We start from the raw sequence: 72,089 nt of genomic DNA, 5'->3' as shown, positions 1-72,089 counted from the left end.
AAGGACAGGTCATGTCAGACCAATTTAATTGCTTTTTATGATGAGGTAAGTAAGAAGCTGGACAGTGGGGATGCAGTGGATATAATCTATTTGGATTTTGCCAAAGCATTTGATACCGTTCCCCACAAACGACTGCTTTCTAAGCTAAGGTCTATTGGTCTTAGTGAAGCCGTTTGCACATGGATAGAAAACTGGCTACAGGATCGGGTACAGAGGGTGGTTGTTAATGGTACATTCTCTACTTGGAGTAAGGTTCTCAGTGGGGTCCCTCAGGGTTCTGTACTGGGTCCACTTTTGTTTAATTTGTTCATAAATGACTTAGGGGAGGGTATTATGAGTAATGTATCAGTGTTTGCAGATGACACAAAACTCTGCAGACCAGTCAATTCTATCCAGGATGTGACATCCCTGCAGCAGGATCTTGACCAACTGGCAATCTGGGCAGCTAAGTGGCAGATGAGATTTAATGTGGATAAATGTAAGGTCATGCACCTGGGATGTAAAAATATGCAAGCCCCGTATACCCTTAATGGGACTGCACTAGGCAAATCCATAATGGAGAAGGACCTTGGAGTCCTTGTAGATAATAAACTTGGCTGTAGCAAGCAATGCCAGGCAGCAGCTGCAAGGGCAAACAAGGTTTTGAGCTGTATTAAAAGGGGTATAGATTCACGGGAGGAGGGGGTTATTCTTCCCCTTTACAGAGCGCTGGTAAGGCCCCATCTAGAATATGCTGTTCATTTTTGGTCTCCAGTGCTCAAACGGGACATTATTGAGTTAGAGAGGGTCCAGAGAAGGGCAACTAAGCTGGTAAAGGGTATGGAAAGTCTCAGTTATGAAGAAAGACTGGCCAAGTTGGGTCTGTTTACACTGGAGAAGAGGCGCTTAAGAGGTGACATGATAACTATGTATAAATATATAAAGGGATCATATAATAACCTTTCTAATGTTTTATTTACCAGTAGGTCCTTCCAACGGACACGAGGGCACCCACTCCGTTTAGAAGAAGGGAGGTTCCATTTAAACATTCGGAAAGGATTTTTTACAGTGAGAGCTGTGAGGTTCTGGAATTCCCTCCCCGAATCAGTCGTGCTGGCTGATACATTATATAACTTTAAGAAGGGGCTGGATGGATTCTTAGCAAGTGAGGGAATACAGAGTTATGGGAGATAGCTCTTAGTACAAGTTGATCCAGGGACTGGTCCGATTGCCATCTTGGAGTCAGGAAGGAATTTTTTCCCCTCTGTGGCAAATTAGAGAGGCTTCAGATGGGGTTTTTTGCCTTCCTCTGGATCAACTAGTAGTTAGGCAGGTTATATATAGGCATTATGGTTGAACTTGATGGACGTATGTCTTTTTTCAACCCAACTTACTATGTTACTATGTTACTATATGGAGGCCACCGTCTGGGGATAGATCCAACAATAACATGGGGGCATTCCATTGAAATCAACCAATTTCTACTTTAGAAATATTTCCTTTAAACAGTATCTTGTACTTGATGGTATTTAAGCTGAATAAATCCATATTGGTAGAAAAACAATGGGTTTATGTAATGTTTAGTTTTTTAGTAGACTTAAGATAAAGTGTTACAAGATACAAAAAAGACCCTATCTGCAAAACCCCAGGTCCCCAGAATTTTAGATAATAGATACCGTACATTAATATCCTCCTTCAGCTCAAGTGCAATACAAAAAGAACAGAGCTGCCATAGTTTATGGCCATGGAAAGGCATTCTCCTTAACATATAGATGGCACCACAAGATGGTGCTGTTTCACTGATCTTTAAAAAAAATGCTTTTACAGAGGTGCAGTGGCCCAACACCATACAGACACTCCCCACAAACAAATCAGGGGTTTTACTTTACAGTTGACGACTGATATCATAAATAGTAAAACAACATGACAAAATTTCCTTTGTATTTTTCTATAAAAGGAAGCTTACTAATATTCTAATAACTACTTTCATCTATAGCCGCTCCAGAGCCCACATATAAACTCCCTTCCTTTACATCTAACTGTGCAGCCAATGAATTCACCTGGAGTACCGGTAAGTGCTTGGTGGGGACCTAGATTGTAAGCTATACTGGGGTAGGGACTAATTGGAAGATAAATTGAAGTAACTCTAAATAGCATTAAGAAGATCTATTTATTTATTACTCCCAACCCATAAATATTATTTGCTAAGTGATTCTGTCACTGGCAGAAAAATCACTAATAAAATCATATTATTATTATATAGAAGCACACATATATGAGGTTAAGAACCAAATTTGTCTTCTATAAGCCACTATAAGGAATGTCTAAAGGCCTTATGATTGTCAGTCACTTCTCTAAAGAAAAAAGCAGCAGCCAATGGGCTATGTATGACCACATACAGTATAGTCTTGGCCTAAGATGCCACTGCCCCAAGCTGCTTGGCCACAACCTTCCACAATCTTAAAGTGCTTTACAGAAAATGATGTACCTAGGTACTGCCTGGTACAGCCACATCCCACCATTAGGTACATCATAAACCTAATGCCATAATATGTCAGTGTGTGCACTCACTCAGGTTGTTTTTTACATTTAACAAACAACCTTACAACCTTATAGCATGCAAAATACACATTTGTGAACAGTCAATTCCTCCTATATAGCCTTATTCTTGTAAGACTTGTAAGACTTGTATGCACTTACCGTGAAGGTGGATACAAGGATTTGGCTTAAACTGTGCTTTTTATATAAGGAAACCAGTCACCCAGAATTTTGTCAGAATCTTTCACAAATCACAACACCCTATAGCCATGTGTGTTATAGTTCACCTTCAACAGAGTATCACAAAAACTGCATTCCCTTTGCTCTGCTGTCACTGTTCTAATGTGGTGTCAGGGGAATGCACATAAGAGAGATGGAATGTTCTGTACGCAATTAGAGATGCCCTCCCACGTACTTATTGACCCTATTCATTTAAATGGCCATAAAGGTAATGTAAATGTCAGACAGTTAATATGTAACTATAAATTGCATTAAACTGTAACCATGTGTTATATTTTCGTTATTGAATTTACATTTCCCAGACTATTTCGCAATATAAAAAAACAAGCCCATCCACCTCCAGATTAAGTCATCGGAAAGGTTCAGACATACTCTAGAACAGGGATCCCCAACCTTTCTAACTCGTAAGCAACAGTCAAATATAAAAAGACTTGGAGAGCAACACAAGCACCATAAAAGGAGGCTTTATTTGGTAGTAAATCTTTGTTTTATTCAACCAAAACTTGCCCCAAGTCAGGAATTCAAAAATAACTACCTGCTTTGGGGGCACTGAGAGCAACATTAAAGGGGTTGGTGAGCAACATGTTGCCCACGAGCCACTGGTTGGGGAACACAAAGGGAACAGTGCTTTATCTACTGGCCTTTAATTAATTTATATTGATATATATGGATAATAGTACTTAGGGGGGTTTATTTTTACTGGCCTCTAATTACTTTATATTAATATACAGGGATAATAGTACTGGGGTGGCTCTATTTAGGGTGGATACACACAGAGCTACTTAGTAGCAGCTACTTGTCACGACTACTAAACACCAGAAAATACCCTGCCATACACAATACTGGGAATTGCCCAGTTATTAGTAAATCATCAGCGTTGTCTATTTTTGTAGCCATGATAAGTAGCTGCTACTAGTAGCTCTGTGTGTCTTCACCCTTACTGGCCTCTAATGACTTTATATTTATATATATAGGGATAACAGTACTTGGTAACTCCACTTCTTATATTCAGGCTTCACAGGCTGCTGATTGGCTGCCACCTCATGAATGCATGAATGTTTTGTTTGCCTTGGGACATGAGTATTTTCTATGGCCCCTAGGAATGGCAATTCCTTTGCAAAGCCCGTAGTAAAGTTGTATTCAGCACTGGATTGTTATGGGAACTGGCTCGCCAGTCACTGCTATAGCAACCAGCAGTCAGAAACTGACAAGGTTTTTATTAGAATGGTGGAGGGGGTGAACAAGCTGTTCTCTCCTTAAAGGACTTGTATTCATCTTTTGCAGTCAGAATTGGCAAAACAGATGATAAACCCTATTCACTCATCTATTGAATTACAACTCCCAGGATCACACAATTAGGGGCTTCTGTGCAATAGCTGCACATCATTGGTTTAAGATATGTGCCCCTGCTTCTTCATGTATCTAATTGTTGAGGTAAATAATGAACATCTGGACCAATGCTTTGTGCAAGGTACTGGTTACCCATCTTAGGAACAGTGCACAGAACCAATGGTGCTTATACCCTCCTGCACAAACAGTACAGTATTTTCCGCTCTATAAAAAAAAAAAAGCTGTTTAAGGCCTTTAGGACCAGATAACTGCCCAGAGTCAGGCAGAACAAGAGCAGATACTATCAGCGGCTAAAATAACACCTGGAACTGCTAACTAGGGATGCACTGAATCCATTTTCTGGGATTAGGTCAAATCCCAAATCCACCGTGAAAGATTCCGCCGAATCCCAAACAGATTCTGAACCCTAATGTGCACATGCAAATTAAAGCAAGAAAGAATCAAAGAGAACCACGCACAGGGTGGCATAAAGTTGTCAAATTCTGTGTTCATATGATGAAAAGTAACATGATTTTAAGGATTTCAATTTGATTTAGCCAGGTGCTTGGATTCAGCTGAATCTAAATCCTGCTGAAAAGGCCAAATTCCTGGCCAAACTCCATATTGAATCCTGTTGCATCCCTACTGCTAACAGATGGATGCTTCCCTTTACACTGTATGGGGCTTCCCTGCCTGTGGCACCAGGGAGGCAGCACTGAGGGAGAAGAGCAGTTATAGAGAAATATGTGTGTGTCAGATATGGGTCTATGGAGCTCATGTGGCCCAGTGTCCATACTAAATCCAGTCTCAGCCTTTGTACCACACACATTCATTCTGTAGGAACGCGCCCTGATTTGCGTAACTGGCAGCGTACAATCCAAATAGCACATGTGCACTCACCAGAAAAATCAATTCATGCACCGTTATAGCAACCACTCAGCTATGCAGCCCCCGCAGTAGCAGCCTGCTACTTTTACACTGATTTGGGGCTATTTCATGGTAATAAGGCAAATAAAGGATAACTGTTTTGTAAGAAATGCAGATGTGCCTTGGGCTAATGCCTGCAGGGCTTCAAAAGGGAACTCAGCGCTCCTCTTCAGGTTTTACAGAACTTCAATTTTCAATTTAAGTTATTGGGGGTTGGAGGAAATTGCACCCATGCTTGAAGAAACAGTAACACCAAAACATGAGGGTTTTTTTTTAAAGTAAATAAAATATAATGTACTGTTGCCCTGCACTGGTAAAAGATGTGTGTTTGCTACAGTAACACTGCTATAATTTATATAAATAAGCTGCTGTGTAGCCATGGGGGCAGACATCAAGCTGGAAAAAAGGAGGAAAAGCACAGGTTAGCAGATAACAGATACACTCTGTAGAATACAATGGTGTTTTATCTGTTATCTGCTATGTTTCTGTGCCGTTTCTCCTTTGAATGGCTGCCTCCATGGCTACACAGCAGCTTGTTTATATAAATTTATAGGACAAACACACAAGTTGTACCAGTGCAGGCAAGCAGTACATTATATTCTAATTACTTTTATACACTTTCATTTTTTGGGGGTTAAGGTGGCCCCACACGTGGCGATCTGACAATGTTTTGTGCGACCATCGGTTTCTGGTGATTTAGAAAGAGTGAGCTCCAATACATCTTCCAGGCAAAAGAAGTACCCCCCAAGATTCTATTGGACCTAACTGTGAATCTGACCCAGGACTTGAGTGAGACTAAAGAGAGGGAGATAATGAAAAGTTACTTGATTATTACAGAAACAGTACATCATTTTTAATTGAGCCTTGGAGCCCCAGTGGGGCAGTCCCTAGATTTGGTATTGTGTATCTGTTACCTGAGATAAATCCTTTCCCTGCAAGGATTTGGATTCCTGGCGCACGTAACAGGAAACTACTACTAATTTAGCGCCATAGAAAAACCAAAGCTGATTTTAGGGAATGAGCAATCTCCATATAAATGTGCACCTGGTTTCATTGCTTCAGAACCTGTGATTCCTGCTAATGGTTTTGTGCTGCTATTGGCTGCCCAGGTACCCCGGTGCCGCTATTGATCCCAATGCAGATAGGTAACTAGAGACGCCGCAGCGTTATGGAACCCACAGCCGCACTGATGCGCCAGCACTCACTCACCTTCACGGTTGCCTTCCTGACCACATCTAGGTACACTAGCTGGTGAGGAGAGCCCGAGTAGTAGTTGAGATACTGCACTGCCACCCTGCCGGCTTCCCTTGCTGCTCGCTGGGACGTTGGGATCTCCCGGACGGACCATGTTCCCGGAGATACGGCGAATGGCATGGCTTGTATGGCCAGGGGCAGGAGAGCGATGAGCCAGAGTAGCCGCTGCTGCATGTTTGGTGCTGGTGGCGCTAAGTCAGGTGTCACTTTGCGCCCTGGAATGTTCCCCTCTAGACTGAAACACTCCTACTTATAATCAGCTCGTCTGCGCTTCAACCTTTATTCCTTGCAGGGTCCTCCCCTCCGAAGGTGGGTGTCATTACAGAGGCTGTGATTGAAAGCCAACTCCGCCCCGCTTCCTTGTGCCCCCCTCCCACCTTACTGTGTAACCATGTAGTTCCCCTACATCTCAGCCCCTAATGATGAAATTGCTTCCCAGAAATATTTCCCTGTTCCTGACCTATTTTGCCCAGATCTCATTCTATCACCATCCATCATCCCACCAACAGCAGCAGCACATGGTCTCTCCTATTGTGGATTCAGATAGAATAGCTATGGCCATAGAATATCATCCCCAAGGCATCATGATAAAGGCAACCAAGCAGGTGGAAGAATACAGCCCTACATTTTTTATAAACTGCAGAATATCACATTATTTAGGGAGTAGGACATAGTTTAGTCACACTACATTCTCCTAATTTTTTGGTGATAAGTGATTGTTCAAAGCCCACTGCAATATGAACAGGGTAGATGAATACAGGCAGAGAAAGGGAGGGTTCATTTGCTTGATCTTGGACACTTACCCAAAATGTCACCATCTGTCTCTATCACTGAGCACAAAACTGCAGATATGGTGACAGTTTGAAGGTTGGGGGCATAAAAAGGCAAAGTGGTATCACGAAAACTCTGGGTATAATTTATGCCAATGCCAGCCCTAGGGCATAAATTGAATACCTGTCATTATTGATGGTGGTGTAGGCCAAAGTAGCAGCAGCAACAAAGTGCAGGACAGTATACACTTGGCTAAAACCAAGCAAAACTTTTACCACACACAGGAAAGAAAGCCTATTTATTATACTGTGTAAAATGACAAAAAATGGTGTAAAAAGTTGTGTAAAAGAAATGGAGAATCTATAGAGGTGTGTGTTTTCTTTTAGGCTGCCTGAATGACACATTTAATGCCATTAAAAAAGTAATTCTCCTATAGCATTTTCAAGTGTCCACTTACTTTTACAAAGGATTTTTACATGGAGGTATGCGGTCTCTGAAAGTGAATACACAGCTTGATAAATATGCAGTGGTTTGACAAGGCCTGGTAATATGTGGTGTATGCGGTTACCATTTTTTACACAGTGATGATAAATAGGCACCAGAGTTTATTTTCAGCCCAAGTTCAGGCCCTGCTGCCACTTCCCATTCACTTAAATGAGAAACACATGACAGCCTTGGCACAACTGCTCTCTCCCCCTAAATATTTTGTGTTGTTCAGTTGTTGGAGAAGAGCCCTGTGTGCCATCAGCTTGTGGCTGATCTGATGAGGAAAGAAGCACACCAGTTGTGTCGGCAATGCCTTTAAATCATTTTAATTAATTTTTTTTTTTTTCTGCAAATAAATGATTTAAAGGCATTGCCGACACAACTGGTGTGCTTCTTTCCCTTTGCAAAGCTACATGGAGAAAAGGCTTGGGAGCGGCCGTGGAAGTTAAGCACCCTCTGAGAACATGTAAGTAAGTAGTGTGCTGAAGATTATTCTTTATGTTGACTGATCTGATGAGGACCCTGTGCAGCATAACCTATACCAGTGTTTTACTCAATCAGTGCAGTTGAGCTTTCTACCATATAGAAGCTAAAAGAAGAAGATAAGGAATTTCATCTCTTAAGGTTACCAGGTAACTTGTAGCATACTGCTGTCTGCAGGGCTGCCATCAGAAGCTCTGGGGCCCTGTACAAATTGTTTACATCAACATGAACACAAGAGCTCAGTACCTATATTTGGGCCACACCCCTTTTCTGTGCAATATAGACAGCTGATGTTACTCTTCCCCTAGTTCACACTCCTTTGTCATTCCTCCCGCTGCTTGTCATTACGCAGTGGGGGCAATGACCCATCGCATCGCACCCCCCCCCAGGAACTGCACATGTGCACCAAAGCACACGCGAGGGGGGTAAAGTGCAGGGGCGAGGTGGCCGAACGGGTGGTCTGAGACAACGTTTTCACCATAGTGATGTGCGGGTCAACAAAATCTCGGCCTAACCCGCCCACTCCCAACCGATATTTATAGGCCCTCCCTCACCCCACAATGATGTCACAAAAGGGGCAGGGCGTGCCAGGCATGTGCCTATAGATTCACAAGCCAGAAGCAGCCGGCAGTGTTAGGTCGTGGGTGGGGAGGGTGAGCGGAAGAGCTCAACCCAAACCTGCCCATGACCTGCAAGTGATGTTCCGAGGTCGTCCCTAACCCACCCGACCAGCGGGTCCTGCGGTTATCGGCCCGGCCCCATGGTTTGGGCAAAAATTACATAAAACCTGTTTCAGGAGGTTAAAAGCTGGATGGGACCATTTTTTGTGTTTTTATAATAAACATTCTTATTATAAACTGAAAAAATGCATTATTATTGTATTATCATCAGTTATTAACATAGCACAATACAATTTTGTGGCACTTCACATGGTTAGTTAATCAGTTACATCAGGACCTGTCCCTGTAGAGCATACAGTCCAAGATCCCACATTAACACAACATATTTGGGTTATTTCATTACCTTTCTGTATGTTTGATATAACGTGGAGCAAACCCACCCATGTCTATGACTTATAGCACCAATGTAGGGAAGGAGTTAAAATCTTAGTCTCTGTATCTAGTATAAGTTCTCCATTTTGAATTGGATTTTCTCAGTTTCACTCTCATGCCTATTTATAATGCATGGAAACGGTTTTCTGCATGCAATATACCAGCTGGCCAATGGAGCACAGATTTACCAAAATAATTTTGAGGAAACAAAACTTGTAACTGAAAGAAACTTGGAGGCAGATTTGCAAAGGATCATTATGATCATTCAAAAAATGTAGCATCAGTGGGACAAGGGGTGAGTCTGCACCACGTGGTTCGGCCTGTTGGCACTGGCACAAAAAGCAGATGGGACTTGCAGAAATATTGTCATGCCTATTCTATTCTGCTCTGAGGGTTTATTTGTTGAAAATGCACCCACATCAATATTCCACACTTCAATAAAGCTGATAAAAGCATACTGGGAAAGACCCATTTGTCACGGATGCAGCATGAGAGGTCGTGGGAATAGAGCTAAACTCTCAAGGACAAAAGCTCTTTTTATACACCGGGGTTACTTGAGACCTGACAATACTCTTTGCGCAGCTAGACTCATCACCGATTAGCACTATTTACTCTGCTACTTAGTCTGCTCTCACTGCTATTTGCACATTATTTCTTCATCCTGCTGCTATTAGCTGGACCCTTTCTGCTGTGTTGGCCAAGCCATAATTAAAGAAGTTGGCAAATCTTAACCTTACAAGTGCTTAACACTGAAATGGCACATTATATCCATTGTGTAACCTGTCTGGTCACTCCCCCTGCCAGATTTCCGCATATGTGCATAAGCTGCTTTTTACCCTTGCTTTGGTGCAGATTTTTACATTATGTTGGAAAAGTCATTATATCTGGTAATAAATCCCTAGCATTGTGGTACATGCAACTTAAGGTCACTTGTATCTGAATATCTCATCTGCATTGGCACCGTCCACTGCTGACTGTTCAAGCTCCTGTTGCATTCCACACCCAGGCTCTTAAACATCTAAAACCAAGTCTCTGGTTTTGACCTTGGCCTATTCCTTGACTTTGCATGTTTGCTGGCTGCCTGTTTAACGATCATTCCTTAGTTTTACATCTTGACTCATACTGTCCAGTTTAGATTTCACCTGCCACCTTTTAAAGGGGAAGTCCACCCAAACACAACTAAGCTTTTTAAAAAATAAACATAATTTTAAGCAACCTTGCAATAGCCTATTTTATGATTTGTAATGTAATAATATGGTCCTAGTCCCCTGTTCTCCTGCTGATCTGGCTAACTACTTTGAGACTATTAGTAGTTAGTAGTAAATTAGTAGTAAAAAATAGTAGTCAACTATCCTCAGCCTACCTTCAGCCTGCATCACTCCAAATCCCACAATTCCCTGCCCATGTTATGTCAATAAGGAATATGCAAGCCCCGTATACCCTTAATGGGACTGCACTAGGCAAATCCCTAATGGAGAAGGACCTTGGAGTCCTTGTAGATAATAAACTTGGCTGTAGCAAGCAATGCCAGGCAGCAGCTGCAAGGGCAAACAAAGTTTTGAGTTGTATTAAAAGGGGTATAGATTCACGGGAGGAGGGGGTTATTCTTCCCCTTTACAGAGCGCTGGTAAGGCCCCATCTAGAATATGCTGTTCAGTTTTGGTCTCCAGTGCTCAAACGGGACATTATTGAGTTAGAGAGGGTCCAGAGAAGGGCAACTAAGCTGGTAAAGGGTATGGAAAGTCTCAGTTATGAAGAAAGACTGGCCAAGTTGGGTCTGTTTACACTGGAGAAGAGGCGCTTAAGAGGTGACATGATAACTATGTATAAATATATAAAGGGATCATATAATAACCTCTCTAATGTTTTATTTACCAGTAGGTCCTTCCAACGGACACGAGGGCACCCACTCCGTTTAGAAGAAGGGAGGTTCCATTTAAACATTCGGAAAGGATTTTTTACAGTGAGAGCTGTGAAGTTCTGGAATTCCCTCCCCGAATCAGTTGTACTGGCTGATACATTATATAACTTTAAGAAGGGGCTGGATGGATTCTTAGCAAGTGAGGGAATACAGGGTTATGGGAGATAGCTCTTAGTACTAGTTGATCCAGGGACTGGTCCGATTGCCATCTTGGAGTCAGGAAGGAATTTTTTCCCCTCTGCGGCAAATTAGAGAGGCTTCAGATGGGGTTTTTTGCCTTCCTCTGGATCAACTAGTAGTTAGGCAGGTTATATATAGGCATTATGGTTGAACTTGATGGACGTATGTCTTTTTTCAACCCAACTTACTATGTTACTATGTAACATCAGTGCAATGCATTGTGGATTATTTAGATCCTGCATACTGTAAGATTTGGAGACATTGTTACAATTTGTAACATCAATATTTAGTCCCTCCTCCTCTGCCAGGATTTTAAATGATGCAGAAAGAGAAGAACTATTTTGCATTTTAATTTCAGCATATAAAAAAAATGGCATTTATTCATACTTTCTGAAGGAACAGATTATAGTGATAGGTATAGGAGAGGTTTCTGTGTTGTGTGGGGCTCTTAAACAAATTTTGGTTTGAAAGTTTCCCTTTAACTTTGCTCTGCATGCCCTCTGCGGTTACCATTTCAACCATTACTTTTTCTTAGACTAAAGCAAGTTAGAAAATGAAGTAAGGGTTAGGGTTACTTATTGCTACAGGTAACCACATTGGTCTAAATTAGCACTTGTGTTAGTAAATCAGGGTCAGTCTCTAAAGGTCTTTGACTTGTTTTTATTTTATTTTTAATGTTTTAACATGTCTATGGGGTAAGAAAAGTACCTTACCTCTAGACATGACTGGTTATTGAGGTTGAGATATGGGAAGTGATGGGCAATTCAGACTGAAACCTCAAGCAATACTGGTTATGGCACCTAATGTTACAACACCTTGTAATTCCTATAATGTTTTGTAATTCCAGTAGCCAAAATATAAAAAAAGAACAGAGGTGTGAAAATAACAGTGTTTAGTAACTGAAGTAATTTTCATGATTCAAGGAACAATATTAGGCACAAAAATATTGTGAAAAATGTTAGAGGAGTGAAAACAGTAATTAAAAGAGTCATTTCATTTGGATCACCGCCTTGTTGCGGTTGAAGGCCTTGTGTGTCTCCATGACCTGAAAGGCTTTGTTGGTTACAGCGTATTTCTCCTGGTATGCCAACACAGTTACATAGTTAGGCTGGGTTAAAAAAAAGACCAAAGTCCATCAAGTTCAACCCTTAAAAGCAAACCCCACAAACATAGACCTATACCGGACTATCTATATAATCACTTACTATATATAGTAACAACAATACTACTTACTACTTTGGGTATTAAGCTTATGGCTAACAACCCTGACTCTGACAATCAAGCAGGTAATACAACATTGACAATATGGTGTAATGGTCATTTGAGACTTGTATGACTGAAAGTAGTAAAACCTTTTGGGAAACTATTCTAGAGATCAACAAGACAAAACTGGATTCTGGGATGCATGTATGTGGCTAACAACCCAGGACAAAATACAAAAGATGTGGCAGTGCAGCTTTCACATATTGCAAATGAGAGCGAGTAGATGGAGTGGATCATTAAGAGAGACGGCTATATCTGCAGAAACATTCCTTTATTCAGGGAGAGGTAATGACCAGCTTTTTAAAGACATAAGAATCACCCTGAAGAAAGGGACTGGGGACTCCTTATTAGTGGGGAAGCAGATTTTCAGCAACCTTATTGAAGTAAGATTTAAGGGGCGGCATCTCCTTAAGGACGTAAGAATCACCCTGAAGAAAGAGACTGGGGACTCCTTATTAGTGGGGAAGCAGATTTTCAGCAAACTTATTGAAGTAAGATTTAAGGGGCAACTCAAACCTGATCAAAAGGAGGCTTGTCAGCATATTCCTTATCAAATGTTATGCACAAACAAATGGCAGTGACGAAAAGAAAGCATTCTTAATAAAGCTTTGGGGGACCATGGATGTGGGTACAATGAATGAAAACAGAGAGAGTTCTTCTGCATTCTCCACCATGAACAATTCTGTCCTAGGAGCTACCCTGTTCCTATCATGAGTAGATGGCCACTGCCTGATGGCAAAGAAAGAAGGGAATATGATATAGGTTGTATCAGCTTATATGTAATTAAAATTGAGGGCTTCTGGGCAGTGTACCATAACACCATCAGGTAAAGGATTTTATTATGCTGTGAGAAAAATGTGTCAAAATTCACCAGGCTTCACAGTGTAAAGCGTAAAATTGGCAGAATTTTTTGCATGTTTTTTCTTCCGCTGAAACTTTAATAAAATAACAGTGTAAAATCTGGCATTCGGATGGGAAACTTCTCCATTTATTTTACACAGCTTTTTACACAGTTTTTTCGGCGAATTTACACAGCATAATAAATAGGCCCTAAGGCTAATGCCAGACAAGGCGTAGGGTGGATATTTTCGGCAAGTGGAAAAGAGCTTGCCGAAAATACCGCCCTACGCCTCCTACATGTACCTGCACCCAAATGAATGGGATACGCTCGGGTGCAGGCACATGATATGACAACCTTAAAGGTAAACTTTTCATGGTTCCTGTGTTTGCAGCCGCTGTTCTTCAGCACTTTTTCACAGCCATCTGGAAAGAAACACAAGTGATGTAGCCGAAATATGCATAAAAACGCAAGACTTTCAAACTCTCACGTTTGTATGCGTATTTCCGCTTCATGTGCCTGCACCTGAGCATATTCCATTCATTCAGGTGCAGGCACAAGTAGGAGGCGTAGGGCGGTATTTTCGGCAAGTGTTTTTCTGCTTGCCGAAAATATCCGCCCTACGCCTCGTGTCCACTGCATTTATCAGGTAAAGAACAGATTTCAGGTGCAGATTTTAGGACATTAAGAAATAAACCTAAATAAATCAACAAGAAGCAGGAAAGATTAGCATTTGTGGACAGTAACAGCTGTGAGGACTGTTAAGGCTCAAAACAGACAAAGAAAAGGAGAAGATCACTGCAGAAATCTACTTTGTAGAAAAAAACTAAAAGATGAAGCTGAGTAATACCAAGTCTGCTAGAATACAAGTCATACTTGAACAATATAATGAAGAAAATTGTGCATGCAGATAACTAAGCTTTTACTTTGTTCTCTACGAGCAGTGGAAGCAGCTAGTAAAAGAAAATAAGGAAATACTTACAAGATGATAAAAGATATTTGTGGAAAAAGCAAACCCACTTCAGCTGTCCTAGTAAAAAATACAACCAAAAATCAAATAGAACACTTCAGGGAAATCATAAATATACCTCCAACATTGTAATAAACCAACATTTATAAAGCCAAAGGAAACCTTGAGATCAGTACAGCTGCCATAAAATGAGAAACCCTTATGGAAAGGGAAAGCACCAGATATGACAACCTTAAAGGTAAACTTTTCATGGTTCCTGTGTTTGCAGCCGCTGTTCTTCAGCACTTTTTCACAGCCATCTGGAAAGAAACACAAGTGAGTCATCATTGAGATTCCCAAAAACAGATAGCTGTGAAACTATAAAAAGGACAGTTATGAAACTGTAACAGCTGGCGAGGTATTGCATGCCTGAAAGATAGTAGGAAATCATATATCATACAGTGCATAGCTGAGGCAGCCAATGAAGATGAGAAAAGAGCAAGTAGGATTCCATAGAGGGTAGTGATGAGTTGCATAACACCTCATAGAGTGGCCATCTATAAATCAACTTAATTTCGTGAAAGCTTTTGACAGTATTCACAGGGACAGTATATCACTTACAGTATCCCACAATATGATATCATATGCAGTCCGGCTTCTAGTGGCCCCAGCTTTGAATGGACTCAAGTTTTAATGTGCTTTCTCTGGCCACAAACTTAAAGCAAATAAAATGAACAAGTTGACTCCCATGTTGCTAAGTCTAAGTGGCCATAGAAGATTTATTGAAGCAGTTGTCTGCTGATTTGGTGTTTGTTATCACTCAATAAATCTTCCATTGGGGGAAAACATATTTCTGCAAAGTTGTAATACTGTCCCCGGGCAGGTGGCAACCTTATATGTTGCCCAGATACTTAATGTAGCAAGCCTAGCAGTTAGCAAGATTATATCTGAGTAAACTGTCCAAACTAGAACACAGTGTATTGAGTGGCTGTATGCACACTACAGTGAGGGAAACAATGTGCAACTGGAGGTAGCTTATTAGAATGTCAGTGGGGACAGTGTCAGAACTGGCCCACAGGGATACCTTGAAAACTCCCAGTGGGCCCAGGTGTCAGTGGGCCCTCCTGCTTCTAACCATTTGGCTTAATTTATGGACATTTCCTACTTCTCTATGGGAACAAATCAACTAACTATAAAGAAGAATAGATTATAGTACATAAAGATTAAAAACTAGGAAAATATAGAGGTGGATGAAAAATAGTTTGAAGAGTGGGCCCTTGGAATCCCAGTCTGACACTGAGTGGGGATACAAGCACAGTACCAGGGTTTGGGACAGAGAAAAGAGGGCAAGGAAATTACCCAAGAAATTTGTCAGAAACAGTGTCAAAACACAAGCCACACAAACATGAACACAGGTAGGTTTGCCACCTTACAACTGGGGGAAACCAAGATGGGGGGCGGGATGGTGACGTCATGGGGCGGCATGGTCAATGGCGTCAGAGGCAGGGTTGTGATGTGGCGATAGGCAATTGGCTAATTGCCACTTGCAATCTATTAGAGTCCTGCCAGGTTTCCCTAATTTGGAAATCTGAGCAGTGAGTTTTGACCTGTAAACAGCCAATGAGATTTCACCTATTGACTTGGCGGAAATTCAACCTGCTGCTATTTTCACAGTAATAACACCGGGGTCCCCAAACTTTTTACATTTGGTCACTAGGGGCTGCAGATTTAGGTTTGAAAAAGTGGGAGGAGCCAACAACAGCCAATCAGATTTCACTTATTGAATTTTATTGGTTTAATGCCAGGGTTCCCAAACTTTGCACAGTCAGTCACTGGGTGACTTCGTACTCAAGGTTAGAAAAAGTGGGTGGGGCCGCCAAAAGCCAATCACATTTCTTTCATTGTTTTCAGTGGGGAAATTTTAACTACTGCCATTCTCACATATTTAATGTCAGGGTCCCCAAACTTTGTAACTAGTCGACTATATTTCAGTTTAGAAAAGTGGATGGGGCTAACAACAGGCAATCAGATTTCACCTATAGACTTCATAAGTTTAAATTTAAAGCTGCCATTCTTTAAATATTAATACTAAGGTCCCCAAACTTTGCAGCGCTAATCAACAGGTAACTGCAGTTCAGAGTTAGAAAAAGTGGGTGGAGCCACCAACAGCCAATCAGACGTCACCTATTGAATTTTTTTGGTTTAAATTTAAAATGCTGCCTTTCTCACACTATTTATGTCAGGGTTCCCAAACTTTGCACAGTTGGTTGCCTACATATTCAGGGTTAGAACAAGTGGGCGGAGCCACCAACTGCCAATCCATTTTCACCCATTAAATTTCATTGGTTTGTATTTAAACTGATGCCATTATTTAAGTATTAATTCCAGGGTTGTTAAACTTTCCAGAGTTAGTCACTGGGTATTTGCCATTTACTTTCAATGGTAAAGTGTAAAATGCTGTCAGTCCCATAATTTTTATGCCCCAAACTTTGCAAAGTTGGTCATTGGGGGACAGCAGTTCCAAAATAGTAAAAATATGTTGGGCCACTAACAGCCAATCAGATTTCATCCATTTAATTTTATTGGTTTAAATATAAAATGCTGCCATTCTCACACTATTTATGCCAGGGTGCCCACTGTTTGTCACTGGGTGACTTCGACTCAAGGCACACCCACCAACCACAATTTACCTATTGACTTTTATTGGTTTAAATTAAACTGCTACCTTTCTTTAACTATTAATCCTAGGGTCCCTAAACTTTGCAGAGTTAGTCACTGGGTAACTGCAGTTCCAGGTTAGAAAAGGGGGTTGAGCCACCAACCGCCAATCAGATGTCACTTATTGACTTTCAGTGGGGAAATCTAAATTGTTGCCATTTAGACACTATTAAAACCAGGGTCCCCAAGCATTGCACAGTGGTTTTTACTATATAACTGTGGTCCAAGTTACAAAAAGTGGGTGGAGCCAACAGATCAGATTTCATTCAGTGACTTCACGTTTTTCAACCCAACATGAAGTTTGTTCTCAAACTTCCCTTTCTAGTTTCTCTGTATACCCTTATTTGTTAATCTTTTTAAGATCCCTGTTTGTTTAAATTTATTGTGAAGTACTGGTGCTATATAAATAAATGATGATGATGATGATGAAAATACATCATGATGCTTAATGACACTGGTAAATATGTATGATGTAGGAAGGAATACTGACACCAAACATTAAAACTTTTTTTTACATCTATCCTAACATTGTCTTTGCATGCTACTTATAATTTTGCCATGAAAGTATTTGCTGGATGCATTTATTCTACCTATCTAATCCCCCATGTTCCTCTATGAGGGAGCTGCCATATTTGTGCAGCAGGAGGCCATTAGCATTAGAAGCTATAACTGACAGGCTGACAAGGGACAGTCAGGTTGGCAAAACTGTCAGGTTTAGGAACTTCAAGTAACAATTACTTACAAAACCAGCCCTATCAGTGTAAAACAATCAACATGACCTATAGGTAACTTTTAATGTACATTAATATTTTGAATAGCAATTTTTTAGTGTCAGTATCACTTTAAAGCTGAGAGGTTTTGCAGTGTGCAGTCAGCAAGCTTAGGGTTTCATAATGTTTGGGAAATTCATTCTCATTAATGTTAAAAAAGATTAGTACAGTAAGAACAAGTAAACAGCAAGGGTTACAGGGAGGTTAAAGCTTCCTTTCTGATTACACAGAGAAAGGGTGGTATCATTTGTTTTGGAGCTGAATAAACGAAAAATAGCTTTCCCCACCCAAAAATAATAAAAACCAGTGCAAAGAACACTTCATTGAAACTTTCATGGCAGAGTAAGCTTTGGAAACAATGCTTGAAAATGTGGGCACTTTTCACTCAGATATTCTAAGTACTTAATAAATTTATTGTCATTATTTTTGAAAAGTAGTTCTGGCTTTCAGCATTAGTTCTAGCCAGTTCTTGCTACGCCCATTCCTCACAGTGTGAGTGTGAGCTCACCACATGTAAAGGCTGTTTAACTGCTGCAGAATGCGCTGTCAGTAGAAAAGCAGCTTGGGTTGGAAGCGGGCGCAAGACTGAAACGTTAAACATTCTTTATTATACTTATTAAACATTCTCTCCCAAGGTCAGACTGGGCTAGTGGGACAAAAAAAACCCTGCTGGCCCAAAAAAACCTGCTGGCCCAGAGCCAATCCCTGCTGGGCACTCTAGGGTCCTCAGGTCCCCCACTCTCGATGTGCTGAAGTATGAACGCTTGGTGGTTGGGTGGGGGCGTGGGCGGGGGGTTTGAGGACCACGGTGGGGGTCCCTTGGGGCAGTGTGGGCCCCGGTGGAACCTGCACCCCCCCAGTCCGACCCATCCAAAAACATCTGATGAAGAGGTCTTACATTAAGGAAAGTCTTGCAATAATTGAAAGTGTTTACTCTAAAAAAGGGCAATTTTAAGTCTATTTTATTACTTTTGATAAATACATACAAAGAAAGCATGAGTACTGCCTGTGTATGCCATACTCTGCCTGCCCTATGCTGCCTGTGTGTGCCATACTCTGCCTGCCCTACCCAGCCTGTGTGTGCCATACTCTGCCTGCCCTATGCTGTCTGTGTGTGCCATATTATGCCTGCCCTACCCAGCCTGTGTGTGCCATACTCTCCCTGCCCTATACTGCCTGTGTGTGTCATACTCTTCCTGCCCTATGCTGCCTGTGTGTGCCATACTCTCCCTGCCCTATACTGCCTGTGTGTGTCATACTCTTCCTGCCCTACCCTGTCTGTGTGTGCCATACACACAGGCAACATAGGGCAGGCAGTACATATAGTGACACAATACTGGGACTGCTCCTACATTCTGTCTAAGGTGTGAACAAATGAACAATGTGGGTGCTTACAGTCTGAGCATGAGGTGTGAACAATGCAGGGGTGAACAATGTAGGGATTAAAAGGTGTGAACAGTACAGGGCAGGGGTCGGGAACCTTTTTGGCTGAGAGAGCCATAAACACCACATATTTTAAAATGTAATTCTGTGAGAGCCGTACAATATGTTTGGCCGCGGATGCTGCGGGGCAAGGTAGGGTGGGTGCCAAGGATGCCGGGTGCGAATGCGATGCAGAGGAGGGCATGACCTGCGGTCAGCAGATAGAAGACGTGTTCTAAGGCTTAGAACACGTCTTCTATCCGCCGACCGCAGGCCACGCCCCCTGTTATTTTTTTTATTAAAGATTTGACAGTGAGCCAGATGCAGCCATCAAAAGAGCCACATCTGGCTCCCGAGCCATAGGTACCCTACACCTGGTACAGGGGATTACATGTTTAAACTATACAGGGGATTACAGCCTGAATCTGAGGTGTGAAAAATGCAGGGGCCCAGTTAATCTCAGTACTGAAACTATTTAAAGCTTACACAAAGTTAAGCAGTCACAGTGGCTAGGTGGGGGCCACACAAAAGGGGAGCCACGGGCCACCAGTTGTACAGTACTGCTTTAGGGCATTGGCGAGATATCTTGCTACCTTCAGTCAACACAGTACCGGAAAACACCTTTGAATTGCTCCCTATGGGAACTGCTGCAGGTAAAACAGACTTTTCTGCATAATTGCAGTAGAAGAATTGCAGGCGGTAAAACTTCTAAACTTAACCTGCTTACAAATGCCATGTGCACCACTCCCCTAAAAATAAGGTGCAGGCTAGAACTGAAATGTAATTTGCCCATTGAATGCCTGTGTCACATTAGTTATTTCTGCCCACCAAAGCTTTGTGTAATGTGAGCATGACAAACTACATTTCTGTGTACAATGCACTACCCAGCATGGTTATTTTATCCTGGCACCTTAAGTTTCTCTTCTGGATTCTAATACTTCTGCTTAATTTACTGTAACAATCAGATTATGAAAATGTCAAGGCCTGAATGTAAGGAAAAACAACTCCAAATAGGAAATGTGTGCTTTCCCTTGATAAGTTAATCATTTTGAACTTAACAATTCTCCTTTCTAAAATGTATCATGCTTTCCATGGAAGTAATCACATCGTACAAGTGAAACATTAAAAAGTCTTGTAGTTTTCAGGGTACCTCCCAAAATGTAAACAATGTGAGATTAGTTATTTAAATGAATAAAGACATAGATCTATTTGTAATACTTACATTGTCAAAATGAACAGGATATAATACTAAAATATTATATTAAATTAACATATATTGAGCTTTTTAAGATGCAAACCACAGTATACATGCACAACTGTGCTGTGGCTGATCACCCCATATTGGTTATTTGACTTTTTCAGTTCAAATCCCCTTGGAGGCCCTAACAAATTGCCCCCAGTGATGAAACCTTTTCCTTGTTATGTGCCCTGGGCAGCTGTTAAGAAGTTTATCTTAAGGGTGGTCGCAAAATTATCAAGCAGAAAATAAGGGTTTGCCATAAAGATATAGATACATACATACATGTAGCTGAGCTGAGAGAAGCAGATCCGCTTCCGTACACCCCTCTGTGTGAATGAACTACACCCTATGGCAACAGCGAGAGTGAGCGCACACAGAGTGGAGTGGATCGGAGGTCAGCCTGGAAAACGGGAAAGCGACCGCCAATCTGCGCACACTCAGGCCCAGATTTGTAGCGCCACATGCCGCCCAAGCCACACTGAAATTTTGCTCGCATACGGAGCAATGGGGACCTTTCCTAACTTCCCCATATGTGATTAAAAAAGGATGTGCGAATGCACTTGTGCAGGCGGGGGTGGTGGTTAGCGAATGCGCATGAACGCGGCTGTGGGGGGAGGGGTGCAAATGTGGTCGGCCTCAGGGAGCACGGCTATGTAGCATCTTTGTGTAAATGTAAATAAACTTTTTTTTTTTAAAGATTTTATTTTGCATGTTTTTTATTACAACCAGTTAAACAATAGAAAACATATTAAAGATGAAAAAAAAGGGAAGGGGGAGATAGAAAAGAAAAAGGGGGGGGGAGAGGGGTGAGGCTAAGGTAGCAGTTCTGGCTCTATAAATTTTAAATTTGTTCCTATTCACCTACTTTATAGGTCTAGCCACGTATCCCATATGGCGTTAAATTTTTCGGGGCATCCCCTTGCTAGATAAGTCAGTTTCTGGCTGGGAAGCGAGTCATCCACCAATTTTCGCCAAAATTGGAAGGGCGGAGGGTCTAAGGACTTCCAATGCATTAGGATGGATTTTTTAGCATAGTAGAGCAGCTGCAGATAGCACAGTCTAGAGTATGAGCGGAGTTGCAGGTCACCGGTTAAACCTAGGAGACAAACCTCTGGAGAGCGTATGTTTGGGAAGGCAAGCTTCTCATTAAGGAACTGTAAAACTTCACCCCAGAATCTCTGTATCTCTGGGCAGGACCAAAAAACATGGAACTAAGTGCCTACCTCGCTCCTGCATTTGGGACATTGGTCAGATACATTTTCAAAGATTTTGGCCAGACGGTGAGGGGTTAGGTACGCTCTATTTAAAAATTTTATCTGAACATACCTGTCCCTCATACAAATTGATATTTCCGTCACTTGTTTAAGGGCATCTGACCACATCTCGTCATCAAGTGCGGGGATATCCCTTTGCCATTTGGTTTTGGCTTTCTGTAGAGGGGAGTGACCTGCGGCAGACAATATGGTATAAAACCAAGACAGAGGTTTTACCAGGTCCTCTCTGCGGAGATAGACCTCCATGGTTGTTTGGGCTACCCTTAAGGGCCTAACAGGGAATTGGGTGTTAAAGGCATGGCGTAGCTGGAGGAATCTAAAGAACATGCCCGGGGGGGGGTGCACCTCTTGTCTCAGTGTATCATATGTTTTACATTCACCCCCAGCGACAATGTCCTCTAAAGTTTTGATGCCTAGCTGTGCCCATCTTGCAATATCCGGGAGAGCATGCAAGTGTGGGAGCTGTTTATTGCCCCAGAGAGGGGTCTGTGGCGACCAAGTCTCAAGAGAGCCATGGGCCAGCTTTTGTGTTTTTTGAAAGGCCCGTACCACTGTGGCCATAGGGGGTGTAGTGGCATAGAGGGGAGAGGTGCCACGGTAGGGAAGCTTTGATAGAGCTTCATATGAACCTAGTGTGGCAGCCTCTAGGACCACTGCTGGATTATTGATGTTGGGGACCATCCACCAGTGGGCATAAACTAGCTGGGCTGCTAAAAAGTAGAGATAAATGTAAATAAACTTTACTGCAAAACCTGAGCAACAGATATACTTCTTTTTGGGATTTGGAGTGCCTGCCTGTTCTATTTTCGTTTTCCTATATCGGCGCTGCGCACACTCTGGCTGTTGCCATAGGTTATAGTGCACGCACACAGAGCGGCGTACGGAAGCAGATCTGCTTCTCTCAGCCAGGCAGAAAAGCGCAGGGCTAAGAGAAGTGGATTTACGCTTCGTCTGCCCTCACCCTTTGTTATACTTTATTATTATTATTAACATTTATTTATAAAGTGCCAACATATTCCGCAGCGCTGTACAATAAGTGGGTTTCATACATTGGACATACAGAGTATCATATACAGCAATCAATAACCGATACAAGAGGTGAGGAGAGCCTGCCCAAAAGAGCTTACACTCTACAAACTTTAAACAGTTATGACTGCATTGCAGAAACAGCAAAACCTGAGTGATTTTTCCTTCTTGCTACAGTACACAAAATAATTGGAACTGGGAAACAAAGCAGTAGGACACAAGCTGTTGAAGCAGTATGAAAGTATCTAGTATAAATAAATTTAAAGCAACTGGACTTGTTAAGTAATCATTGAAGACGTTTCACTACTCATCCGAGCAGCTTCTTCAGTTCATGAAAGTCTTGCCTACCAATAACCTTTTCTTGAAAACAGCTATAATTGTAGGGGTGTTCCTTAAAAGGCAACCAAAAAACCCTTCATTATATTACATAGTTATTAAGTGCATCAAAGCATAATTTTGCTAAATACTATACTTTAACTATTAAACTCATTCTGGATGGCAGCCATTTATTATATCTTGGACTACGTTTTGTGATAACACTATAATCTGGAATTTGTGTGCAGGCGCCTAAAGGCTGGTTCAGTAAAGGTCAGTGTCCTTCTGCTCATTAGAACTCTGATCATACTTTTTCCAAGACAACATGCCTACTGTATAAATTATATGCAGTGTCCAGTAATATATACAGGGTTTCTCAAATACATTCAGACCAATTCTCTAGTTTTAATGAATTACAAAATTCTTTCTTCTTTCCCTTTTGCTTTAATTTTCACCATCTTTTCCACCCATATTCCATTCTGTGGCTACTAAAGCAAATAAAGTGCTGTCTTGTATAAAAAAGGGCATTGACTCAAGGGATGAGAACATAATTTTGCCCCTTTATAGGTCCCTGGTAAGGCCTCACCTTGAGTATGCAGTGCAGTTTTGGGCTCCAGTCCTTAAGAAGGATATTAATGAGCTGGAGAAAGTGCAAAGACGTGCAACTAAACTGGTTAAGGGGATGGAAGATTTAAGCTATGAGGTTAGACTGTCGAGGTTGGGGTTGTTTTCTCTGGAAAAGAGGCGCTTGCGAGGGGACATGATTACTCTGTACAAGTACATTAGAGGGGATTATAGGCAGTTGGGGGATGTTCTTTTTTCCCATAAAAACAATCAACGCACCAGAGGTCACCCCTTTAGATTAGAGGAAAGGAGCTTCCATTTGAAGCAGCGTAGGTGGTTTTTCACGGTGAGGGCAGTGAGGTTATGGAATGCCCTTCCTAGAGATGTGGTAATGGCAGATTCTGTTAATGCCTTTAAGAGGGGCCTGGATGAGTTCTTGATCAATCAGAATATCCAAGGCTATTGTGATACTAATATCTACAGTTAGTACTAGTGGTTGTATTTATAGTTTATGTATGTGAGTGTATAGATTGGTAGGTGTTGGTTGTGTGTGCTGGGTTTACTTGGATGGGTTGAACTTGATGGACACTGGTCTTTTTTCAACCTTATGTAACTATGTAACTATGTAACTATGTAACTATGTAACATATCTTTTCAACTGCTGCTCTACTCTACAAAACCACTTTTCCCATTTATGCAAAGCTCCAGGGTTCCCTCAGTTCCCTGCTTCAATAGGCACAACGCACTTGTAGCTACAGGATTACATGCATACATCACTCATGCCGAAAACCATCAAAGACTCCATGGACTTCAGTGCAATTGGGTTTGATTTGCATCAATGTGCACACGCAATTCAACTTATTTTGATGCACTGGCCGCATTGCAACAATGCTGGAATTCCAGGAGAAAACATTGCATTATGGGAAAAACATAAGCAGCCATCAATAATATCACTCATTGGTCACTGTGAGTATATTTTAGGGTTTACATCTATGCTTTTTTAACTAATAGAGCCCCTGGCCACCAATGTGTGTTTTGTTTTTTTCACCATATGGACCCCAGGGAGGCGGCCCAGATAATTATGTTGTATAGGCAGGGTTGTATTTAGGTGTATCTGGTGCCACCCTAGGCCATTGTGCACGTCACTCGCAATGAGTGTCCGGACCCCCCTACCACCCCAGCTCCGCCACCAGATTTCCTAGGGAATTAAAAAAAAAAAAGAAAATACATGCACCCCACTAAAGATGCCACCCTAGGCAATGGCCTTTGGGTGGCCCATTATAAATACAGGCCTGTGTATAGGGCTCTGTGATTTGTGACGGCGGCCCTGTGTACAGATGTAGAAGAGAATTACTTTTTGCATGTTACATTTCTAAAATCATAAAAGGATATATATTCCAGTATGCAAACTCAGATGTAAGAAACTTTGAATTTGCTAGCTGTTTTTTCCTCTACCAGTTCTCCTTCTCACTTCCCTTTCTGCTTCTGACGTCTTAGTGTTCTTGAAGATTATTGCATAACACAGAACATTAAGAATTTGGAGAAAGGGAGATGGCTTAGAATCAATCAGTAGAATGTCTTCAATTATGTTTGGTGTTGCAACCATTCAAACTTACGTTGTTTTTCCATTATTATGCTGCCACCTACTGTTCATTTTTATGTCATGGTCTATGCATGTAAAATACATTTTAGATATAATGTAGGGATGTTCTCTGCAAAAATACATAATTTCCTTTATGTAAGACTCATTCTGAATAGATTAAGTTAATCAAACATTGGCATTCAGAAATGACTTAATTATCTCCAAAATGTAAATAATATTTTATATTTAACTTGGTCTGATTATGTTATTAAAGAAATAAGATAAAGTTAGTTTTGTGGAATAGCACAAACAGTTTCCTCGTTACCCAGACAGTGAGATAAGCTACAACGCCACCTAATCATGGAAAGAGGCTTTTCTTAGGTGAACAGCTCTGCAGATTTCTGCTACCTAGCACTAGCAATAGGAAAGCTGAGGCTTAAACCCATAAGAATAACATGGTTACATAGAAATGAATTCATGTCACTATACTGACAGCAAGTAAATAATGCTGCAGCAGCCTTATATGGGCCCTAGTAAACCATAAATTAGTTAAGGGATTGTGGCAGAATGTTTTGGGTAGATATGGTCACTGGGAATATTCTGCGCAGTGGTGTAACTACACTACAACAGACCCTGTGCCTTTGGGGCCTGGGAGAGAGATGGGCTAAATAAGGCCTCTCAGCTCTCCCTGTTACAGCATCCCTCCAACCCCAGTTTGTGTTGGAAATTATTTTTTGGGTGTACTAGTCACTGGACATTCCTCTTTTCAAGATTACCGGCAATTTTGAGCTGCACAGACCCCAGTAAACAAGAATTTTTTGCAACTTTGTGCATTTGAGAAATGTGATAGTTTGATACCAAACTCTAATAAGATTCATCTCTTGGGTTTAGGGCTCTGGCACATGGGGAGCAATTCGGGGGGCGACTAATCTCCCCGAATTGCATCCCACCGAAATGTAAATCTCCGGTGGGCTGGCATACGCGGAGCCGCGATTTCAACTAAAATCACAGAAGTTTCCTCTCAAGGCAACTTAAGAGTGGCAATGTTTAGACTTCTTCACTACAGAAGAGAGTCACACTGGGGCGGAAGATTCTAATTGCTGTCAGAGAATAGTGTGCTGACCTTGGTTTCAATGTTGTAAAACACAGAAAAAATCAACATTGTACATGAATCACGTATGTGTTAATGTTACAGCCCTGGCCCTATCACACCCCCCATCCCCTGCCGTTAGTGATGTGAGGGTCAGAAAAAACTCAACCCAACCCTCCCCCGACCCTAACCAGCAAAATGTTGACATTGTAGGAACCATACCCAACAATTAGATCTTTACTTTTGCATACCTCCCAACATTTGAAAAATGAAAAGAGGGACAAAAAGATTCAGTGCGCGCAGCACGGCAATTTTTTGACCACGCCCACTTTTGTGGCCACGCCCAATTACCACACCCCATCCATTTTTTCCCCCAAAAATTCTCCTTTTATATAGTAGAAATGGCGTGATCAGACGCAAATGTGCTATACCCTCATACTGCTCATACTGTACTACCTAAGGAAAACAATATAGCAACTCCTACATTACATTACATTAACATTTATTTATAAAGCGCCAACATATTCCGCAGCGCTGTACAATAAGTGGGTTACATACATTGGACATACAGAGTAACATATAAAGCAATCAATAACCGATACAAGAGGTGAAGAGGGCCCTGCCCAAAAGAGCTTACAATCTACAAGGAGAAAGGGTTGAGACACAAGGTGTGGCAATGGGCATGACCAGAGTTGTGAGAGGTGGGGCACAGGGTATTGCTAAACTAGATTAGGGTAAGCTTCTCTAAATAAATGTGTTTTTAGAGATTTCTTGAAGGCAGAGAGATTGGGAGAAAGTCTGACAGTTTGTGGGAGCGAATTCCAGAGAAGCGGGGCAGCCCTTGCAAAGTCTTGAATGCGAGCGTGTGAGGAGGGAATGAGAGAGGAGTTGAGGAGCAGGTCAGTAGAGGAGCGTAACAAGCGGGTTGGATGGTACCTAGAGATGAGTTCAGAGATGTAGGGTGGGGCAGAGTTATGGACTGCTTTAAATGTGAGGGTCAATAGCTTGAATTTTATCCTGGATGGTAGATATAAAATACAAATATAGAAAGAAGGTAGTCAGTTATAAGTGAGTTATAACTATGTACCAGTTTGCCCCCCATACACAGTACCCCCATACACAGTAGCCCCAATAGCCTAAAAGACAGTACTACCCATACACAGTGCCCCCATACACAATGCCCCCATAGAAAGTGCCCCCATACACAGTGCCCCCAATTGAGACAGTGTCCCCCATACACAGTGCCCCCAATTGAGACAGTCCCCCCATTCACAGTGCCCCCAATTGGGACAGTCCCCCCCCAAAAACAGTGTCCCCAATTGAGACAGTCCCCCCATTCACAGTGCCCCCAATTGAGACAGTCCCCCCAAAAACAGTGTCCCCAATTGAGACAGTCCCCCCATTCACAGTGCCCCCAATTGAGACAGTCTCCCCATTCACAGTTCCCCCCATACACAGTGCCCCCAATTGAGACAGTCCCCCCCATACACAGTGCCCCCAATAGAGACAGTCCCCCCCATACACAGTGCCCCCAATAGAGACAGTCCCCCCCATACACAGTGCCCCTAATAGAGACAGTCCCCCCATACACAGTGCCCCTAATAGAGACAGTCCCCCCATACACAGTGCCCCCAATAGAGACAGTCCCGCCATATACACAGTGCCCCCAATAGAGACAGTCCCGCCCCATACACAGTGCTCCCAATAGAGACAGTCCCCCCCCCATACACAGTGCCCCCAATAGAGACAGTCCCGCCCCATACACAGTGCCCCCAATAGAGACAGTCCCCCCCATACACAGTGCCCCCAATAGAGACAGTCCCTCCCCATACACAGTGCTCCCTTCTTCTTCGTCCCCAGCGGCTCCTCAGTGTATGTGGCTCCTTCTCTGGCGGTCCCTGACCCTTTTATAAGGTTGCGCCCGTGCGTAATGACGTCACACGTACACTCAGGCGCAACCTTATAAAAGTATATGCAGAATGTTGATGGAAGCGCATGGAAGTGAAAATAAAATATATATAGTGTAACAACGTCAAAAATAAATCAACTATAATATAAAGTGAATGCTTAAGTAAAACACCACTAATACGTGTGACCCCAACTCTAAATATATGTTCAAACTGCTCACCAGAACAGCAAATCAAGAAGCATATAGGCCACACACAACTGGGTATTTGATTGAAGTGGGATCCAATTCAGCAACGTATATAAAAATGGAAAATGGAACATATATAGTGTGAAACTGTTTAATAAATATAAAAGGCCCTGCGCTCTGCAGGCTACTTACAGTACAGAAGTAATATAAAAGCAATGAACATATGAAGTGTCCTCAAAAGCTCGACGCGTTTCGCGTGCTAAACTGCACGCTTCCTCAGGAGCAGTTGTAATAAAACATATAAAAAATCGAGTCACAGTAATCAATCTTTAAAGCATTGTAATCAGGCTGTAAAGTGGAATCACCGGAGCAAAACCGGAAGTGCATTGATGACACGTTAGAGACTCATGTCGGGTAACCAAGGTAACTAGTATGACGCGCATCATTGTGCGCAGTAGCCTACTAGGGGAAGAGAGGTGACCTTATAAAAGGGCCAGGGACCGCCGGAGAAGGAGCCGCATACACTGAGGAGCCGCTGGGGAAGAAGGAGCGCCAATGCATCGCGCTGTCCCGGATAAGTCAATGAATGTTCCTGCATTTCCGTAATTTATTACGGAAATGCGGGACATTCATGGAACTATCCGGGACAGCGGGATGCGCTCTAAAAACCGGGACAGTTGGGAGGTATGCTTTTGTTTCTAACTTATCAATGCCTGTTCCAATCTAATTGCTGATTGGTTGCCATGGGCAACATCACTGGCGATGTTTGTCTCCAATGCAATAGCCCCCATACAGTATGGGCAGGCATCTGCTTGGCAGCAGAGACAGACAAAGAGATATGTTTCGTCGATCCTGTTTTCCACCAAATGGCTCCTCTGTTCTGAGGGGCTACTCTCCCTGTCAAACTGGTTCCAAGTACAGTAGAAAAACCAGAATGGCTCAGTACAAGTCAACCCATGACTAATTAGATGCGCCGAATATGCGAATTTAGAGAAAAAAATTTAGTTACTGCACAGAGATCACTGCAATTAAACAACACGAACTTATAAATAATTGTTACCGCAAACTACACCTATTTCAACAGCTTTATAACATTATAAATATGAGAAAATAAAAGCCATAAAAGTTTTCTCACTTTTCGACTAGAAAAACTCCTCATCCAATAAATGTACTCCTTCTGGTCACATGACAGCGGGTCCTTCCAATAGTTTTATGGTCACATGACAGTACGTCCCTTCTGTTCTGCTGTGGTCACATGACACTTCGTGGAACATGGCGGATGACGAGGATCGCGAAACGCTCCTTCCCGGGGCTGCCGGGTCTCGAAAGAGAGACATGGCAGCGATTTGCGACCCAAGCCGCTTCGCCCACAGAGTGGTAGTTTTGGCTCTCATGTGCTTCTTGGGATTCGGTAAGTGGGACTGGTTCTTGTCGACAGGCAGAGCTACAGGTCATTGGTAAGATAAAGATCTGTGCATGGTTGTTGTCCAGCCAGGCTCAAAGCGAATCACTGGAATGCGGAAACTTCCTATTGCCGGTGGGGGTTCGCCTATGCTCTATCCAAAATTATATTGGCGAAGCAGTGGGCTTTTGAAAGGGCCAAACTGTAGTGCGCTGGCTAATACTATACCTTCCTTACTGTCGTGCGTCTTGGTATCTGGTGACAATGCGCTGCAAAGTGGTAGCAGAACTTGACAGTATAGGGGTGTCAGTGATCCGACCACTTTGCAGCTGGTATCAGTAATTCTGTTAATGTATTATTGCCGGGGTTTAATTAGGAAAAGGAATCTTTGTTTGGGCAGATTTATTGTTTACAGGGTAACCCTTTTGAAATAAAAAATAACAAAAGTGGTATAAAGGTGATACCTTTATTGGCTAACTAAGATAATCATAGCAAGCTTTCAGAACATTTTAGTTCCTTTTTCAGGTACAGTTGCAATAAGAGTCAGAAACAAGATGAAGGAGGTCCCTGCCCCGTAGAGCTTACAATCTATATGGGAGGGGTAACTAACAGACACAAATGGGCAAATGTAAGTGCTGTAGGTCACAGTGGGTGATACTACAATATAAGTGCCAGTTCCCACTGGCGACTCCTATTGTTGCCTTTTCAAAGCGTTTTTTTTTGCGCGCAGCAGAGATCTATTGTGGGCTCTTACCCTAAAGCATAGTAGCAGTTTTTCCCTCTTAGATCTGTAAAATTACAATGTGATTTCCCCTTTTTTACTTCTTCAAGGCTTATACCACATGCTGAGCTTTTCAGTCAGTGTATTTCAGTTGGCTGAGACATGGCCAAACCCTTACATAACATTATTATAGCCCCCCGCCCATAGTTTGAATCCACAAATCCACACTTTTTTTCTTTCCTGTGTAGTGCATTGGGGCTAAAGGGCCAACGTGCACTGCAAGTGGTTGCCTAGACCAGTCTGGACTTGCTCCATATCTGCAATCAGTTGAGGAAGAAGATTAAGCGTGGTGAGATAGTGCCCCTTTTTTGACTGGTTTGGCTAAGGCTAAATTGCATTGACTACATTTTTAAAAGTTGCAGGGACTGGTCGTGCCGTGTATCTTTGCCCTTAAGCATGCATTGGAGCCAGCAGAAATAGATATATACTGCCCGAAAGGTGCTGGATGTTAAATCAGTGTTGGCCTGCTGTGTTATTTTCGCTCACAACAATATCTTTAAAGGTCTAATTAGACTAAACCAATATATTGTGTATCACATGTAGTAAGCAAATGTTTGTCTTTTCTTACAGGGAGCTATTTTTGCTATGACAATCCAGCTGCTCTGCAAACACAGGTTCAAGCAGTAAGTAACATTTATTTATATATTATCTCTAATGTAGGTGGGGGAGGAGTACTAGAAAAAAGAGACAGGTTATAGATATAGGGGATTCAGTTCAGTGTATGTTTACGAATGCAAGAAGCCTGACTGATCAAATAGGAGAGCTGGAGATGCTGGCACTAGAGGGTGAAATGTATGATGTACTTGGTGTTGCTGAAATATGGCTGAATTAGTCACATGACTGACCAGTAAATCTAGGAGGCTATACTTTGTTTCGAAGGGGCAGGGGAAATAGAAAAGGATGAGGGGCATGTATGTTTGTTAAGCAGGGCTTAAAAGCCATTGTTAAGGAAGAAGTGTGATGATGGAAAATGTGGGAGCTGAATCCTTATGGGTGGACCCTTTCACAGATTAAGAATCCATCAAATTAATTGTAGGGGTATTCTACAGCCCCCCCCAATGTAAATAAAGAGGAAGCTCCTGTTGCAAATAGAAAAAAGGCTACTAGATTGCGGTGAGTAATGATAATGGGGGATTTTGAAGGTGTTTACCTTTAAATTTTAGTATGATGTAGAGAGTGCTATTTGAGACAATTTGCAATTGGTCTTCATTTATTATTAATTGCGGTTTTTAAATTATTTAGCATTTCAGCAGCTCTCCAGTTTGGAATTTAAGCAGCTGTCTGGTTGCTATGGTCCAGTTTAACTTAGCAACCAGGCAGGGGTTTGAATGAGAGACTGGGATATGAATAGTAAGAGGGTCAAAATAAAAAAGTACCGTATATACTCAAGTATAAGCCGAGTTTTTCAGCACGAAAAATGTGCTTAAAAACTCATGCTCAGCTTATACTCGAGTGAATATAGGCTGCGCTGGCATTCGGTGCGTACGCCACACACCCATCCCCCCCCGTGTGCGGGGTGTGGCATACGCGCCGAATGCCAGCGCAGCCTGAAGAGCTATAGGAAACCTTTGCCTTTTCTTTGAGGAAGGAGCTCTCCAAAAAAGCAGCTAACTTGCTCCTGGCACCTGAAATTCTATCTCTGACATACTGCACTGACAACACCAGAATGAGAGGTAGGAAAGGAAGGAGAGATGCATAGCATCCAGGGTTGGTGCTAAAGTATCTGATTGCTGGCCACCAGCACAGATTGGAAGTTTTAGCCATACCTTTAGGGCTAATCAACTGGATGTATATTTTATGTTTTCTTACTATATAATTTTACATTAGGCCATTTCCAGTCTTCATGCTTTCTCCTTTTTTTCTAGTTTTTTTTTCTAGAAGAGGACAAATTAAGATTGCTGTATTATCATAGCATATGTCTGAATCTAGCCAAGGCGTGTATAAGATCTTTACCTAGAAATTCTGACAAGCAGCAGTTGAGAACACTGCTCTGATTGGTGGGAGATTCAGTGCTTTGCTCACAGTAGCTAGGCATCGGGCACAGCCTTCCAGATGGGAGTGAGTAAAATTATTTTAGGCTCCATCCACCTTTCCCTAATCACCTTTCCCTAATCTGCAGCTGCCAACATTTTATATTTATTATGAGTTGACATGGGGTCACGCTGAGTGTCCTTTATTAATTATTTGATTATTGAAACTTAGCAGTAGCTGCTGCATTTCCCACCCTAGGCTTATACTCGAGTCAATAAGTTTTTACAGTTTTCTTAGGTAAAATTAGGTACCTCGGCTTATATTCGGATCGGCTTATATACAGTAATAAAAAGTGACAATAACATTGTAGCCTCACAGAGTAATCATTTATGGCCTGTTGGGGTCAGTGACCCCCATTGGAAAGCTGGAAAGAATCAGAAAAGAGAGGCAAATAATTGCAAAAATATAAAAAATGAAGACCAATTGAAAAGTTGCTAAGAACAGGCCATTCTATAACATACTAAAAATTAACCTGCAGGTGAACCACCCCTTTATTACTCAGGTGTAAACTGGCAAATGTGCAAGTAGTGGAAACCCTGGGTAATAATGACTATAATGTTATCTCATTTAATGTTTGGAGTTAAAAGCACATATACAGTGGGGCAACAAAGATTCTGAATTTCAGAAAAGTAAATTTTAGCTCCTTGCGGGCAGTACTTCAGAGCATAGTTTGTGGTGGTACGTTTTCTTCTGAAAACACAAAACAGAAATGGTTGTAATTTTAAATGATGTTAAATCAATAATATTCTGGATATACTTTAAAAAGTAAATGTAGGACCTTTAAGGACAACCCTAGGGGGCCGATTCATTAAAACACGAGTTCGAATCCCGAAAAATTCGGATTGGAATACGATAATTTCTGAAGATCGCAAATATCACGAAAATGCTTACGAAAAAATCGGATTAGTCACGATAATAGCGGATGGGCAATCCGAAAGTCACGAAATTTTCATACCGAACGATTGTAAACAGCGGCAGAACGTTTCTGAATTTTTCACGCACGTGCACGAAAGAGTCTTGCAAGCGTACGAAAAAGTGGTGCAGGCGCGAAAAAATCGGTGAAAATACGCTTGGAGCGTTCGTGTCTTAATAAATCTCCCCCTATGTGTAAATCTGTAAGTAAAGTAAATCAGTGCTTTGTGCTCTGCCAGCTTTGTTAAAATGAGCCCTGCAGGGCACAGCAGTCCTAGTGGAGGGCTAATCTGATGGCCTGCCTTGCTTAAAACAGACCAATTGTTGCTGAACAATTTTTTTTTTTTGAATAATCTGAATCTGAATAATTTGTTTGTTTTTTTTTGTTTTTTTAAATAAAGGATATGAAGGTGAACACAGCAGACTTTATGCAATTATATGCATTTTACTCTTGGCCCAATGTTGTACTGTGTTTTTTTGGAGGATTTCTGATTGACCGAGTTTTTGGAATTAGGTAAGCTTGCTTCCATTTGGTATTCATTCTTAAGTTTGAAATGAATGTATAAGACAGTAATGAGACAGTGTGCCTTAGAGGTGATATATAGTGAAAATGAAAAATATATGTATAGCAGTATTACAACTAACATGAATTGTAATAACGGCGCCATTTTAATATTTGTTACAAATATTTTCGACCTATTAAAAATCGTATTTATTGTCATCTGTGCAGTGATTAAAGGTGTGGTCCATAGCCATGATTAATGGTGTGGTTCTGCACAGCACTTGATCACACTTTCCCATAAAGATCCTGTGGCATTACCCTAAAATAATATTGCTGATGTACTGATAAGCTTTCATATATGTTGATGGCAAGTTACTGAATAAATATTTCAAAGGTGATTGATACTATTGTTTGTTTGTTTCCATAGGCTGGGCACCATAATATTTAGTTTGTTTGTTTGTGTAGGACAGGTAAGCATAACTTTTTATAAAGTAATGTATATATCACACTCAAGTGGCAATAATAATGAAAAAGTTTTAGCCTGTCATTTGCTTGCATATTTCCTGTTAAAGTAACAGTAATACCAGGTCCTATACCTGTACCTATAAAAAATAATTTAAATATTATTTAACACTGATAAACAAAACGTCATATTTTCACCTGGTTAGACATTCCAATTATGAACCCATCAGTCCTTTTAAGCTGATTCAAAGGTGAGTCTGGAGTTTCTGTACCCTGGAAAGGCAATCTGTGATTATTGTATTGTTGTTACTTCCTAGGTCATATTTGCAACAGGAGCTTTAGTTAATGCATTTTGGCTGATGGAAGCTGGGCGATTAGTGTTTGGGTGAGTATAAAAGTGTACCGTCCCTAGGAATTACAAACTTCTAGGGATTATGCCAGTTGTTGTATTGTGAACCTATCCACCGAGCACTTTCGTTATGACATCCTGATGCCAGGATGCTTTTGAGCTCCCCCCACAGCTGTGAGCTGTATGAGTGCGCTACAAGTTACTCAACCCCTTTATCCAAGCAGAGAATGCAGATATTCTAGATGTTGCTGTAACCTGTGATATAGGGGCAGAATAACATTATACCTGTGAAAATTATGGGATTTCGAAAGAGAGGGAAGCAGCATTTGTGAACAGATTTGCATGCTATGTGGCTACTAAATGATAATAATTACAACATACTTTTTGCACACCCACTATTTCCCCTTGCCTTATGGTATTCCTTCTCTTAACTTGCAGAATTGGTGGAGAGTCACTAGCTGTTGCACAAAATACCTATGCAGTCAGTTGGTTCAAAGGAAAAGAACTGAACCTGGTATTTGGCCTGCAGCTTAGTATGGCTAGAGTGGTAAGTTCCAATAGTCCAATCTGAAGTTTAACCCCTTCATAGCCACAGCAGCAAGAACAAATCATGACTGCCGGATTTGTCACTACATTCATTCATGCCACAATTGGCACCTTTCATACATTTATAGTCTTCATTTATCTATAAGTGCACAGGCATTATATATAGGTTTAGTAGCTTTGAACCTGTAAAAGCATGCTGTTCTTCTTTGCACACATCCTGCCCATCCAGTTCCATTGTTATCAGAGGATTTCTATGATATACAGTGGTGCTTGAAAGTTTGTAAACCCATTATACCATTAAACCCATATATATATATATATATATTATTTTGGATTTTGCTTTAAATTTTATTTACAAATTTTAATGAACACATCAATTAATGATAGTTTTGATTTTCAGGGCAGCACGGTTAATATGAATGTTATGGGTCTTGTATACAGTAGGATAAAGGATCACATGGGTGCTGCTGGCTACAGTACACTTGGTGTCACCCTTATGATTGGTAAGTTTGTGTGGTGATGGTTGAAAGATACTCAGCGTAAAGCAGTGTGACTTTCTTGGGAAGTAGATTATGGTTAAACATGTACCATTTGTTAGGTTCGATATTGAAAGATTTACAGTTGTACAGTCCATGTTAAAGGTACACAGACCTTCTTAATTTATATTTTGTAAGTTATCTTTAGAATGTTTTTTTTGATTAAACAGATCTGATGGCCTTGCCATTAGTAACAGTCTCCACAGCCCATGTGCCTAAAATACAAGCAACAAGATTCTTTTTCGATGCATTAATGCTTTAAGGTGTGCTTGGCCAAAAAATTTGTTTATGCCATGCAACATATTATAATATATATAATCACATAAATATGTAAATAGTAATTTGAAGCTTTATATTTGATGCAGTTACTCCGTCATGGCTCTGTATTTCACAGCCGAATACACATACTAGTCTACAAATTATGGGCAGAGAGATGGTCATCATCATTTATATAGCGCCAGCAAGTTACTTAGTGCTTTACATTAATTTATAGCAAACAGGAGTCTTAAAATAATTTAACAAACAAGGTTTCATGAGTAAAAATAAAATCAGAGGGCCCTAATCTCAAGAGCTTGCAGTCTAAAGAGTCATGAAGTTTCTGGATCTCATTTGACCCCCTGATACATTAAACAATCAGAAATGTGGTGGAAAGTAATCTGACTGAGAGAGATAAAACGACGGGAGTTAGAGGAATATTAAAGAACAGTATGCGTATGAGTTTCATACACCCTTCTTTTATTTGACTTGCAGGGGCTGTAACCTGTATTTTCTCTCTAATATGTGCTCTTGTACTTGGCTATCTGGACAAACGTGCTGAAAAAATACTCGACAAAGAACAGGGGAAAACAGGTTAGTTGAGAGAGCCTAACTAGTAGAAATGTGAATATCTGTGCAGGATGCTACCCTCATGTTGTTAATTTAAATTTGAAAGAAACAATGAATGCTGCTGAATACATGTATGGGAATCTCTTATCTGTAAACCAAATATCCAGGAAACTTCAATAATAATAATTCTAGTTATTTTTAAATAATTCTTTTTTCTCTGTAATAATAAAATAGTACCAAGTACTTGATGGTAACTAAGCTGCATAAATTAACATTGGTGGCAAAACAATCCTATAGTTTTTTTTATATCTTTTATGTTTTAAGCAATAAAATAATACAACCATTAAACAGTTATTTGTTTTACAAAATAGTAATAATCCTATTTTTTTTATGTTTAAATACTTTTCTGTAGACTTGGTATGGTGATCCACATTACATAAAACCCCTAATCCCAAGCATTTCGGACAATAGATCCCATACCTGTATATAATTTGTTTTTTTGAAAGTTGTTTGTATTTATTTTCCTCTGCCACATAACAGTTGCATAGCCTTTGTGAATTGAATTCAGTAGACAGTCTGAGGCAATACATTATGAACCAGGTCTTTCTGTGAACTGCAGGTTTACCCTGCAAAAAGAAATCTGTAGAAAGTGTTACTTTAGGAAAGCACCTACAGCTTGGCAATTTAAGAAACCTTTAACATCAGAGATTTACAGAATAATGTGCATAAATAGCTAAAATACTAGATTTATTAGGGCAATCGTTCATTTTGTATAGAAAGAATATATAATGTGTATATTAACTTTCCTTTTGCATATGTTCGTTTGTCAGGTGAAGTTATACAGCTGACGGATGTTAAGGATTTTTCCCTTTCCCTGTGGCTGATCTTTATCATCTGTGTGTGTTATTATGTTGCTGTGTTTCCTTTTATTGGGCTGGGAAAGTAAGTTGGTTTCAGTTATGTAATGATTTATGGATTTACAGCTATGTAATAGTTTTTAAAAATGGTATAGTATATTGACAATTTTTCAGTTCTTAAGTAAAGGAGAACTAAAAGATCTTAACTGCAGAAATTCGGCAGCCCTATGATAGTAATGCTTCAAAGTTGTTCACAGCAATTACCCATTTTTGATCTTTTTTAAGAACTTTGATCTTTTATAAGTGTGAGTGGCATTGCACATGCTCAGTGAGGCCTAGGCTGCTGTTAAGAATCAAAAAATGCCCTCCCCTTTAAACAAAACAGGGATTGTTTGTCCATATATTGCAATATATTATATCAAGCATTTGTTGGTAGTTTAATGCACAAAGGGCAACCATTTGGGAGTTTTGAACCCTGGAAAGCAAGAATGTTGCAGGTAATACTTCGTTCCAATGAAAATGTATTTTAGAATTCTTAATGATTTAGAGAAAAGGCAGTGTAGGATTGGCAAGACCAGGGTTGCCTTTGACATGATTGGGCAGGCAGTCCTTAAAAAAAAAAAAAAAAAAAAAAAGAGCACACAAAGAAAAACTCCCATAGTGTGTCTCCAATGGTATAATTACAGGGCTTACCAGTTAACCAAAGAGCTCACACTCTCACCTTTATACTCACAAGCACAATGTTAAGGAATGCTTTTCAAAAGACAACTTGATCCCTTGATTCAGCAATATCAAAGGAGAAGAAGCTGACTGCTATGATGACTCAGAAAAAAATTATAAGTAGCCTTGAGACTTAAATGTTAATTGTGGGTCTACATAGATATATATAATATATCTGTATAAAAGCACTCTGCCTTCGGCCTTGTGCTTTTATGTAGTCATTGACTCCTTGGTGACTTATTATATCCCTGTATTTTATAAAAGGGGGTACGTTGTTCACTGTATAAATGGGGCTTAGTGTTGTCCTCATTTATAAACGGTGCTTAGTGGTGTAATTTCTGTTATATGCCTCACTGAAATGTGTGTATTATAATAATTAATTCACTTCCTGTTGTAAAGTATGAGGATATTAGAAATCACCTCAGAGTTCTGCACTGTGTACACTTAATTTAGGGGGTTTGTCAGTGACAAGTTGCAACATCATGCAATTTTCCTATTTCTGACTACATTTCCTCTGCATTGGCTGACTTAATTATGGGTAATTGCAGCAGGAGCTCCTGTGGGTGAGATCTCAGGGGTTCAAATTGCAGGTTGTGTGTAATTTTTTTCATATATAGGACAAGTGCAGAACTCTAACTGGGGACATATATGGACATATTTAGAGGTACAGCTCTTCAGAGCATCACAGCTAAAGGGCTGTGATCTTTGGGGCTGGTACAAAACCCCATCACATGTGTAGACTAATTCTTTGTTGATCTTTAGTTTTCCTTTTAATGGCTTTCAGTATTCTTATGGTTTCTTTAGTTCAGCAATTTACTATTGAAAACACACTTTTAATTTACTGTATTAAATTAAATTAAAAAATAGCTATAAGTGGCCTTTCCTTTATTTCCAGGGTTTTCTTCATTGAGAAATTCCAGTTTTCCCCATTACAAGCGGGTGCGATAAACAGGTAGGTTGCTGATTTAGTATTTCCTTTTGTCTGCAGCAGAACCTTAACAAACAGATACATGGGAAAATGTGTATGTTATTATTTAGTGTGTAACCTTTTACACTAACTAGAAGTCTTTTTCAGACATTTTAAAATACAACAAATTACTGTGGCCCTGGCTTAAATGCACATTATTTAAATAAATATAACTGTTACCTTTACAATTTTTACAATAGAATCTGATGCATTTTGTAAAACTTATAAAAACTTTCTTAATTGCTTAGAATTTTCATAATGAGTATTCCCCTAAAAATATATCTGCTGCTACAAGGAGTCTTAAGACATTTTGTCTACTCATTATGCAAAAAAACAGTTTTTGAGTGGAGTTTCCTGTTAATTAAATGCTTTAATTTCACTCGCTATGATTCATTGTGCTTTCATAATTTTTGTGAGGAGAAATTGTCAGTGACAAATTTCCTCCTAGATCCAGTCATTTCTTAGTTTACTTAGTACTACCAAACTAATCATTTATCTTCAATGGCTGGATGGTTAGAGAGAAACCCAATCAGCTAAACTAGAACTACAACTGATCTGGCAATTAGTCACATCATTACGTGTGTGGCCACACAGTAGTCTATCTGGCCCTATTTAAGTAAGGCAACATTGAAACTACAATGTAAGGAACCTGAATAAAATACAACCATCACAGACCATGACATTGGTGCCACTTTTTATTTCTATGCCAGCTATGTTACCAGAGGCATTTACATTTACAAACCATAATAATATTGCCATTTCTTTGCCTGGCTTAGGTGTCAGAGGGATGTTTCCCCATCAGCATTAGTTATTCTCAAACACCAACACAGTTAAAGAACCTTGGAGTCTTAAGTCTGATATTTGGTTTGTGACTGAAAAAAGGCCAGCTGAGATGGTTTAAAGTCTCTTGCAAACTTGTCTAGAGCTGAGTTTTATTGGCTAAACTTACCAAAGAGTGCCCCAAAAAATTGGTTGGACATGTGTCCGAATGGAAGATGAACACACTATAAGAAAAGCAGTGCCTTACTGTAGTTGCTGCGTTAGGATGGCATATGTTAGAAAGGTGGAACATCATGTAAATTTTCAAGGTCCAGTGCCTCTGTTAATTCTAAATTAATAAGACACTATGGATTTTTTTTTTCAATTAATAGAATAGGCAGAACTAATTTTCAGCCCAAATGTTTATTGGTCTCTTGCTGAATGTGCATACTGCCTCTTTAGTACTAAAGAAGTGAGGAACCTGCTGAGAAATCTCATTATAAATAAAATGTGGCTTCAAGTTGAAATGGGTATTAAACTAAACCTATTTCAAATCCTAATTTAGGTGTAATTGTATCTTTATTATTTCTGCTTTTAGTGTTGTTTATATTATCTCTGCGCCACTGTCTCCTGTTTTGGGATTTATGGTTGACCGAGTTGGAAAGAACATTATCTGGGTTATGTGTGCCGTGGTTACTACACTTGCATCTCATCTCATGCTGGCCTTTACCTTCTGGAACCCATGGATTGCTATGGTATTTTTCTTTTTTTCCTGGTATTTAGCCTGTGTTTCGTTTCTCATTCATCGCAAAGTCTGTTAATTGCAGAGACATTTGTGTTCTGTAAGCATCATAAAACCCACAAATTTTGTGCCTCATGTCGGAATTGATTCTGGAATGTGTATCATTTATATATGTCAATTGTTTCTTCCTGTAGAGTCTGCTGGGTATCTCCTATTCACTTCTGGCTTGTGCTTTGTGGCCCATGGTTGCTTTTGTTGTTCCAGAACATCAACTGGGTACAGCATATGGATTGTAAGTTAATTCTATGACTATAGACTAAGCTTACAGTTCCATTGTATGATGGATCAGTAAATCATTTCAGTATAGCTTGATTTATTATTATTTTGGTGTATTGCATAGTACATAGTGCCTTGTGAGGTAACTTTGGTCTAATACACAATGCATATTTTTTTACCACCAGTGGTTTACATTAATCCCAGTAGGAAGGAATCTTTCTTTATTTTGTTGTCCACACAGGAGTAGGTTAAGTGTGGGCATCAAAACAACCCTATGAAGCATCATGGTAATTGTGAGAACTGATACTCTTCCATCTGCACAAGTTAATTTTTAGGAAGTATGGAAGGTCATTTTCTATGTAACACTTTAGGCAGTTTACACTAAACAGAAAAAAATGCAAGCTGAAATGAACACATAGTAAATATATCATATATTTACATACATTTCTTTTAATCCTGTGGATGTTCCATTTTAGCATGCAGTCCATTCAGAATCTGGGTCTTGCTATTATTGCAATTGTTGCTGGTGTCATACTAGATGCCAGTGGATACTTGTTCCTTGAAGTTTTCTTCAGTGCTTGTCTCTGCAGTAAGTAGTTTTTAAATATATATATGATGTTATATTTTAATTATTTGATTATCAAAAAATAAATATATGTCTTTGGTGTGTAAGCTGTATGCACATGGGGCGCCCTACCCACTAAAATGCCAGGCAGAGGTATGACCACAATGTTATTGACTGGCCAACAGATAAAGCAAGGCTGACTGATCATCCAGTTCACTGTATGTTAAGTTCATTGACTGGGTGGGTCTCCTCTTCTGTGTTTCTGTCCTTTATGTCCATGTGTTTCTGTCCTGTATGTATGTATAACACAAGTGTCTGATTATGCTACATTCTCTAAAGAGGATGTTTAGGATTGTTTGTGCTAAGATATCCAGCTGCCTTATTTTGAAGCATATAAATGTGTTCTTTCTTGTTGTTTGTTGACTTAAGATTTCTTACTTTTTTCAGTGGCCATTATAGCAGTTGTTATGCTGTATTTTGTGAACCTTCTTAGAGGTAAGCAAGGGTTACAATATCTCTTCTGCTAACAACGCTTGTAATTTGGGGTCTGTTTGAAGCCAAACTCCACTTACTGCTAGATGATTGTAAACATAAATTTTTGTTGAAGTAGAAGTAAAGGTACAGAATAGTCAAGGCCATAATAAAGGGCACAGTCAATAAATGTAAATCCTTGTACTCAAAGTATTTTTAGAGTAAGCATTTTGGCACCTACTCCTATCTGCCCCTTTTTTTTAAGCAATAGATATAAAGTGCCAGGATGTCTCCTCAGTGCCCCTCTGGCTTGGCCCAAGACTCGGGCACACTCCTCATTGTTGCTTCCCCTGAGCTCTGATGTTGTGCAGGTGAATACTGCTAGACTGCTGTTTTATCGGTTATTTCTAAGAACTGTAAATGGAACCCGGTGACAAAAGGCTTATTTTACAAAAGGCTGTGAGGTCAGAATTTTACATAATGACCAGACTGTTTATTATGGCCTTGTATCTTTGTGTCCCTTTTTTTCACCTTTAGTGGTGAAGAGACACAGAGCTACTAGGAGCTGCTACTTTTTCATGGCTACTAAACTCCAGAAAATACCATGCCATAGACAATACTGAAAACAGCCTCTGCTAAAACATATGTAGAGACAATTATCAGTAAATGATCAACATTGTCTATTTTAGTAGCAGTGACAAGTAGCTGCTAATAGAGCCCTGAGTAAAGGTAGTGGCAGACGGGGAAATTAGCCGTCCCGTGACATCTTCGTTACCGTTCCCCGCGATGCCATCCCACTGGTAAGAATGTAAATCACCGATGGGATGGCATACACGTCGCTACGATTTCCCGAATTTGCCTTGAGAGTTAACTTTGGGAAATCATAGTGATGCGTATGCCATCCCACCGATGATTTACATTTTTGCCAGTGGGTTGGCTTTGTGGGGAGATTAGTCGCACATGGTAACAAAGATTTGTCGTGGGTGACTAATCTCCCCACCTACCTCTGCCTTTAACGCATCACTGGAAATAAGTCTGATGAACTGACACTCGGATAACGTGCAGATTCTTGTAAGGTACATATTTACAATATAACAATGTTTTTTACTTATAGGTGGTGATCTGAATTTATCTGCTTGGGAGAGAGAAAAACTACAGAAACAAGCTGCCATTGAGTAAGTATTGATTTTATAAGGTATGCATGGTGCTGACTTTGCCTTGTCAGCTACAGTGGTTGATACAGCAAAACCTCAATTTTAATTTTACTTTTCAGTATTTTGCCACCCTCTCTGAAAATGCTCTGTGTGCCATTGCTCTTAGGGCAGTGACCTGTATATTTTTTTCCTTCCTAAAACACCACTAGAAATAGTGAGCAAAGAAAACCCCATTAGAATGGTTTTAGCAATTTTGCAAAGATAAACAGTTTTTTTTTTAACCTAGAATAAAAAGAATGGTGACAGGAACATCTTATTGCTTTAAGCCGATGTGCACTTATTCTTGCTTTTTGTGTGCAATTCTACTTGAACTTTCTAAATGCATATATCTGCAGTTGTGCTGTGCTTCATTATTATTAGCTTTCTGTTTGCTAGTGAGCGCTAGCGTTAACTTTATGGCTAAGTCTCTTCTTGCTGAGCATGGAAACAGTATTGCCTCTGGGAAATCTGGGAAAACTTCAGTCTACAACTCTGCTTCTAATACTTTGCTATAAGGAATATGCATAAACACTTCAGATTTGGGTGGATTTGTCCCTACTTTTGTGTGGTTCCTGGCTATTTGTGGGTTGTTGGCACATATGTAGCAAAACGGTGCAGGAAATGACTGTGCTGAAGGTTTTGCATGGAGGCAGCATAGCATTTTGGCTGAAAGTGAAAGCTCAGCTTGAAGGGCTTAAATGTCTGTCTGCTTGCTTGCTTTTGCTTAAGTGGTGTCTTTCAGTTGTGTTTTTGGCTTTAGTAAAATAATTGCTAGGGCACAGTTGTAAGAACAGTTTAATGTTACATTATTCCTAATTTGCAATTTACAATAATTATTACATAATGAGGTCACTGCCCATGGCTGTTTTTATGTCAAAAAGGAAGATTTTGTCATGGTCTTAAAAACAATAGTTTTCAAGCATATTCTAAAACACATTTACAAAGGATAAAGTACTTACACTTAAATGTATGCTTTAAATACATCATAATACACAGAAGCCCTCATAAATTATTTTGTTATAATACACAAGAGCAATGAATATCCTGTAAATTATAAACAATGCTTAGTGATGCCATTAGTTATAATCTGTGCTTAGTGATTTCACATGACTCACTTAAACTTGTTTATTATAATAATTATTGTAACCCCAATTAAAAAATATGAGGATATTATGAGTCACCTCAGAGTTCCATGACCTGGAAAAAAGTACTCTGCCTTTAGTCTTGTGCTTTATATGTTTATGGACCTCCTTTGTGACTTATACCATCCTTTTATTTTACAATAGGGGGTTACATTATTCACTATATATTTTACAATAGTGGATACCCAACTGACATCCTTAGCCATACACACAAGCTCCAAGAAACATTATTTGCTATGTTCATACCTGGAAGCTTGCAGTTTGTGCCATACCATTCTGTATACTATACATATTACCTATCCAACTTCTAAAATATGTTTGATGTGCACACTAATGCCATGCTTGCCTTTCAGCATACTGCCCCCTCCCCCACCTTTACATACCTGCCTGCACTATCTCTGCAGAAATAATACCATTTTTGGCTCATTGTATGAACAAGTTGTAGTCATTTCCCTTATTTGATTTAAAGTTGCAGTATAGTACCTTGTTCAAAATGAAGCCAAAAAGTTTTTCTTATTGTGTTCATTTTGGTTACTTCTTTCACCTTTTCAACTTTCTGGTTCATTTGTATGAGGGAGTTTTTCAGTTCACCGGTGCACAGAATAAACCCTTAACTGAGCTTCATCTTATTTTTAAGCCAGACACTAACACAACAAAGGGGAATAGAATGGGACTTGTTTATCCAGAGCTCATTAGGCCTCATTTACAAAGAGTAAAATATTGAAGCAAAGTGCCAAGCTTTTTGCACTACATAATAAAACCTTGCCCTGCGTTCATTGGCACTGTTTTAATGAGGGATGGGCTGGAGTAGCTTGTGGGCTCCCCTAGTATCATGCCGATTCAGAAGCTAGGAAGTGCCAAGTTGCTAAGGGTCTCCACCTTGCAGCCAATTACATTCACACACACACACTCTGGTCAATTTCGGTCACATATTGGGACCTTTCTCAAGATGTGACCGAAATGTTGATTCAGCACAATAAAGTTTTCTTTACAATTTTTGCCAAGTACTGTGAGTGCTGAGTTTGTTTTCTGTATCCCACTACCCGGCACTCAGGCAATATATATATTTTTTTGGTGAGTGCCCTCCCTCTATTATGTTATATATAGATATACCCTAAATAAATAAATATATATACACACCCCTGCTAGTTGATAGCAACACCTCAGAATCATGGGAACTTTACATTCTTCTCACATTAATGTTTTCTGTCCAGTTTCCTACCTATAGAAAAACATTCCCAAGCAAACCTAGCAGCATTCTATCTATATAGGGTTTACATTTTGCAGCACAATATCCACAATAATCTGTACCCTTAGTAAATGATACCCTTGTGGATAGCCATTTTTAAGCAGTCTCTGACCCCAGTAATAACAGTTTAAGGTACTCTCGCAAACTTTCACATTCTCCTCTTATGCATGTTTAATTTCTGTGCATACTGCTACACATATACACCTATTTGATTTATCCGTCTCTGTTAGACTGTTACCCAAACTTAGTGACCCTCTTATATTAGATCACATTCTGTTTGTTGTGTATTCTGTTTTGGTGGCAATTTATAACTGTGCATTTCACACCAATTTCTTACAGAAATGAAAGTTGAATAGCAAAATTCTCCTTCAAGCATGCAGAATGCGGTCAGCAACATGTCCACTTGAAGTCTCCTTAACTTGACATATAGTTGCAACAACACTGCAGACTTTCCCTACTTCCTATGTGACTGGATATGAGATCTTGCTAATTACCTGACATGTTTAGATTTTAAGCTCTATTTTATATTTAGATTTTAATATAAAAAAAAAGGGACAGGCCATGTGGCCAGGTACTTCTGGTACTAACAATATTTCCTCCTCATCAAGTCCGAGTACTGTACCTAATACCTCCAAATGGTATGTGTCAGAGAATACATGTTTCTGGAGTAGTTGTTGCGCACCGAGCTGTTGGAGCTACTGTATTGATTCTTACAGTACTTCCTCTGTATGGAGATTAGAAAGCAGTACATTGCTTCTGTGTTTTATGAGCACTTAAAGCTTCCACTGGGACTCCATTCTGATTGCACTTAGAACTGCTTTTACTTCTTCAGTTAATTTAAATGCAATGTTCGCATCTAGTTTTTAATTTTTCTTAGATAATTGATTTTAAATGCTGCAGTTACTTGCTGGCATGAAAAAAACCACTGGAGTTTACTTACAGATCAAAAATCTGCTTTTTTAATTTTTTTTTTAAGCTTTCATTTTGTTTTGCACGAATCCAGCTAAAGTTAGATTTCAGCTGTCTGTTACATTCAATTTGTGAAAAGTATGCATAAAATGTAGTGCAGGTATGGGATCCTTTATCTGGAAACCCGTTATACAATAAGCTCCAAATTATGGGAATGCCATTTCCTATTGGCTCCATTTTTCTCTGTAATAATAACTCTTGTACTTGATCGCCAAAGATAATGCATCCTATTGGGTTTATATAAATGTTTTTTTAGTAGACTTAAATTATGGGTGTACAAATTACAGAAAGATCCCTAATCCAGAAAACACCAGGTCCCAGGCATTCTGGATAATAGGTCCCATGCCTGTTTCTGTACCAGTTTTTTATGTGGAAGTGGATGGGTGTAATGTGAAAGAATGCAAATATTTCAGATAAATAGCAGTTCTTCTCAGAATATATCAGAAATAACATGGTAATCACCCGGGGGTGTTTCAGAGCCTAGCACCACGCTGAGGTGGTCTAGGTAATGCCGCCCCCCCTTGCCCTTCTGTGCTTAGGTGTTGTGCATTGAGGGGGGTGCAATAGCACTTTCTACTCTAGAGGAACCCAAATTTAAAAATCAGAATTTCAGTCTTTGAAGTTAGCAGGAGCATCTTTTTGCCACCCTTGATAACTTCAGGGGTGCCTCCACCTCATGGCAGCAGCACACCTGTAATCGCCCATTGATGAACAGCTTTCCTTTGCAATTAAAAGGGAAATGTCAGTTTGAACCCAAGAGAAGTATAATGCATACACTATGGGATCATCCTCCTCCTGCCATAAATAAAAGGGATCTTGCGGTCACTATTTTGTGATGTGGCCTTTCCCTCAATTGGCCTTTTTTGAAGGCAGAAAGTCAACATCCAAAGAATTGCAGCCAGTAGAAATCGCTGTTTTTAAATGGAGTCTAAAAACAAAGATGTCTATTATTTGCCAACATGTCTACATTTGCCAATATTTAAAAACAATTTCCAGGGATTCACTGGGCCTTTGTGCCATGTAACAGCGGCCACATCCACCATGTATGATGTACTACCTGCATTATAGTGGTTAGGGCAGTTCTTATTTTTTTAAGGGCATACCTTAGAGCCCTATATTCACTATTAAGGGAAGTGTAAGGCCATTTGAATGCAGCAGCAACAGCTAAAATTACCAAAAAAGGAAATGTAAGAGTAAGAATAAAGTGTTAATAAGGAAAGAGTTATGATTTAGTGAAACTGTTCTGTGACCTTTCCCTTCCTTGTTACTGCATGGCTATAAATGAATGTCCTTATTCATTAGTACTTATTACATTATTACTGCATCATGGTGAAGACCTGTACCTCAGGATTTGACCCCCCCAATAGCATCATCTTACTGATCTTAGTTGAACCTTTCCTCTCATCAATGGTCTTATACATATTCAGTGTCCTGTGGGCCACTAAAGTGAAACTAACCTAGGGGAGTATCTCAGAACATCATTCTTAGTATGAAACTTTCAGGCCAATGACAAACCTAACATTTTCTCTGCAGTCCTATTTACACAAGAGGAGAAAAGCAGATCTGCTGCCTTCTCTACCACTTACATGTGTTTTCTGACAGGCGATTGGCCTTTTAGCAAACACACAGAATTCCCATGCTTTAGGGCTATAGGGCAAATGGTTGGATATGCAGCATGACAAAAATGTGGTTGATACCTTTATTGGCCAAGATGATAATCTCTAACAAGCTTTCATAACATTTCATTTCTGTTTTCAAAAGCAATTACTTAAAAAAAAAAAGGAACTGAAATGTTCTGCAGGCTTGCTAGAGATTTGCCAGTAGGTGTCACCACTTTTATTTTATGTTGCATATCCAAAGTTTTACCCAATAACTTTTTCAACTGGCTAACTAATTTGTAATTAGTATGTAAAATACAGACTGCCCCTGGTTTCTGTTCAGCCATGGAACTCCTATCTGAACTCATTACTAACCATCCCTTTAGTATGTGGATAGGATGGGGCTGCTAGATAATATATGTGAACTGAACACCTCTGATTTATAAATGCTGCATGGCTTTACTTGTATTCTGCATATGTATTTATCTCACATGTCTAATGTAAAGTGGTCCAAAATATGACTAAACTGACCAAATCACCTCCATTAGTAGCAACTCACAATAATATATTTTGTTGCTCAGTAATGATTTTTATTCAACCCTGACTGAGTGTAGAATGTGTGCATCTATGATATGTAGTCAACTCTTTGATGCATACAAAATGTGCGCTGCAGGAGAACATTAAAATCATTGCTGCCTTCCGGCATGCCTCTGTTTAAAGGCTTGATGCATGTGGCTAACTATAAAATACATACATTGAATTGAGTTGATACGTATGCAGCATAGTTATTCATGTTTAAACTTACATGTTTATAAATACAGACATGTTTTGTTATCTGCTGCCCTGTGATGCACTCACAACTGACCCTGTATGCAAAGGATATTTGTTCAGAGTTAGTACATGTTTAAGGACAAATTATTCCTTAAAACATACCAAGCAAACTGACTAGTTAAAAATGAGTTCTGATTAATGGCCTTCATGTAAGTTCTTCAGCTTGGTAACTGAAGTATTGCTATCATGATCTGCAGATACTGGGTTGACAAACAACGTTTTGGGAACTGACCTATTTATACTCAAATTTAGTATATTATTGTGCATTACTGTAAGCATGCAACATTTTGGAAACTGACCTATTTATACGCATTTGGTGTATTATTGCACTTTACTGTAATGCCTTAGGGCAATGGCACACGGGGAGATTAGTTGCCCCGCGACAAATCTTTGTTACTGTGGGCAACTAATCTCCCTTCAAAGCCATCCCACCGGCAAGAATGTAAATCACCAGTGGGATGGCATACACGTCACTTTGTTTTCCCGAAGTCGCCCGAAGTTTCCTCTCAAGGATAAGCTCTCTTCGGGAAAACGAAGTGACTTATCCCAGCGATTTACATTCTTGCCATTCTTGGATGGCATTGTGGGGGGGAATCGTCGCCCGCGGTAACGAAGATTAGTCACGAGACACTATTGTACTTTTCAGGCTTTAGATTTTCTTTATTATGAAATATCCAAATGTAGCAGAAAAAAAAATGCCAAAAGTCGCCAGAAAGAAGTCAATTGTCTCGAACAACTTTATTTTCCATTAAAACATTCAAGATTTTCAGCCTCATTGAAGATATATGGAACAATGCAATTCTTGCTTGTATTCCATAAAAAAACAGGACTGCAAATATTCTCTTGTGTTTTCTTGAACAAGGAAGTGTTTAAGACATAAAATGTGATACAGAAAAAAACGTTGTGCATTTTTCTGTCACTACTCTTTTTGTCAATTTTGTTTCCAATATTTACTTGACTAATCAACCAATCAGAGTAGACATTTGGCTATTGCTCCATTTAAACAGGTCATGATTACAGTTGATTTTGTGATCCCAGTGCATCATCAGCAAAATATCAAGTTGTTCCTGCATCTTTATAGGTATATACAGGCACAGTGTTCTAGGCGTATTATCCGCTGTGGGGTACAGTTGCTATGTTTTGGTTGTTTTGGAACATTTGTAGGACTGGCACATCATAAAGCTATTGGTTCTACAGGACTGTTTGCCTTTGGGTACATTATGGCAACATATATATATATATATATATATATATATATATATATATATATAATGCAATGTATATATATATATAAAATATTGGAGCCCATAGTATTTATGCTTTTAAGCTATCATAGGTCCACTCTTTATATCCACGGTGTTACAATTGAAAAAAGATTGTATAGTGACTAGAAATGTAAAATTTCCATTTTGAAAGAAAAGCCAGATGTTTTACTGTTTCTAAAGTCAGTGTTCTATAGAGGAGAATTTGCGTGTACTGTATTCTAAAGCTCGATTTGGGTGTTACATTCCCTCTAATAATTACATTCATTGGCCTTCCATTTATTTTAATTACAAATTTTCTGCAAAGCTTCCCTCTAGCAGTCCAGTTAACCATGACGGTTTTATGAGTCTCTTAATTCCAGATTACTTTGTATTATTATTATTGTTTTTATTTTCAACTGATGATGAGGTTACATTCCAATGTGTAGGGAAGCAAAGTGTCCCTAAAGGCTAGAAAATGAGAAATGCAGTAATAAATACAGTTACTTGGTAAACTTGTACTGTAGGAAAAATTGGATGTCCTGTAGGGAATATTGTACAAAGAGGCAATGATACCTGTACCACATTATTCAATAAAATATTTCTATAGCTGTTATTTTATATATTTATATAATTTACCCACTGAAAGCAAATTGAGTAATTTAATAGTTGCCCTCTAATGCTAGCATACAAATTTTTGGCAACTTCTGAAGCATTTTTCACAGCCACCACTGCCTGCTGAATATTCATACTCTTTTTAGCATCACACAGTATAACATTACCCTGCTAAAATCAGTGTGTACACACATTGCTGTTTTACAGTAGATACTATAAGGGTGTTTAGAATTTTTTTTTTAATTTGTTGAACAGTACTTTTGCTCTTCTTGGCTCTGGGGTGGGGTTGATGGGCCTAAGTACAGTTGAGGGTACATTTAGAGCCTGATAAACTTGATAAACAGAAACATGCCTAAGGTTCAACCATGATCATTTTTTAAACTGCACATTGCAAATGGAACCAGTTGTTAGTAACATTAATGACAACTTCTAAGGCAAACATGCAGTCTTACTAATGCAAGAAAGTGTATATGTTCTTTTGGCTTATATTATAGAGCCATTAGGCTTTTTGGGAACTGTAGATCTAATGACCAAAGCTTGTATGGTTGGGCCATAACTAATGTCTTGTGTGTTTATTACAAAAGAAATACCTATTCTGATATGAATGTAGCTGGAACTATGGAGCACATTTGTTTATTGGCTTCAGTAATCTTTACTGTCTGCTATTTGGTTTAAACTCAGGGGGAAGTTATTTTTTATGCCACTTATGAAAAGACAATTGCTATATAATACTTCATTTAAATGTTTGCTTATCCCACTTATGACAAAAGTGAAGGATAGTGTGTTTATATACTTTACAGACATAATACTGCACTTTTAATATTTGATTTTACAAAATAAAATGATTGTTAAAAAATAAATCATAGTATTGTCATTTTTTATGTGTACAAAATTGCTATGCTTTTCTATGCTTCTGACTCGAACAGTTCATATTGTTCTCCCTTTTATTAAATCCGGATTTATTTTCGATGCGTTTTCAGTTACTAAGAGCTGTTATGTTCATAGGGCTGAGAAAGAGCAAATGAGGCGCCGAAATTCAGACTGGGCAAGAATTCGACCATTGAGTGCATTTGCAGTGCGGGTCAGGTATCTTTCCAGGCTAGGAGCACAGGTATGTATATTGGGCAAATGCATGTGTATAGGGCAAATGCACTTGCCGCTTCAACATTCGAGCATAGGGGAAACTAAAAATTGCATGTATCATTGCCATTTATTTTGCATGGTTCCTCATAGCTGTATTTAAAAAAAAAAATTGGACTTTCAAAATATAATTTCTTTCTGTACAACTTATTTAAAAGAATAGGACTCTATGGTCAGCACCCCCAGGTACCTCTTTTGCTTAGTTTTTGCTGAGGGAGTGCCACCAGTATTCCCAGACCTTTCAAGGTTTGACTTGCAAATGTGATATTACTTTACTGCACATGTGCTAGGGATGCCTGGGGAAAGGTATGTAAAATGGCTGTGCTCTAAGTGCCCCAGAATTTTGTACTCAGCCCTCTGCTATTCTTCCTGCACCTTATCACTTCATTTGGCCTTAAATATCACTTATGCCCAGATGATACCCAGGTATACATACACACCCTTTTACTAACCACTGACATTCAGACCCAGATTTCTAGCTGCCTCTTGGCAATCTCCTTAATAAACCAACACCACCTCAAACTTAACCTAGCTATACAGAGCTAATGGTCTTTACACCCAAACCTTGCTCTTCTTCTTTTACTGTTACTACAAATAGCATGCTCTCTTGGGGTTATCTTTGACCAAAACCTTTTAAATTATATTAATAAAACCTGCTATGTTTCTCTCTGTATTATTGCAAAAATATGCCCCTTTGTTTGACAAATAACTGCTAAAACAATAAACCATGCCCTTATCTTATCCCGCATAGACTACTGCAACCTCTTACTAAATGGCCTACACAACTTATTTCCCCTGCAATCAATCTTAAATTCTGTTGCTAGAATTCTCCTGCTCTCTTATAAGAGGGAATCTGCCAACCCCTGCTAAAATCTCTATCTTGACTGCCTGACAAGCAAAGGATAGCATACAAAATGCCAAACCTTTGTGCACTTTGCCCTCCTATTTATGCCTATGCGTTAAAGCCCAGGAAAAATGTTGCCCTATAAAGCAGAGCAAAGCCTTGTGATAGAATATGAAGTTATTGATCAGGGAAGAGCTATCTGACTTTTCTGGTTAGTTCTTTACAGACTTTCTTCTCAGTTCTGCTCAAGGGAACCCTCTAATATTTGAGACCAACATCTTTTCTGCCTCAACCTAAGAATCAAGCTTGACAATGGGTTTTTCTCTTTTAATTTAGGGGGCTGTTACTTAGATTAGCATTCTGATTTCTTTGGTTACTTTCCATACTTAAAAGTGCGCATATTAATCATTTATTCTCCCTCCAGCTTCCAGAACATTACTGCAGTCACTTGTCATCGCTGGCCCATAGGAGTGTCCTGAAGTAGAGCATGGGTACTGCAGATTGCTTGTTCTATTTCACAGAATTGCAGACTTGAGACTGGACATGAAAGCTTCTTCCCAGTGGATATAATTGTTTCTGTGCCCAAGGATTATTATAGATACTGGCTGAGTTAGTACAGAGAAATTTCTTTCTTCGTGTTCCTGTCAAAATAATTTATGAAAAGAGGATCTGTTGTGTAATGACCCTAATTAATCTGTTTTGTCATGTAACCATTCATTTATATAGCTGCACCTGGACTCCAGATGAATGGCTATCCTTAAAATCAAGTGTCAGCTTTGTTGCCATTTAGCTGGTTTCCACAGCAACACACTACCATTACAAAGTCAGCAAAGACTTCTGGGGGATGCTGAGATCTATAGACCACAATAGCTGGGTTTGGTTTACTGAAATCCAGTATCACACTGGGGGATTTCTCAGGGGGAAGTTCTGGTTTTGTCATTTTCTTCTAGTGGAGTCTTCTCTGTAACAATTGTGTGTTACCTAAAAGATCAGTGCAGAACGTGGATACAAGTGTTAGGGCTCATACTAGCCCTGTACTAGCAATTAAAGTCGCAATGTGGATTACTTGGGGGTTATTTTGCATGTAAGTAATCATTTTCCAAGGCATTGGCTGACACAATGACTGAGACACTCTTTTCAGCAGATCTATCTGCTTATAGCCTTTTTACTTATTGCTGGTGCTATGGAGAAGTCACATTGTAGGATTGTGGATACTCATGTTGATACTCATGTCTTGGAGACTATATGAAAACTCTACATACTAAGGTTACTGTTTTTAGGTGTGTAAAATCTTCTGTGGTTACTGCAAGTATCCACGCAAATGGATACAAGTTGCATTTTTATGAAATATATACTATTTTGGTTAAGTATTTGAACTCAGCATTTGTTGACAAAGCTTGTTGCTTAACAAGAATCCAATGCGAGAATCATTTATTACAGTAGCGACTTAGTTGCTACTGTGGATGTTGCCAAGCTGCTACTGGAATAGATTAGGGGAATTTTTTTTCCCTTAAGAATGTAAATAATAAGTATAATGATGGAATTTAGGCGTGGGTATGTTTTTCTATCAGTATTAGATACATTTTGAATGGCTCCTTCTAAATCAAACCAATTAGGTTGGAATTATATGTGTTAAGAAATTCCAGAATTGTTACGATTGGATGGCAAATGCAAACTCTTTTACCTTCCAGAAACACTGCATAGTCTTCCTAGCAAATTTGTATTGTCCTGGACTGGGATAATATTTTAGAATTCTCTGTGATGTTTCTATTGGTTGGGAAAATGGTCATCTCCAACATAACCATACAAGTTTCTCCATTGCTGTAAAAAAAAAAAAAAGTGTTATTTCTGTTTTTTCTCACTGCTTTATTCGTCAATCTACCAAGTTATGTGCTGTCCCTTTCTGTGTGCTGAATGGCACTTGGCAATAGCCTGAATCTAATCCCCAAACATTCACGCTGCTGTGCTACCTCTGAGTCATGTGCCAAATTAATTAGTAGATGAAGACAGGGCTTAGTCAGTATTTAATATTTAGTCAGTATTTACTAATAGATCTTTAAGGACTGTGGCCCACAGGGAGATTAGTTGTCCGCAGTTAAATCTTGGATATGGCAGGTGACTAATCTCCCTGAAATGCCTTCCACCGGCAAAGTAAATTGACGTGCAAAAGCATACGCCTCACTTCATTTTCCATAGTCGCATAAAGTTTCTCTTCTGCAGGAAATTTTGGGCAATTTCGGACAATGAAGTGCCCTTAAGCTTTTCTACAAGCCATTCACTTTGCCAGTGGGAAGGCATTTCGGAGAAGTTAGTCATGATTGGTAGCGAAGATTTACCACAGGCAACTAATCTCCCTGTGGGCCATGGCCCTAAGGGAGGGGCAGTAGTTCTAAACAACCTCTTTTTATTACTATAAAAACACATATTTTTACTATAATAAAAAACACTGTCATGTGGATAACATGTAGCTCTAAAAGTGTGTTTTGGATACTTAGGGTTTCTGGATACTTAAGGTTGTTTGCCTAAGGCCAATTACACTGCTGCTCATACATTTTAAAACTGACAGCAGGGGAATGATAACTACAATGCATTTTAATATATTGGCTAGCTATTTAAAATACACGTTTCACCAAAGGCATTTCAGAAGCACTGGGCATAGAGTCACATACATGTATATTGGGTCCCAAGTTGAATACTTTTATTTAAGCAAAATCTGTTTTTTAATTTCATCATTTATATAAGCATTTGCATTTTAAACTGTTGTTGATCATATGGATGAACTGTAAAGAAGGAGCGTGTGTGATACTCCTCCGCACATACATTGACTCAGGGGTGTCCATTTATTTCTGGTGGACAATGTTTTGTCATGTGGTGCAAATCATTTGCATTGATACCAGAGTGCAGTAAATTTCACTGGTAATGGCTTGGGGGCTATTGTGTATTGTATGTGCGCTACCCTTACTCCTAATATGTACGTGTAGCATTGCCCTTAAATACCTCCTTGTTTATATCCTATCCTCCAAGCAATGGTTAAAGGCATAAATCTGACATTTATTCAGTCAGGTAGGATGTACCTCTCAACATGAACTATATATAAGTATAGGTAAATGCTGCTAAAAGTAGTTATAATGTGGGGGGAAATTTGGAACCCAGTTACAAGTGTATAGAAGGATTAAAATATTTTTGTTCTACTCTAGTATACAGAATACAATGTGTTCTCACATAAGTATTGCTTTTTTTTCCTCATGGAACTGGGTGCCAATCATTTTGGGCTATTGATGTGGTTGCCTAAGTGATGCCCTTAATAAGAAGTAAGTATATGTTTATGCCAAGTAATTGCTGTACTCACAATAGATTGTTGTTGACAGAATTCTTGCCTTTCAGATACTTCCATTGTGTGTTTGGTTAAAATCATGTTGCTTCTGCCTGATTCTTTAATGCAGAAAGAGGCATCACAAATGATATCTCTTTGAAGATTATTAACCTCCTTCTCTTTGAACTATGGCTCCCAGCAACTTCTTACAGCCTTCAGATATCAAGAGGATGCTAAGAGATCAACTTCAGTTTTAGCCCTCAGGGCACAATTCAAACACTTGAAAACATAGAGTTCTTTAATACCACTCAGACTCATTGACCCTTTGATTCCTTTGGTAGAATGGCTGATTCTTAGTAGCTTTTTTTTAAATTGGTCTTCATTTCTTATTTCCTTAGTTTTTAAATGATTTGTCTTTTTCTTCTGGGGTCACTGACCTAAGCAGCCAAAAATAATTGCTCTGTGAGGCTACAATTTTATTGTTATTGTTACCTTTTATTACTTATCTTTCTATTCAGGCCGCCTCCTATTTATTTCCAGTCTCATTAAAACCGCTGCCTGGTTTCTAGGGTAGTTTGGATCCTAGCAACAGATAGATGCTGGAATTGCACACTGGAGAGCTGCTGAACAAAAAGCTAAATCATTCAAAAACCACAGGAAATAAATTGGTGAAGACCAATTGCAAATTGTCTCAGAATATCAAGTTCCATGTCATACTAAAAGTTAATGTTAAGGTGAACAACCCCATTAAAGGGGTAGTTTTACAGTAGAAAACATTTCGTCTTTGACATAGCTGCAGAACTTAAACATATAACACTAACAATAAAACTGTAGCCTACAAGAGCAGCAGGATTTGGTTAGAGGGGACAGTGTCCCCAATAAACAGAATAGATATGTAGAAAAACAATTTTAAAAACCTCAAAAAAAACCTCAGAACTATTGGAAAGCTGCTCAGAAAATTCCAGTGTATTGCATCCTAAAGGTTAATGCAAAAATTAAGTACCCCTCCCATTAAAGCATTTAATGTTTTGCTTGGGTCACACACCCCCACCCCCGAACTATAGAGTGTAGGGCAGGAACACCGTTTCTAAAGACTTTGTGTTTTATTTTTGTCTGATTTAATATAATTGGAATAATTTCTACTCAGTAATATGAGTGGGTTCTCTCAGGTGTTTGCAAATGGTCAGACATACAGGGTGAGATTTGCGATAGGTTACCGTTTGTTACCTTGTGCCAGATGAGCAGGTTGGCCACGCCTGGTTAGGAGGCATATTTTTGCTGGAACTGGCACTCTGACATTTATTTTTCTATAATGTTGTATAATCAAATAAATGTATTCGTAATTGTTTGATATTTTTTACATTTTTCAATTAAATATTGGGCTTTTGTATCACTGTTCTTTCTCGTGTTTTCCTCTTCTCCTCAAAGCCACTTTCTCGTTTCTATTACAGTTTGGAAATGTAAACCCTGGAAACAAATTTACATGAATTTTTTTTTCTATTTTTTAAGATATTAGCAGTTTTTACACCGCTGCTATAATGAATTTGATACAGTGCTGTCTGCTGTTCAGTTTTACAATTGGCCGAAAATTGAGCTAATGAGCAGAGAAGAGTCATATCCAGGGGCGTAACTACAGAGGAAGCAGACCCCGTAGTTTAATTTTCTCTGTGGCCAATAAAATTTATTTAAGCCTTTGGTCATCTGATGTTTCTCTGGTCAGTTATAAGCAGAGCAACATTTTAAGAAGTTCCTCTGCTTAATGTTTGCAGAACTGAACAGCATCTTTTGGCACAATTACATACAATCTGGCAAGAATCGCACAACAGCATGCACATGTTGCAAATCAAATGCTATTGTGTGGAAGCCCATCTGACAGCATTATGGGTGCGTGAGTGACGTCTGCACCCCATTCTATAGGTTTACGTGGACTGCACCTATTGAGGCCTGGAGCTACCGCCTGTTAAGGAGGTGGCAGTATCTCCACTGTTTACATACGTCAATAGGCACAGCAGTGCTTGATTTGGAACAGAAGGCAGACAGGATAAAGCAGCACCAAGCATAACTATATGGAAGTGCAAGGACTGCATTTTTGCATTTTGACAAAAGTACAATTAATAAATGTGGTTTTAGGCGCAACTGAAAAGTGCAAGTTTCTCACTGTGCTTTTTTACTAGGAGTTCCTTCCTAGTAAACACGAGATGTTTGTGTAATTTCTATTTGCATCTAATAATGATCTAGCTGGAGGAAAGTTAAAGCACAACCTAACTTTTGATTAACTCTGTGTGTGCCATAGAATAGACAAACATGTGCTTTAAGCTCTGATTATAATGGTTGATGGACCATTAAAGATCTTACCTTACTGCTGTTGAGCACCGAGCACCTGCAGGCCACCTAGGGTTTACACATGCTCCATGCACACACACACGACACTGATCAAATCAGAAAAAAAGGTTCTTTAACAAGAATACCGGCTATGTATGTAGGAAATCAATTGGATATCCAACAGCTCAACTTGGCTTCCATGGTAGAATGGCTGCAAATAGCGCAGTGGGATTTCCCAATATTACTGTAATTGTTCGACAAAGGTGCTAATTTTTAAATGCAGAGCAAAGAAAATTATCTGAGGACAATGCCCAAAGTGCCCACTGGATGTCAGCACTGCCTAGTGTTACAATCTGGATTTCTTTGAAAGACATACTAAAGGTATCATTTATGCCGTATAATGTTTAACTCTTCAGTAGGCAGAATATATCCCATGGCCATTGCAGCCATAATGGTGCTAATCAGTTTTTCTATATCTGCTATTTATATTTAAACGCAATCATTTGATCATTTATTTAATAAAACAACGGAGAGCTTCCAGATGTACCTCCTACAAGCAGGGGTGGCCTGCAGGCTTTTGTATTGAGTCGCATCAGGTACTGGTACAGGTATAGGACCCATTATCCAGAATGCTTGGGACCAAGGGTATTCCGGATAAGGGGTCTTTCTGTAATTTGGATCTCAATAGCTTAAGTCTACTAAAAAATCAATAAAACATTAATTAAACCCAATAGGATTGTTTTCCATCCAATAGGATTATTTATATCTTAATTGGGATCCATTACAAGGTACGGTTTTATTTCTACATAGAAAAAGGAAATCAGTTTTAAAATTCTGAATTATTTGCTTATAATGGAGTCTATGGGAGGCAGGCTTTCCGTAATTCGGAGCTTTCTGGATAACGGGTTTCCGGATAAGGGGTCTGATACCTGTATAATGGCTAATTTACATGAGCATTCTGTTGGACGGGAGATCTGAGTTATATTGAGTCAAATGCCAAAAATCCTATTTTCTCTAAATGTAAATCCAAGTCCTCAATATCATCGAATGTGCACAAACCAATCAAGCTGTTTTTGTTGGATGCTGTCTGATATCCAATAAAGTCATTTGTGTTCAACATTTCCAAGCACCGCCAGAGGTCTGCATGGAATCTGTCTAAGACTTTTTATTTTTTTGGCTTCAATAAATGTGTGGAAAAGAAAGTGCTAAAAAGGGCAGCTTGATTATTAGTGATGCTTTATGCCACTTTAAATGTATTTATATGATTAATTAAAATATGCCTTAGTCTTTAATAAAAAGGTGAAATGGCCTATTCTCCCTCCTGCAGCCTAAGAACAGTTATGGCTGCCCGAATGTATAATAAAGCAATATTGGGCTCATTTGCATCGAAATGAATATTACTCGTGATATAAATCACTCCAATAAATATACGATCAGGTCATTACTGCTAATATGCATAGTCAGTGGCAGAACTCTTTATAATCCCCATTTTCTCATTTTGTCGCATTACTAAACTACACAGGCTTTGGCTGATTCTAGTTTATTTTTACTTTTAAATCATATTGATCAATGGAGCGGAGCAAATCTTTTCTTTTCACTGTTATTGAAATACACTGAACCATTTAACAAGACCAATTGTAATGTCACAGGCTCCATTGTCTAAGAGCCATGCTGAAAAAATGGCACCGCTTACTGCAATTTAAAGTGAACTTTATCAGCACTGTGTGTGTAGGGCAATAGAATCGCTTACTGAAATGAACTCTTTCCAGTGCTGTGTATCTAAAGCTGAGAAATCCAACTTGCTGTCTTGTTCCACTGCAACGTCTATTATCCCCTAATAACCCCACGGCTTATACAGTACTGGGCTATTGTTGCTTATGAGTAAGACGCACGGCGAGTTTACATGTTGCACGCTGCACTTAGCTTTGTAAATGACCCCTTAACTGGTTTTGTTTCATTTATTTGAAAGTGAGGGTTTTTACTGATGTTATAAGAATTAAAATGAGAGTAATTATGAATACACTAGGTCAGAGGTCGGGAACCTTTTTGGCTGAGAGAGCCATAAACACCACATATTTTAAAATGTAATTCTGTGAGAGCCATACAATATGTTTGCCCGCGGATGCTGCGGGGCAAGGTAGGGTGGGTCCCAAGGATGCGGATGCAATGCAGAGGAGGGCGTGGCCTGCGCTTGGCGGAAAGAAGACGTGTTCTAAGCCTTGGAACACGTCTTCTATCCGCCGAGCGCAGGCCACAGCCCGCTATGTTATAGTTATTTTTTTTATTAAAGATTTGGCAGCGAGCCAGATGCAGCCATCAAAAGAGCCGCATCTGGCTCCCGAGCCATAGGTTCCCTACCCCTGCACTAGGTGCTACTGTTTCCACAAATGTCATTCTATCCAACAAAATGGTACAAATGTATTTATTTTATAATACCTGCTGGTGCTGTATCTATTTTCAAAAGTCCATTGGAAATTATGTAGGTACAAAGCAGGGCCTTTAAAATTCTGTTCTCTATCATTCAAATCCAATTTTTTTGGTCAACAACAATCCAGACTATGGGAATAAAAAACCAAAAACATCTTTTTGGGGTTAAAGCATCTATTCTGTTGCTAAAGTTGCACTGAGCTAGAAAGCAGAGCAGTTCAATAAATAGGTCCGGTATGTGCTGATAAAGTAGCATAACACGAGGGAGACCATTGTTAAACAAAACTAAAGGGACTGTAAGGCTGACTGAAGAAAATATTGCTGTTTTTCAAAAATAAATAGATTGTGGGGGTAATATTAGAGATATCTAAACATCAAATCAGACCTACTGGCCTATTTCTCCTGCCTGGTATTGATCTTTTCTTGCATTTGATTTCTAACAAATAACCTGTTCTACTTTACCTGTTCTACTTGAGGTTCTACTTGTTTGGCCTGAAAAGTAGCTGTGATTGTTTGCAAATGTCCCCATTGTTAATGCTGAGGAATATGACGCCCTGACTTGTAGAAAATAGAATGGCTCTGTTGTTGACTAGCACAACGAGTGTGATACACGTACTTTAAATAAACACGCAGGGGCTAAGCCCCTCTTGCATTACACTCGTGTCGGTCAAAATTTTTTTGCCGGATTGTGGTGGGAGTGCCGACTCTCTAGGCCAGTGGTTCTCAACCTGTGGGTAGGGACCCCTACACAGGGGTTGCCTAATACCATCGGAAAACATATTTCCAATGGTCTTAGGAATAATTTTATTGTTGGGGGTCACCTCAACATGAGGAACTGTATTTAAGGGTCGCAGCATTAGGAAGGTTGAGAACCACTGCTCTAGGCTGTGCACCAAGTTCTAAAGACTGGAAGAGGTAAGGGTGTGCTGGTGGATTTTTTTGTCACATCTACAATGTAGCCAATCTTCTTTTGGAAGAAGCCTTGGTGGCAGGGCTGTATGTATTTATATGTCTCTCTTCCTGCCTAGGGCCCCATAGACTGCTGTGCATGGCATCATTAGTTTGATATAATTTAGCCCACAAACATGTAGTTTGCCAGCTAACTGGCTCACTACATGTAAAGAGTTGGACAGCGCTGCATGGGCACATTTGGTTGCCTCAGTAGCATAAGACACATCTTGTCAGTAGGTTGTCCTTTGTTGAGATATGCCGGCCCTTTAAGAACAACCACGATACATGGCTAACTATCCATTACCATTATATTATTGATTGTGTTTGTGGCTCTAAATAAGTGCACATGTCAATCCAGCACCACCATTAATCTTAAAAAGTCTATTACGCATTGACCAGATACTCAATATATTATTAGCTGATCGGGCATTTAATAATTTAGTCATGTAAACAATGTGCTAGGTGAGTTTAAGAGGAAATCAATCAGAGCATTATGTGTGCCCTAATGACAGCTTGAGAATGCTACTAATGTGCCGAAGGATCTTTTGCTCATCTCAATACATTACATTTCAGGGTGGACAGATATTAATTACCAGCCAAGCGGATCCTGCATCTCTATTATTTTCTGTAGCCTGCCAAACATATAGTAACAAAGTGTAATGAACGTAATGATTCCCCATCCTGGCTGTCTGGCATGCAGGCCGTGTAGCTCTGGGCTTTTGAAGGGGGAGGCCATCCTAATAAAAATACCACTTTATATACTGCCTCTGTGTGTTTTTTCAGAGTCCACTTTCAGGAATGCTCCACTTCAGTCATACATGACAGATTATTTCACCTCTCTTATTCTATTTATGGGATGCTGCTACAGTCTCCTGGGAAAATAGACCTTATTTGTAAATGGGAAGTATGTAACTGTTGAAATTCCTGCATTTTGCTAGTTACATGCAGATTCCAAACACAGTTATATAAAAGACAATATGCTTGGTTCTACCTGGAAACGCTTGTACCCCACTGCCACAAACTTCCACATGGAGGTTTAACCCACTGGGTCCCAAGCAGGTTCATTAACCCCCCCCCCCCCCCCGTACGGCCATGATGAATTAATGTGCAGCTGATCACCCACAGGCTGATGAGTTGAGTATATCTATCTTCAGGCAATCTGTGGATTCTGGCAATGTTCAAAGGGGCTGCTATGAGATGCCACAGGCAGTCACTATTTAGGGGGCTGTTTGAGCCTCTGTGTACTTGAGATGCCAGAGCCTATTTTGAATCGCAGTCCAGACCTGCTTTAGGCCATTTATGCCCAGCTCTAGATGTGTTTTAGAGAGATATATAATGTTGGTATTCCATATCTGACTACAGTACTATATCACAGAGCACTGGACATTACTGACTTGTTATTTATTTGGCCCCAAGTTGGCGATTAGTGTTTATGGCAACCAAAAGAGGAGGAAGCACCCTATTGGCCATTACATTTATATGCCTTTAAAAATAACATTTCTCAATCAGCTTGGTATGCAGCAACTCAATCCTTACTTTATCCCCAGACGTTTTACTTCACATCCCTGCCACTGCCCTGGACTTGGGCAATCTTAGCTGGTAACATCATGATTGTGGTTTTCATTTCCCTCAGTCACAGCTGGGTGTTCCACTTTCCTCTCTTTCTTAGCTTCCATCCTCTGTGTGATATGTGCTCACTTCCAACTCATTTATCTAAATCTAACTCTGAAAGATGACCTCCAAATTCAGGATGCTTTATGGCCGCTGTTTGCAGTGGGACATATCTGGTAACTAGGGCAGAACAATTCATTTTAGGAACTTGCTGTTTTCCGAAATGGAACAGCAAAGCATTCAGAGTCTCTGAAAAACACAGCATTTTATTGCCTCTTGCACTGTGAACATATTTTCTGCTCTCTCTGCTCATTTATTTACTGCCCTGTTCAATATGATGTAAAATAAATATTAGGTTAATAAGACTGATTTGTGGGAGGGCCATTAACCTAAGCTCTGACAGTCACAGCCACAGCCACCTATCTTCCTTGCTAGAAAAGGAATTTCTGCATACCCAGCAAAAGCCATAAAATCCCAAGATATATGTTTACTGGTATAGAAAATTGCTGAGGCAAGGTGACCAAAGAGTCCAGCAAATGATGCTGCCCTGTAAAACTATGTACCGCATGTTTGCATGTTAATAAGAGCCTCAGTTTGTAGCTGGCAGCATACAGTCTCAGGGTATTTTTTACTTTACATTAGAATATAAGAAAGTCAGTTTGTTTTTTATATTCATTTTATTCATTGGGGTCATGCTCTGGTTCAAGACTGGCCCCATGGTATCATGAATAATGAATAAATCTGGATGCCTGATGAATCGGGGCACTCCTCCTTGTGTTTAATGTTCTCTAGCTCTATAAAGTATATTGCTCCTTGAGTACAATTATTAATGTATATTAATCAACATATACTGTACATATAATACTGCAAGTTATATTTCCTTCCTGCTGGGAGGAATTCTATCACTTCTTATGTTGGCTATTGGTAGGGTTGCCATCTGGGGGATATAGGGGGTACCATCCAGTCACAGGGCCTTTGGCAGACGGGAATCCCCCAAGAGACACAAAAGTATAATTCATAGGTCACAAAAAGGATAAGACTTGGGTGGATCATGGGCAGGCTTTGACATATTAGTGGATAGGAAGCCATACACAGTAAGATTCGCTCCTTTGGTGAGTTTGCCAAGCGAGTAGATTTTTTTCTGATATGCCCACCTAAAGATGGACAATATTGATGCGTTCCCCGATCTGAAGAGAAATCAGACCTCGCTGATCTACATCTGGCCGAATTTAGGCCCGTTGAGGGTCCCCATACATGTGCAGATAAGCTGCCAAATTAGTCTAAAGGACTTGGCACATTTTAGACCAGGGCAGGTTGCAACCATGTGTGTGCAGGACATTTTTTTAAATTGGAACTTCATATACTTGTTAGCAGGATCTACCTCCAGGGATCCCAGACCATCAACGTGCTAATAATTGTGGCCTTCTGGTGGGTAGGGCCCTGCCAACTTAGTACAGAATAAGGGATCTCATGGTTACGTATGGCACCCCTGGCTATTTGTACACTGAACACTTGGGCACCAGGACTTATATTGCAATAATATAATTATGTTGGGTTTTTAAACCCAACATACTGTTCTTCGACTTATTCTTCTGCTTTTTCTTCTTCTTTTTCTTAGCGCCCCCCATTTTCTAAACACTACTCCTCCTACAGTTTTAGGGGTACAACACCCAAACTCTCCACACTTCTTCGCCCTATAGCGGAGCAGGTTGCTTGTGCTTTTCTAAGTGATCCTGCCCCCCCGTCTTTTTGTGGCGCCGCTCCGAACACCCCAATTTAGAGTTTATAACACAAAAATATTGTATCAAAGTACGAAATTAACTATTTTAACTATATACAGTATTAGACTAGAGATTAGATTTTTAATTGTATCCACAGTATTTAAGCAGTGCAATATCCTAAATAGTGTCATTAGTTTTCCCACTAAAGTGATTCTGTTGTATTCTTGCAAACTCAGCCAGCTAGTGCCACCAAATTTATGGTTCTCCATTGCAAATATCATGAACATTTATTGATAAAGCACCGTGCCCAAACTGGCAATCTCTGGATTCTGCCAAATGCCAGAGGGGCTGCTGTAAGATGCCATAGACAGTCACTATTTATTGGGCGGGTGGGGACTTGAAATACTAGAGTCTATTTTGAATCCCAGGCTGGACCTGTAAAGAACTCATGGTAATGTACTATATGAAGAATAGTAGCACAGGTGGTGTATAGTCCCTTGTATAGTGCAAAGTCACATGTTGTGTAGGGTCTGCTTCTCTCCGCCTGCATTTTGAAGGCACTGACAGGCACAATGTCACCCCCAGTGCAGCTACTCGGAGCAAAGATCAGCCCAACATACATGCTTTTGCATTTTTGGGGGCAATCTCCACTCCGTGATACCCTAATCATTCCCAAGCAGGCACAATAAAGAGACACAATAAGGAATTAAGGCATTGAGCAAATGAAATGTATCTAAAATGAGATTCCTCCTTAAGATTCTCTTTTTGTCTAGTGCTTATGTCTGTCAGTTTGTGAGCATTCAGCTGAAATAGTGCCAGCCAGGAACACTTCCTTTTACTATTTGCTGGTTTCATCTAATGGCACATATTCTGGTAGGTTGTGATTTAATGTACTTAATCAGTGTGTCACACTGTAGTCGCTTTGTATATGGAGGAAATGACCTGGAGCTTGTCATGGTGTGTCTGGGTTCCTGCACACTATATTCAGTATCCTCTAGGGCAGTTACACTATTCATACACACTCTACTCCATCACGTTTCTGCTTTTTTCAGTTTGCTGTGAGGCATTTCAATGATGCCTTTTGCCAGTGGTTAATTTATTTTCCAGCAAAAGGACAACATGACACACAACATACATCTGGGAAGGGATATTTACATAAACATGTTATGTTTCAAATCTGAGCCTTATGGCAAACTGACCAAGCTGTCATGAAAAGGAAATAATGATACATCCTTGCCTTGGCTTCAAGGTTGTTAAATAGTGCTTACACTGACACTGAGCCTAATTAATAAGAAGAGTTTATAAACGGTTTGTTTTTCTATATATACTCAGAAAACACATCTGCATTTACTATTCTGCACAGGATCTCTGCTTGTGCTTTTTTGTATAAGAGGGTGCTAACATGGTGCTTGCTCTGACCTGTAATAATAAAATCTCATCTAAATACTCTATAGCAGTCACCAACCAGTGGCTCGTGAGCAACATGTTGCTCCCCAACCCCTTGGCCCCAGTGGCCTCAAAGCAGGTGCTTATTTTTAAATTCCTGGCTAAGCGGCACATTTTGGTTGTATAGAAACCTCCTCCCCCAGGAACTTTTTTATGTCTGTCTTGCTCCCCAACTTGAATGTGTCTTGAATGTGGCTCATGGGTAAAAAAGTTTGGAGATCCCTGTTCTATAGAGACAGTGCTCAGATTTAATAGACATGGCGGTACCTTCCTTAAACTCTACAAAAAGGCATTTAATGTGAGCCCATTTGCCAGTTGCATATGATTTAATAAATGAAGCAGAAGGTACAATGTGCTCTGTTAAAAGGAGCATTATACTTAACACCTGACCAAGTAATCATTAGAGATCTCACTTTTCAAGTTGCACCTATAGGTACTTGCTGCAGCACCACTAGAAGTGTATGAAGGAGTTGCTAGTGTCCATCTGTATCCCTCGTGGGTACCACTTACTCCTATCCGGGTGAAACATGTCAGCCATGATGCACTTCCTAACAGCCCAGGACTGGTTCCATGTGGAGGAAGAACGCTGATATAGTGATTTGATAAACACACTATAGCTTCCTTTTTCCCTTGATTGACTAATGAGTGTTGCACGGAACTGAAGATGTGTCATTCATCTTAGCCCTGTGATATAATTCCCTCGAGGGCCCCCTTATATATCATTTTTATGAGAGCCCCCCCACTTCTGTTTTTAGTTGATTTAATTTTTCGACATACGGTTTTTAAGTGTAACAATAAAAGTTAGGTTTTAAACAAGTATTAGTCTAAATCTGATTTATTGAAGTGAGTGGTGCAATCTATGAATCACTTAGGGGCACATTTACTAACCCACGAATGGGCCGAATGCGTCCGATTGCGTTTTTTTCGTAATGATCGGTATTTTGCGATTTTTTCGGAAAATTGTCGGGACTTTTTCGTTACCAATACGATATTGCGTATGCGAAGTTTTTCGTAGCCATTACGAAAGTTGCGCAAAATCGCGATTTTTTTGTAGCGTTAAAATTTGCGCGAAACGTCGCGCCTTTTAAGTTAGCAATACGAAAAAAGGCGCGACTTTTCGCGCAAGTTTTAACGCTACGAAAAGGCGCGACTTTTCGCGCAAGTTTTAACGCTACGAAAAAAATCGCCAGATTTTGCGCAACTTTCGGAATGGCTATGAAAAACTCGTGTTTTTTCGCGCAAATCGTATTGGTAACGAAAAAGTCGCGATAATTTCCGAAAAGTCGTAAAGTCGCCGAAAAATCGCAAAAAATACGAAAAAGTTGCAAAATGTTCGTTTTCCAATCGGAATTTTTCCAATTCGGATTCGAATTCGTGTCTTCGTAAATCAGCCCCTTAGTCTTACTCTTTCCACCAAATAGTTTTCATTATATTTGATGGGCCTATATACTACAAAGGGTCTGTAAGTCCCCACCTACATACTATCACCAGCACCTACAGTAATTGAGGTGTTCAAGAACATCGGTTCACTTTTCAAAGATCAGTGTATTTGGATCCTGGCCATCCTGGTTAATTCCTTAAGACAGTTCCTTTCTTTACCTTCACTGTTCACTAGTGTTGATAATTAATGTTATTTTTAGCACACTTTTCACAATTGGTGTAGTCATGTCAAAAGGGAATACTATGCTATATAAAAAAATGTGTTGCTTTTATCCCATATAGCCTGTGGTGCTGGAGTAATCTATCCATCTGCATGGTGCTAATGTTTGTGCCTGATTGTGATGAACATAATTATACTGGAAATCTGGAAAGAACACAGGTAATTGTGCTGATTTGTGTGCACTTTGCATTCTGCTTTCGTTCTATTTATGACTGAAAACAGTTCATTTTGTGAGCATTACCTGTAAGAAAACTAATCAGGAATATATGATAATATATAGTAAAATCAAAATCTTTGTCAGCTTACAAATCCTATGCATCCTAAGGAGAAAGCCATGATGTAACTGTACATACAGGTAGCTCTATATAACATGCTAGCTGAATTATTCACAAGCCCCAACTGGAATTTAGCTTGTTCAGGAGATGACAGTGATGGTGACAATGGCCTGACTAGCACTTGCACAATGCTTGCAGGTGATTCCCCCAGAATTCAGTGGGGCAGTTTTAGGCAAGCACATAAATGTGAACATACTTGAGGTCAGGTTCACTAATGGGCCCAAGGTGCCCCAGTCTAAAACTTAATTAAATTAATTAAATAAATATATAAACACCTGTAATAATAAATTATATATTTAGTAAACATGCACTGCAGTTTATTGGATTTTTTCATAGCAATGGCTATAAAGAAACCTCTTGGTGCTGTTAAGAAAAGTGAAAGTTGCTTAGGTGAAAAAGCCAGCAGCAAGGTTAAAGTAAATAGTGCTAAATAATAGGGCAGGTTTTATTAACTTGAATGATGGGCACTATTCATAATGGCACCCTTTTTCTCAGCATTAAAACAGGATTCACTCTTTTATTGGTTATGTGATCAAGTGAAGGTAATGATTTCAATTTCTAAATTGCCCCAGGATGCATGTTATTTCCAATAGGTAATAAATCTCTGGGGTCTGTATTGTCTTAAGGCAGTGTATTCTCAAAAGGACCATCTTCAAACTCGAGTAGTTTTTTTTTTTACCCTATATATTTTATGACAGGTGAAATGCATTTATAATAGATGTAAGAAAAAGCCTTAGGGCAATGGAATGGGCACTTATTCAACATTGGTAAACCGTGTATCAAGTGTTCAGGTTCAAATAATGTTCAGACATTAAGCAAGCTAAATACTTGTTCTTCCATCTAAGTGAGCAGTTACCCAAGTAAAAGATTTGCACAGTGATACTGAACCATATCAGTACAGCACTGGGACTCAGATCACATATACAGATACATATACAGTGATGGGATCTCTAATCCAGAAACCCAGTATCCATATGCCCAAAATAAATTGTTCTGAAATAAAATAGTATGGGACATTATCCTTTTTGTACAAAGAATAGTAGGTGGTTCATAAAATGAGAATCAAAATTAGCAGTGGTTAAACAGAGACAAAAAGGGTATTTTATAAAAGGAAAAAAAAAAAGATATAGAAGGATGAAGCAGAGAAAGAAAGGAAAGGAAAAAAAGGTTAAATGGAAAGGAGGATGGAAGGCAAAGGAAGGGGAAAGTTAGAGAAATGAAAGAGGAATAATGGACAAAATGTGCAGAAGAGGGGGTGTAATGAAAGTTATGATAAAGATAAAATATTGTTCACTGTATTTTTCACTGTACAGACATACAGTGATGATTGGCAGTTATAAAAATAATTGCCAGCGGTCCAGAGGTGAATGTTTTCTGTGTTTGGGCAGGCTAATAAATATGACATCCCAAATGTTGCTTTAATGGTAGCTCCTTGGTGACTGTCACATTACTATGTATATCCTGTGAAAGTTCTCTCTTCTCCAGCTATCAGGAGTTGTAGGCAAGGGGAAGGCATAACCTGAAGTAAAATGCACTTGTATGTAACACAGTTTCACTGTTTATCCCCTCTGTACCCCATTTCCACTGACAGACAGACAGACAGACAGATACTGTAGATAGATAGACAAACACTGGGGGCCATGCATCCGTGCATGCATTGTGTATCTGATGATATCCTTGGGGTACCTACAATGCATTTCTGGGTCATCGCTTTCATTCTATTGTTGTTTGCCAGTTATTTTATGTTCAGAAAAACATACTCCAGTTTGTTATTTTTACAGCTTTTTCCTACAATTTCAGTCTGAATGTTGGTTTTAGATTGTTGCATTTGAACATACAATTGAAATCCAGGTGTTCTTCAGAAGAAAACTAAAATCTGAATGTGTATGGCCACCTTAGGAGATTCGTTTTCAATCTGTATCACCTATCATGGCAGGGATGGCTCGGGAGCTTGGAAAGTGATGGGTTTAATTTGTTTTTTTGTGGCGTAAGATCCCTGAACAGAAACAAATGACACAAATTGCATGAATGACAAAGGAAGATAAGTTACACTCTTTTGATGCCGAAGGGGAAAATAAGATCAAGGAAAGATTTTATTTACGGAGTAAGATCTTTACCTAAATATAATGTATTGGTAGCAGCTAGCACCAAAAATACACAATGGAAAAGCGCCTGTCTTTAAACTGTTTGTTGCCATAGAGTTCAGAAACATATTGAGCAGCAATGAATTGCTGACTCCTAGTCTAATGCACTGATTAAAGGCACAGCAAGCTGTTCTTACTGAATAGACAGTGCAGTATCTAAATAGATACTAAATAGATACTATACCTTAAAGCTGGGCATATATGGGAAATGTTTGCTGAATTGATGAGGATGTCTGCCTTAAAGGAACAGTAACACCAAGATATGAAAGTGTTTTAAAGTAATTAAAATGTAATGTACTGTTGCTGTGCACTGGTAAAACTGGTGTATTTGCTACAGAAAGCTCCTATAGTTTATATAAATAAGCTGCTGTGTAGCCATGGGGGCAGCCATTCAAGCTGGAAAAAAGGAGAAAAGGCACAGGTTACATGCAGATAACTGATAAGCTCTGTAGAATACAATGGCATTTTATCTGTTATCTGCTAAGTAACCTGTGCCTTTTCTCATTCGAATGGCTGCACCATGGCTACACAGCAGCTTTGCTTATATAAACTCGAAGGGCTCTGGCACACGGGGAGATTAGTCACCCGCGACAAATCTCCCTGTTCGCGGACCACTAATCTCCCCGAAATGCCATCCCACCGGCGAAAATGTAAATCGCCGGTGGGATGGCATACGCGGCAGCGCAATTTCACTGAAACATTCCACTTCAAACATTCCAATAACTCATTATTGGGGGTTATGTAATAAAAGGCACTATGTTTGCTCAGGAACAGTAACTCATAGCAGCCAATCAGTAGGTAGCATTTACTGGTCACCTGTTTTAAAGCAAACATTTTACTGGTTGCTATGGGTTACTGCACCTGGGCAAACTTTGTGCCTTTTATCACACATGGGGGTTTGTACCTGCCGTCATACAAGGTGAAAGAAATTCTCATCTGTTAATTTGCCATTTACTGTAAACGGGTGTGTGAATTGCCTGACCAAAGTCTTGCTTTTGTCTCAAAATGTCCAAATAACGGTATTCAGCCAAATAATTGCTTAACTAAGCAATAGGTTCCTTCAAGGCTGTGTCTTCAAGGCTGCCTTTCTCTCCTGCTGATTTATATCTATCCAGAGGCCTCTTTTTATTGCCCCTGCTGCTTTCAGATTTACTGTATGTGTCTTAGATTTCCCTCTGCAGATAATTAACCATGCAAAAGATTTTTCTTATTTCTGTTGTCTTAGCAGCTAATAAGCTCTTTGGTCCAAATGGCTGATAAGGCTCAATGAATAATGTTGTAAATAATATTTAAATGACTGGGTTTGTACAGAAAGGTTCAAGCATATT

General features: G+C 39.7%; 2 protein-coding genes across 3 annotated transcripts in view; one reads left to right on the top strand and one right to left on the bottom strand.

Moving 5' to 3' along the window:
• rarres1 (retinoic acid receptor responder (tazarotene induced) 1) overlaps positions 1-6,528 on the bottom strand; it is a 24,661-nt gene extending 18,133 nt beyond the window's left edge. Inside the window, 1 exon segment of the mRNA NM_001127974.1 lies at positions 6,223-6,528. Coding sequence (NP_001121446.1) covers positions 6,223-6,441 — 219 coding nt within the window. The 5' untranslated portion in view covers positions 6,442-6,528.
• A 22,996-nt stretch (positions 6,529-29,524) lies between these two features.
• Positions 29,525-57,539, top strand: mfsd1 (major facilitator superfamily domain containing 1). 2 transcript variants are annotated; one of them, XM_002933238.5, is made up of 17 exons: positions 29,526-29,717; positions 31,060-31,112; positions 33,834-33,946; positions 34,362-34,404; positions 34,714-34,781; positions 35,184-35,292; positions 35,692-35,794; positions 36,578-36,676; positions 37,483-37,594; positions 39,125-39,181; positions 40,554-40,710; positions 40,892-40,989; positions 41,450-41,562; positions 41,986-42,033; positions 43,124-43,184; positions 51,853-51,958; positions 53,256-57,539. In XM_002933238.5, the coding sequence occupies exons 1-17, from the start codon at positions 29,579-29,581 to the stop codon at positions 53,313-53,315; spliced, it is 1,539 nt and encodes a 512-aa protein (XP_002933284.1). In that variant the 5' UTR covers positions 29,526-29,578; the 3' UTR covers positions 53,316-57,539. The 2 variants fall into 2 exon arrangements, with proteins under 2 accessions (XP_017949866.1, XP_002933284.1); XM_018094377.2 differs by lacking the exons at positions 51,853-51,958; positions 53,256-57,539 and adding an exon at positions 45,933-51,707 and having other exon boundaries at positions 29,525-29,717.
• Positions 57,540-72,089: the final 14,550 nt, after the last annotated feature.

Source organism: Xenopus tropicalis, chromosome 5, assembly GCF_000004195.4.
Source record: "Xenopus tropicalis strain Nigerian chromosome 5, UCB_Xtro_10.0, whole genome shotgun sequence".
Classification (NCBI taxonomy): domain Eukaryota; kingdom Metazoa; phylum Chordata; class Amphibia; order Anura; family Pipidae; genus Xenopus; species Xenopus tropicalis.
The sequence above is the reverse complement of the archived record's forward strand: the minus strand, read 5'-3'. Positions and strand labels throughout refer to the sequence as shown.

Excerpts from the sequence above, each read along its gene's own strand:
- mfsd1 (XM_002933238.5), top strand. The coding sequence starts at position 29,579 with ATGGCGGATGACGAGGATCGCGAAACGCTCCTTCCCGGGGCTGCCGGG. Across the intron at positions 29,718-31,059 it reads CATGTGCTTCTTGGGATTCG|GGAGCTATTTTTGCTATGAC; the intron begins GTAAGTGGGACT and ends CTTTTCTTACAG. Across the intron at positions 34,782-35,183 it reads GCTGGGCGATTAGTGTTTGG|AATTGGTGGAGAGTCACTAG; the intron begins GTGAGTATAAAA and ends CTTAACTTGCAG.